We start from the raw sequence: 72,089 nt of genomic DNA, 5'->3' as shown, positions 1-72,089 counted from the left end.
GGTTTCTAATGTCTTTAAAATACTTTATTGAAAATATTATTTGCATTATATTTTAACTTCAGTATTTTTGTAAGAGGTATAACTTCTATTTGTCCATCGAAACTGATATATGGCACATATCATAGTGGTATCTAAAATTCTTTCCTTTGTGGGTAATTAGGCCAAATGTTGTATTTCACCAATATAGTGGTATGTTTTGGGGCACAATATTTGTGTGTTAATCATGCTTGTCTAATCAAAATAAGACCCAAGTATTACCTAGGTTATTGAGACTGTAATGCTGACTAGCATTGGTAGCAAAAGTACAGTTCTGAAAAACACTGGGAGCTCAGAAGCCTTTCATCTCATTTGTATGAATCCTCTCCCTCTTTATCAGAAGGATTAATGCACTTTTTTGTAGCAAATGAATCTCAGACATTCTAATGCTCATACTTGTAATAGCAAGATCTTTCTCAATCTAAAACTCTCCCCCACAAAAAAAATAATATAAATGTAGTTATTATTTCACAAAATAATAAGGTAACACACTATAATATCCTTTTTTAAATGTTGCATACAAAGTTCATTATGTTACAGCCCAATCTATTAAGAAGTCCTTGAAATCAATAGAAAATTTGTCTGCAGGTGTAATTGTAATAAAAGATTAAACTGGTATGTATCACCAACATAGGATACCTGTCTACTAGTGAACAGGGTGGATAGTCCCAGACCACATATCTAGAGTCAAATAGTCTGCTAGTGTAAGTAGCACTAAGGGACATATTCTGTTATCAGTAACACCAGTAAACTCATATGCATGTCATCCTACAGGAATAGCATTTAACTCTCAATCCTTCGAATACTTGGAGCCACATTCAGCCTCAAGAAAGTGGCTGCAACCACCATGGAATTCTCTAAGGGTATGCCTATACTACCTGCCAGATCATCAGGTAGTGTTCGACGTATCGGGGATCGATTTATCGTGTCTCCTCCAGATGTGATAAGTCGATCCCCAAATCAATGCCCGTACTCCACCTAGGCAGGAGGAGTAAGCGAAGTCGACGGGGGAGCCGTGGTGGTAGACTTGCCACTGTGAGGATGGCCAGGTAAATCTGACTTAGACACTTTGACTTCAGCTATGCGAACAGCGTAGCTGAAGTTGCGTATCTTAGTTTGAACCCCTCTGCTAGTGTAGCCCAGGCCTAAGATAAAATCACTGATGAAACAAAAAGTGGCTTAAATTGGATTAATTGATTTTAAGGCAAGAAGGGACATATGATTATTCAATCTGACTTCCTGACTAATGCAGACCATAGACTTTCTCCTAATAGTCAAGCCCATAGTTTCTGACTGAGCGCAACCATCTCTTTTAGCCAACTTACAACCTAAGTTCTCTGTCTAAAAATCTGGCAAAGCAGCATAATACGGACCAGTTGATCCAAGTTTGTAAAGGTATTTAGGCATTCTAGGCATCTAACTGATTTAGGTGCCTATATCTCATTTCACTATCAAGGGGATTTCGGCTTCTATATAGTGCCTAAATCCCTTTTGAAAATGAATTTTAGGCTCCTAAATCAGTAAGTTGTTGTAATGCTGAGTGCTTCAGTGCCTAAATACCTTTCATAATCTTTCCCCTTTAAGTAAGATGAGGGAAACTTTTCTGAATGGGGAACATATCTGCTTATACCACAGCTGAATTTGGTCCAACTAGGATACTAAATCAGTGTAAATTACATTCCTTTTTCACACTCACTATCTGATTAGCAAGAGACATTGCCATCACTGTCTGTTACTTACACCAAGTTTGATAAACATGCACCATGTTACTTCTAGCACTGCTGAATTTGATCCTTAATCTCTATATGAATGATAGTAAAAATCACAGAGTTTGTTGGCTGTTTATTTTTAAGTCCCTGGTAGGTGTCAATTTAGAGTCACTCTACAGATTTTAGTTAGTTAATTGGAATTACATCAGTGTCACTGAAATCAGAATCTGGCCCATCAGCTGTGGCAATGGACATAAAAACAAAAAAAAATATGAACAAAATGAAGAAAAGTTTATGCTGTCTGTAATTATTATTTGCAATACATAGGAGCCCTTGTCATAGTTCGGGACTCCATTGTGCTGGGTGCTGTACAGACAGAAGAAAAAGAGACCATATCCCAAAGATGTTACAATCTAAGTAGAAGACAAGAAACAGATGGATATAGACAGAGTGGGGAGTATAAACAAACAACAAGACAATATTTGTCACCATGATAGGCTGTGTTATCAGCACACCGATGACCTAACCCCTGTCAAGTTTTTTAGTTGGCATCATAGCCAAGTTTTAAGGAAGGATTTGAAGGAGGAAAATGAGGTATCTTTGCAGACATTTATGTGGAGCTTGTGTGAAGCATGAAGGGCAGCCTAGTCGAAGGAATGAAGGTACTTGTTGAAAAAAATTAGCAAGTGCATGGGCCAATCAGAGGCAAATGTCAATATCTTGATAGTGAATGAGGGTGGGAATTGGTTGTGAAGGCCTTAAAAGTGAAGACAAGAAACTTCTGTCTGATGCCATAGAGAAGGAGGAAAACAGTGGAGACATGGTCAAAGCGACAGGATAGGAAATTAATTTTTGCAGCATCGTTCTGAATGGGGCAAGATTGCATTTAAGACAGATAAAAGGATGCTGTAATAATTCGAGACATGAAATTTTGAGAGTTTTAGCTATGTGGATAGATAGGAAATCTTAGATACGTTATATAGAAACTCTAAATCTTGCAGATTCTATGTCTATACTTCAACCTGGATGTGCAATTTAAAGTTCATGGAGACATACCCACACAGGTTCTTATCAAGTAAGCATGCAAAAAATAGGTATCTGTGAAGGTGGGAGGGGACAGTTGCTCTGAGTACATAACCATCCAAGACATTAGGTCTATACTCACGGTGCCTTTCCCACTAGTTACACCACCATGGCTACACTCTATTTTTAGCTCTCTAGCTCAGATTAAGCACAGGTATGTCTCCTCAAGATGGAATTTATACCTTCAACTCAAAGTGTAAATATGTCCTTAGATGTAACCCAGATGTGAAAACCCACAGAAAGGTCTTAGTCTAAGATGATGCCCAGGTTTATATATTAAAATATGCTCTAACCCATTGTTTTTCAATGACCAGTCCATGGATCAGTGCTAGACTCTGAGCTCTTCCTGACACAGTATAGGAAGGCAGCAAGCCCATCCCTGGTATCAAAAAGTTTGAGAAACACTGTTCTTAACACAATGGAGCAAATCTTCAGCTAGTGTACATTTGTCATAGACCTGTTGACTTAAAAAATGAAAGCAATGCAAATATCCTGAGAGATTTCTCAGTCTGTTAGGGCTTATGATGTATGAGGAGCAAGGGTTATTAATCTTTTTTAATTGTATCTGAGTTGAATATCCACATAAAGAGTACACAAGAATAGAAGTACAGTAGCAGTGATTATTCTTGTTGTACACAGGCATGTTTTCATTTCTAATATCATTCACAATTTTTCAGTGAATTCAAATAGACAGTGCGTACCCTTCAGATAAATATATTTCAGGAAGGCCAGATACCCTCAGCACAGATTTCACTTTCAGTACACAAAGCCTATCATAAACTACAGCACAACACTTAATATGGTATTGATAAAAAGTCAGATAACCATAGCATTGCCGGAAAGGCAGTATGTTGTAGGGAATCTGATAGCAACACAATGTTTGAGAGGAAAAAGTATTAAAAAGTGTTCAGTCACTGAGACTAAATGAAAAGAAGAACCGAGTAATGGTTTGCGATAGGCAAGCCTCAAGAACATCCAGTATTTCACTTCTCAGAGAAGCCTTACAAAAATGTAAGTGTTTATCTGGAGGTTTTCCCTATCTTTTGCAGTCATCTCTTTCCCTTCCATTCCGCACCCTACCTTTCTTCCTCCTGCCCACACTGAGACCCTTTTACTTTTCCCCCAATCCCATGCATTTTTGCTCACATCAAGTGAAACTGTGATCCTTTTATGCTCATTCAGCACTAGCTGAAACATGATTTAGTAACAAAACAACAGTCTTGATTCACCTACAGACTGCACTGGCAGAAAACCTTCACAGTGATGGCTCACAATCAGGCAAGGAATCCACAAACTCTGCTTCACTGAGGCCCTAGAACTGCCATTACTGTTCCCAAATCAGCAGCACTAATTAGGTCGTCGGCCAGAGCATTTCCTATATATTTTTCTTTTATTTCCTCTATCATCCAGGGAAACAAAATAGCATCTTAGAAATGCTGAGCTTTGTTGTAGTCCCACAGTTGTGTGAATGACAGATTTGAAAGCAAAACTCTGAATGCTTCATTGCCAGAATCTCTGTGTTAATGCTTCACATTGGTAATATTTATCAATCATGTGCTTTCTTTCTGAAGGAATGCTACAGGCTAGCCAGACCGTCTGAAGATATACTCATATCCTGCTAGGTTATATTAATTCCAATAAATACTGTGGGCACAAAATATATGATAAATATTTGTGTAATTAAAAAAAAAGTGAAGTTCATAGATGTTGGGAAATGTGATATGGGAAAATATCAAGATAGCAAAATTGTTCAGCATTTCACTTTTCTAAAATGAGATAGTTCCTGCAACACCTTCCTTGTTTAGTGTAAGATTTAGTTTTACTTCATAAATTCTAATCAGATGTGATCAATCATATAACATATACAACAGATGTAAAGAAGTTAAAAAAGTTGTAGGATGGGATGGACTCAATTTAATTTGACTTTAATGCTTCATAAAAAATTTGAATAGGAAATATGTTTTGTGGCCAAATTCTTCCCTCACATGAGTGTCTCTTATTTCAGAGGGAGTCCTCATATGTATGTGAAGACAGAATTGGGCCTTAGATCAAGCATTAATTATTAGAAATGGGTCTGAACACACAATAGTTGGTCCAGTCTTTGGTGGGGAAGGTGGAATATGAATCCAGATTTGAACATTTAACTTCTATTATGGGCTAAATAAATATGAAGGAGTTCAGAGATCTGTTCATTCTTGACCTGAATGATATTGATCTATTATTTTTCCAATATAGTGAGTAGAGAGTGTGCTAAACAGAGAACAGAGGCCTGCCCAAACCAGCATACAGTGGGTAATGCCAAACAAGCCAGCACTCATAAGAATTAATTTAGACATAATGTTTCAGGGTACAGGTGGATTTTGGACTCTTTTGATGGAAGAAGTTGGAGTTTGATGTACAACAGTAGGTGGGAGTGAAAGGGAGAAGTTAGAGAATGTAGGTGGATTGTAATGAGCAAGTAAGGGTGTAGGGGGAAATGAGTGAAGAGATGCATGCAAGAGTCAAGCAACAATGAACATTAAAGCAGAGGAATAGTCCCCTGAATTTAATATAGAAGAGAAGAAATTAATTTTATTATTCAAGTAGTGTAGGAGACAAAGTGATGGGAAAGGAAGATCATGTTGCAGTCCTGCTGTAGATGGAGTAGAGGGATCAGAAAGGACAATGGAACTATGTTGAGAGTAAATCACTAGGGTGAGAAAGGGCTCCATAATCTGGCTATAAACCAGCAGTCTTTTTAGAGGTTTTTTTTTAATTGATTTACCAACTTTACTCACTAAATCAAATCTGATAATGCAAGTTTAGGCTATCCACTGAGACTTATCAACATTTCTCACTTGAACAAGTGGAAATAGACTTTAAATACAAGGTAATACTGCCTCTGTATCTCTGTCAGAACAAGTAGAGTCACTTTTAAAATGCCTTCATGCTTTGAAATAGAATCATTTGTCAGTAAAGAATATAATCTGGCTCTTCATAGTAGGTACTATGCTATCCTTTATGCTGTGAATCACCTGCGATGTTAGAAGCTCCATCAGAAACAAACAAAAAGAAATAGAAGATGAATACACAGTGCAAATATATTACTGGATTCACTGAAAGTGTTTTGACCCAGTCCTGACCTCACACTGGTTTTACGTGGGTGTCTTCACTGATGGTGTGAAGACCAGAAGAGCTGGGATGCTTTTATGCATCATACTATACATTGCTTTCACTATGGGTCTTCTAGCTTGGTTGTTAGCACACTTTTGATGCCACCAGCAAAATTAGAGTTAGTAGGCTTAATTTAGGGGAACAAGACTTGTAGAGGAGAATCTAAACTTTCATTTAAAAACCATCTGACATGTGAAGTGAGCCTTGAAAAGGTGAATTGATACAAACTAATCACTAGGGTTGAGAGTTTGTCCCTGATTTTTCTACTAAAGCACCCCAAATTGCCAACTGGTGGAGCTGAGCCATCTCAGCTGTTGAAAAGTCAGAGTGACTTCTGGCCATAAGGATCAGCAGCTCAGTAGTGTGAGAAGCAACAATTAATCAATCCTAGCTCTGACACTAACTCCCTACATGGGTCAGTGTTTTCAAACTGGGTGCCTAATAGGTATGTAGCTCTAGATAGCTAGGCCAGGCCTTGGGATCAACCCTCCCATTTCCCTGAGGTTGTGGAGCTGCACTGCAGAGGCTACCTCAGGCAAACAGCTATAACAGCAGACTGAAGGCATTGCCTATCGGCTGTAGGAGATGAAGTGATCTCTACAGCACTTGTCCATGCCCATCCCTACAGTGCCCACTGCATTGCTCCTCCCTTGCATTTTCAGCTAGTGAAGAGCAACTATGTGACAAGTGGGATGTCTCTTCCCAGACAGGCCCTCATCTGTTGTAATGAAAAGAAGGAGTATAGTTAAGATTTTTTGGGAGAGTAAAATCCACAATAAAATGGAACATTCTCACTGAAGGTTCTATGGTCAGAATAGCATGTACATTTTGAATGTGCTGCTAATGTTTGCCCCTTGCTACTAATTTGTGACTAAATTTACCCTTCCACAAAATATCATACCTTCTATAGAAAACACCTGATCATTCAACTATGCTTCCCAAAATCTTGCTGCCTCATAGTGAGTCCCCAAAACAAATATTGAACCAGTATAATTATAAATAATTTCAGCGTGTCAGTTCTGCTCACACTAACATTTCATACAGGATTTCTCTTCTGACAAGACTTTTATGGTGCCAAATGTGGTCATTCTGTATTAATACTGAACCTCATCCTGTCATAAGTACCTTGCAATGTATGGATCTATTTCAGCTTATCTTCCTTATTAGTAAAATGATAGGCAGCAACCCCAGCTAAATTCAAATAAGAGATTGTTGGCATAAGTGTGTTTGGCTGGCAGAAACTTTTAATAAAGCAATTTAGGTTCATTTAGATCTGGGAGATGGTTCTCCCCTTCTCCCCCTCTACACACACACAGTATTTGGTATCTACTTCCACAATTAACTTTAAGTATATTATGAATGCAACTTTGCTTACATTGAATGTGTATGGTATTCAAGGACGATTCTTCTATTACTAAAGTTTAATAGCAAATAACAAATGATTATTATTGTGCAATACCAAGAGCTGGACTCTAAATTGTTACTGGTTTGTCAATCTCCTTGACAGCACTGGGGGGAATGAAAGCATTTGCAAGCATGTACACTAATATTTGTCTTCTTTGACTTCTTCTCCCTCCTGAGACCTGCTGTGAGGTTAAAGACACGGCCTTGTGAACAGAAACAGATTAAACTTCATAACTAAAAGGTCATTATAAATAAACTTTTTATTTCCCTTGTGGTGGTAGGTTGTAAATAAATCTCAATGAAACAGCTACATTTGCACTAGCCTTGAGCTAAAAGGGATTAATAGTTTGAAAGTTTAAGGCCAAACGGGACCATTAGATCAAGTGTGACCTCGTGTATATCACAAGTCATTACATTTCACTCAGTTACCCCTGTGTTGGGCTAGAAACTTGTCCCACAACCCTGGTAGAGCTCCCCAGCTGGACATTCATCAGGCTGCAGTGTTTGGGTTCTACTTCACTGTGTCCATATGCTCTTAAGCTACCCTGGGTTTGAGTAGGATGCTGCAGCCACTGTCCCTTTCCTTGGCCTGTCTAGAACACTCCCTGGGCATAGGCTCTCTGTCACCTTCTCATGAAAAAGAGATCCTGCAGTTCAGCTGTTCTAGCCCCCCAGGACCAATAATGAACACCGTAGAATCTTAAGTAGCTTAAGAACACTCTTTTCCAGTGCACCAAACTATGCACTCTGGGTTTACAGTTCACCTCTTCATGGACTGTGAAGGTGAAAACAAACAGTTGCACAGTCTTTGTCTGTGAAAATCTTTATAGTCTTTGTAAAAGGTTCCAAAATCCAATCACTCTTTACTTTAGCTAGCACAAGAACTACATCTAGAGAAACAATAACACAACTATATGTTTTCCCTGTCTTAGTTTCCTCACCATTCTATAACTTTTCGGGGTTTAGGTCCAAGTGCTCCAAGGAGGACAGAATCTCCACTCCTTCATATGGCTTCTCCCACAAGTCATGGAATCTCTCTCTCTCTCTCCAGTAAGCCAGTTTCCTTATTCCACAGCTGGTTTTGCAGTATGTCTCTCTCTCCTTCCCAAGCTTCCTATGTCTGTAACTTTGAGTTCCCCTGAGCCCCGAGGCTTTTAATTCTTTGTTCTCCTATGTGGAGATATTCCAATCTCCAAACCTGAGTCCCTTCAGACAAACTTGATCAGACTGGTTTCCCTAGGCTTCAAACATTCCAATGTACTCTCACTTGAATAAGAGCCAACAAGGATTAATAACCTTCAATTTTTTCCTAGTCTGGGAGACACGTGACACACTCCTGACAGCAAGTAATAGATTCCACAGACACTGAGGCATTCAATGATACAGAAATTTTATAACATCAATCAGAACTCATAAATTTTACATAGATTCTCAAATCAGCACACATGTCTGTTTAACTATAAAGCATATCTACTAGAAAGGCATCTGATTGTGATCTGAAGACTTCAAGAGAAGACTCCATCACTTCCCTTGGTAGCTTGTTCCAATGGTTAATCACCAGAGCTGGTCAGGAGTATTCTGATAAAATGTGTTTTCACTGGAAAATATCAATTTACCAAAACTGAAACTGTTCATAGGAAAGGATCAATTTTGATGAATCTTCCAATTAAAAAATGAACAGGAGTACTTGTGGTACCTTAGAGACTAACAAATTTATTTAAGCATAAGTTTTCATGGTGCCACAAGTACTCCTGTTCTTTTTGCAGATACAGACTAACATGGCTGCTACTCTGAAACTTGTCATTAAAAAACGAAGTGTTTCAAAGTTGTTTGTGTTCAGCTTTGCCTTTTCCAAATCTAAAGTTTCACTTTTTGGTTTGAAACCAAGTTTCTTTCAAAAAAATTAGTTAATTTATACTAAAATATCTTTTTTAAGAGGTCAAAATAGAAACCAAACATTTCAAATACATCAAAACAAAATATCTTGATTGACTAATCCATTTTTTTTCAGCTTATTAGTACATGAAAAATCCATCTTTAAACTTTTAATCCCAGTTCAAGATGGGAAACATTTCTGAAATCTCAAATGAGAAATATTTCTTGCCCAGTTCATATAAGAAATTGCATCTTATTTCCAATTTAAATTTATCTGGCATTAGCTTCCAGCCATTGGTTCTTGTGGTTTCTTTCTCTACTAGAGTAAGTAACCAGTGTTTTCTCCCCTTGAAGGTACTTATACACTAATCAGGTTGCTTCTCAGTCTTTTCAATAAGCTAACTAGAAGGAGCTAAGTCTCTCACTGTAAGCCATTTTCTCACCCCTCAAATCTCTTCCAATATCCTATTCAAAATGCAGTATCAGTCTCACCAATGCTGAATGCAGAATTAAAAATCACTTCCTTATTCTTAATTCCCCAGTTTATACATCCAACAATCACATTAACCTTTTTTTGCCACAGCATCAAACTTGAATCTTGTGTTGAGCTGCTTGTCCAATATGAGCCCCTAAATCCTTCTCAGAGTCACTGCTTTCCTTGATATAGTCTCCCACTCTGTAGGTATGGCCTGCATTCCTTGTTCCTAGAGGTATAACTTTCCATTTCGCTGTGGTAAAGTGAACCACATTGCTTTGTATAACTACCCTGTTATAATTATTTATCATGCCCCAAATCTTTATGTCATTCACAATTTTTTGGTAGCAGCAATTTTATATTTACTACCAAATCATTGTGAGAAGGTTTAAAAGCGTTGGGGCTAATACTGATCCCTGCAGAATCCCATTAGAACTCCACCATTAGATGATTCCCCACTAACAACCACTGTTTTGAGATCTATTAGCTAGTTCTTAATCCATTCAACATTTATTTATTGCAGTTCCATAAGGCTAATTTTTACCCAGACAATCATGAAATTTTGTCAAAAAGACTGGAAAGTACTTTTTCATCCTCATGATACATTATCCTGCTTCTTTCCAGATGTAGAACAGAAATACTTTTTATGGAATACTTCTGCCTTTTTGGCATCATCATTCACAATTTAACCACCTCCTCTAGTAATAGGCCTATACCATTGCAAGGATTCTTTTTGTTCCAAATATACTTAAACTCCTTCTTACTGTCTTTGCCCGGCCAGACATGGATTTTTCCCTGATGTCTTTAGCTTTCCTTTTCACTTTTCTACACTTCATAATTCCCAATTTATATTGATTGTCTTTTATTTCCCCATTTTTCCTCCATAAATAATACATAACTTTCCTTATTTCTAAAGTCTGGCACTCCATCTTGAACCAGGATGGGCTTTTAGCCAAAGTTGTCCCATTTCTTGAATGTGGAATCATATCTGTTTGGCCATTTTATAAACTCTTCTGAAATAATTCTCAAAAGAATGAAAAAAAATGATAGAAAACACAAGTTAGAATTTTGTACATATTTATCCTTACCTCCAAACATTGAATCAGCTAGAGGAGGACAAATAGCTTTCACTTTTGTTAAGTTATAGAAAGCAGACGTTAACTTTTATAAAATTCTTCCAGTACACTATTATTCAATTACATAGCTATGCTCAGCTGAGCCTGTTGTAAATCTGCACTTTCACCACTATAACCAGAGAAAGGCAATGAGTTTTAAAAAAGTATTATAATTACTCTGCATTAACATTTCTGGAGAAATGAAAAGAATTATGAAGACCTGAAATTCTTAAAACTACTCTGCATTACAAATGGAATTAGGTTTGTAAAGTAGGTTTCTTATACATTTATACATGAATTATTCAATATGTACTTCATTCAAATTATCAATATAATTTTAATTAAGAACATTGTAAAAGTTATTAACAGTAAAATAGATTGTGCCCCCAATATATTATGTGGAATGTTGGTTGTTGTTGAATACATTGGCTAGCTAATACAATGGCAATAGTTTTCCCATCATTTAAACTAGGATAAATCATGAGTAACTCTAGAAGTTGAACTAGCCACCACAGTACATAGAACGGAGAATGCTGCCTTGTGACAGTTTTGTGAGCAAAGATAGTAAAACTCATGAAATTACACAAACTTGAGAGGAGGGTGAAAGGTATTTAAAAAAACCAAAAAAGACAACTCATGTTATCATCAGTGCTAATGTATTTATTCTCAGAACTTCACCTGCTAGTTGTAAGGAAATGCTCCCTGGCTGCCCCTACTGAGATGTCTGTCCTCCTCTTTATACAATTTCCTGTTAACATGGTAGGTTAATCTGATGCAGCTGACAGTTCCAAGGCCCAGATATTAATAGCTGGTGGTAACCAACATGTAGAATCCAGGTGCATATTTGTCCATGTATGATGCCCAGAACAATAGGGAGAATCATAAAGGAGGGAAAATTCCAGACAGGATCTTAAAGGAACAGACCACCCTGTCACATAATTAAACACATATGTTACAGCTTATTAAAAAAAACATTTATTACCTATGACAAGGGTAATATCATCATAGTACGATGTATTTATGTGTTAAATGATAATGAGATTATTGCTGATATACTGAAAATGTGGCATTTAAAATCATATCATTATTTCATTCTATAGAAAGAAACCAGGGTTATATATTAAGTTTATTGCATCATTATAAATTTAAGCTTCTTCCATGTGTAAGACATTTGATTTTGGTCTTTCCCTCTTCCCACCCTTAGCTGAGTGTGTCTGAGGAGATTTCAGCTATTGGGGGTGATTTATGCAGGAAGAAGGGAAACACAAAATCAGTACCTTTCTGAGGATTGGGGCAGGAGTAGATAATCCAAGAGCAAAGACAGTGTACTGTGGCCCAGTCCTGGTTGAGGAGGACAGTATTGACCTGTCAGACTAGGGACTGATCATTTATTGAGCTATTATTGAGCTGCTTTGATCTAGCTTTGATCAGGTGTCAATGTCTCAGTGTGCTACAGCTACATCTCTGATTGCAGCGTAGTCATATCCCCAGTGGGTGGGCTACACCGTTTGTAAGCTTTTATGAATGAGAGAAATACATGGAGGCTGCAAGAGGTAAGAAAAAGACAATGGAAGAAAGCAAGAAGAGGAGCTCAAATGAAGTTATACTAGGGGTGGGCAAACTTTTTGTCCCAAGGGCCACATCTAGGTATGGAAATTGTACGGCAGGCCATGAATGCTCACAAAACTGGGAGATGGGGTGTGAGAGGGGGTGAGGGCTCTGGCTTGGGGTGTGGGCTCTGGGGTTGGGCCAGAAATGAGGAGTTCAGGGTGTGGGAGGGTGCTCTAGGCTGGGACCAAAGGGTTGGGAGGTTGGGAGGGGGATCAGGGCTGGGGCACGGGGTTGGGGGGCGGGAGGAGATCACGGGTGCAGGCTCCAGGTGACACTTACCTCAAGCAGCGGAGGCACGGCCAGGTGACTCTGCGCTCTGCACTATCAACAGGCGTCGCTCCTGCAGCTCCCACTGGCCGCGGTTCCTGGCCAATGGGCACTGCGGGGCCAGTGTGTGGAGCTCCTGGCTGCCCCAACATGTAGGAGCCGGAGGAGGGACATGCCACTGCTTCAGGGAGCCGCACAGAGTGGGGCAAGCCCCAGACCCTGCTCCCCAACTGGAGTACCAGAGTAGGGCAAGCCCCAGACTCCACTCCCTGGCAAGAGCTCGAAGGCCAGATTAAAACATCTAGAGGGCCAGATATGGCCCCTAGGCCATAGTTTACCAATCCATGGGCTAAACTTTATGCTAAATTAATAAACTACACAGTAATTCAGCAGTGTGGGTAGGAAATAAAATCTGAAGTGTGAGCTTAGTTGGAGGGATATGCTTGGACTAAAGCTGAAGGATACCCAGGAGTGTTGATAGACTGCAGACTGGGCATGAGCTTGCAATTAAAAAGAAATGTCTCAAATAAAGTCCACTGGTTAACACCCTGGATTAACATTGTAACTTTCAAAATAGGTGTGTTGCCCCTCTGCACAGGAGTGATTTCCGCGCTGTCCGAATTGGTTTATTTAGTAAAGTTTCAGTCAAGGTCTTTAATTGTACACTGGACTGGGGGCTTGTCTCCACAGCACAGTAAAGCACATTAGAAGGCTGTGGTTTGTAAAATGTTCTATTGTGCTGCACTCTAACTAGTCCATATAGACCTTGCTGGCATGAACTAAAGGGTACTTTGTTTTAATTAACATAGTTCATGCTAGTGGGCATGTAGTACCTGTGTTAACATGAATTAGGTACCTTTTAGTTACGTGGAGCAGTTAGGACACAACATGTTGGAGCACTTTACAAATCACAACCCTTGAATGAGTTTTATACTTGTAGGTAAGCCCTTACTGTGATTATTGTGGGCATCAAGTGATGGCATTCAGCAAAAGTTTAAATTCACTTCTCCAAAAGTTGGCTAGGTCCTTCTCCCTAAATAGTGTAAAATATGTTAATGACCATTTCAATAAATATTATAAGTATTAAATATTGTGATCCTCTTTCATTTTGAAAAATTGAAATATGAAAAAAACAGCACGTGGATAATGGGTCTGGCAGCTTTTCAAAAGACTCCAAAAATACTAGCACTCAGTGTGTTTACTTAAATGATATAAACTGGCTTATTGATAGAAACATAGCTATACATATAAATATATCTTGATATTTAATAATCTGAACTTCAACAAAAAATAAAAGAACTTTAGAAAAGGTATCTACATCAGTTGATTTTATGGAAAATGTCAGCATACAGTCATGCTGATTTTAAATTATTTTCTATATTCAAGTAACCAGTTTCAAAAATAACTTTACTATCACCCAGTGCTAGGAACATCACCTGGTAATTAATGATGATTGGGTCTCTAAATACTTTTATGAATTAAAGACTTCTAAAATGATAGTTTTTTCCAGTCAAGAAATAATAGCAACCAAGTATATTTATGGCTTAACATGGAAATGTTATGATATTTGTATTTTAAATAGTCTTAAATTATTTTCTTAAGTAAAATGGTGAGTTTAGTTTCAATGAGAACATTAATCGTATGAAAAATATTCTCCATACTAATAATTCTTACATAGTTGTGCAGCTTTTTGCAGTTCTAAACAGAAATTTAAGCTAACAACAAATACTGATTTTGTGTTATAAGCGCTATAGAAAAAGTAAGGAGATCTATCAACTCCATTCCATCATGCAGTTATAAATGCTATAACAACTTAATGGGGTTAATATACAGTAATCTTTTAGGGTCACTAGCTATCATTTACACAGCTTTATGGATTGTGGTAAGAGCTTCTATTTTTGCCAAGGAATGCAAGGCCACAAGCTTTTATAACAGTCTGCCTTCATTGGTAATATTATTAGAGTTAATATCATCCTTGGTATGTGCTTATTAAGTTCATTGCTTTGAGTGGCACCTTGACATTTATAGCCTCTGGATGCCAGCTGGATGAGGTTGTGAGCCTGAGCCAACAGTTCATATCAACATTATTTTCGGTATCCAAAAAGCAAGCCTCCAGCAGTCAAAACACTGGGATGCATTTTCTTCTCTCATGAACAAAACAGTTGAAGAAAATTAATTTTGCCCGCATTACAGTCTTCAGAGCGATAAAATCAATGGAATGTTAAGGAGCTTAGTAAATAAGTCATTTGGTGATTCTGCTATCAGCTCAAGAAAGGAGACTTCAAAGATGTACAGCTAGACTATGGCTACATGATAGCTTTAGTCATTTTAACACTAATCTGACAGCTACAGTCTGCTCACTATGGTAAGGAGTAAGTCAAAGAATTACAAAGACAGTGCATTAAACTATACAGTACTAAGTTTTGTGTAGCCACATACAACCCTCTTTTAATTTGTCACTGGTGATCTCTATTTGCATAAATGATTCTAACTGTTGAAGGCCAAACAATTTCAAAGGGTTATTTATTCATTGGGCAACTTATTAATGATTATAGCATGTTTGAAATTTGTCGTATAGTCCGTGTCAAATTTCAGGCATATCGCTGTAAACCCAGGCAGCCTTTTACAGTCCTTGGCCATGTATAATTTGTTATAAAGGCAGATATGAGTTTTCAGAAATGACATGGAAGGTATCAGTTTGTGAAAAATATTCTTTCATCATTTAGTTAGCTGTAACTAAATGTAAATCTTTGAAGGTATTTAAATCATTTTCAACCTACCCAGGCTCTTTGGTATTTTCTCCACCATAATGCAAATTAAGTAAACTGGATTTTAATATCATGACAGCAAACTGTTCAGAGTTCACACATGCTCTTCATGGGTAACTTGATTCCGCAGAGATTTAATGGTCCCTATGAGACTGATTATAGTGGAGAAACACACACATATGTGCAATGTGTCCTCCATATAGATAGTGCACTATTTACATCCTCCTCACTTCTGATGTTCACTTGCTGATTTCTTCTCTCCTGCCTCAAGGTACTTTTTATCCTATTTTGGGGAATTAAGGTATTAAGCACTACAGAATATTTTGATAATAAACACAATGATTTTTGCAACAAACTGTGTATTGAATAGCAGATGTGTGTGTGTGTGTGTGTGCTTGTGTGTACTTTTATTAATTTGTTTGGAGGAATGAGAAAAAACTAATTATATCCACAAAGGCTGCTACCATCTAACCAGCCTCTGTGAGATTCTTAGGGGATTATGCTCACGCATACTAAATAGTACATGGCCAGGAAAGCCCTATATCTGGTTACGACTGAATGCATACTCAAATTTATTATTTAGGCTTTAATTCTAATATTTACACATTGTTAGGGCAGTTTACTCCAATTAAAGTCACATATAGGGAAAGACAAAGCCGTGATCATGCAAATATTTCTACTAGGGCTGGACCCAATCACACAGCCTTTCTCTTGAGATCTGTTGATAATGAGGATGCAGAATCATTTTGAAGCAAACTATCCAAAAGGTCATCTTCCCACTCCTATAATTCTATACAAGTCACCTCACCACTTGATCCTTTCACACTGTCAAATTCAAACATCTTACCTTAAAGGCCTTATAAAATCTTGGCCCTCACAAATTTTTGATCCTTCCTCTATCATTTTACCATTTTGCCAATAGACAGGAAGGGAAGGGGAGATGGGGGAAATGTTAAGTTATGGGTTTTGTCAAAGAGAAATTTAACCCAGAATTTTTGCTAACATTTCAGTTTTGAAAAATGGCTATTTTTCATCAACAAATATTTTGGGTTGAAAAATTTCAACCAGATAAGACGGTTACTCACCGTTGTAACTGTTGTTCTTCGAGATGTGTTGCTCATATCCATTCCAGGTAGGTGTGCGCGCCGCGCGTGCACGTTTGCCGGAAACTTTTTACCCTAGCAACTCCAGTGGGCCAGCAGGTCGCCCCCTAGAGTGACGCCACTATGGCACTAGATATATACCCCTGCCGGCCCGCCCGCTCCTCAGTTCCTTCTTACCGGCTACTCCGACAGTGGGGAAGGAGGGTGGGTGTGGAATGGATATGAGCAACACATCTCGAAGAACAACAGTTACAACGGTGAGTAACCGTCTTTTCTTCTTCGAGTGATTGCTCATATCCATTCCAGGTAGGTGAATCCCAAGCCTTACCTAGGCGGTGGGGTCGGAGTGAGAAGTCACGGCCTGGAGCACTGCAGAGCCAAAGGCTGCATCATCTCTGGACTGCTGAACCAGGGCGTAATGGGAAGCAAATGTGTGGACCGATGACCAGGTCGCCGCCCTACAAATCTCTTGGATTGGCACGTGGGCAAGGAAAGCCAGCGATGATGCCTGTGCTCTGGTGGAGTGAGCAGTCACACGGCCCATCGGAACGTGGGCCAGGTCATAACAGGTCCTGATACAGGAGGTAACCCAGGAAGATATCCTCTGCGAGGAAATCGGTAGCCCCTTGACCCGGTCCGCTACTGCCACGAATAACTGGAGGGACTTGCAGAACGGTTTGGTCCTGTCCACATAAAATGCTAGCGCCCGACGGACATCTAGCGAGTGGAGCTGTTGCTCCCTGCGGGACGAATGGGGCTTTGGGAAAAAGACGGGGAGGAAGATCTCCTGGTTAATGTGGAAAGCTGAGACCGCCTTGGGAAGGAAGGCAGGGTGTGGTCTCAGCTTCACCTTGTCTTTATGGAAGACCATATACAGGGGATCTACTGTGAGGGCCCGTAGTTCTGACACCCGTCTAGCTGAGGTGATGGCCACTAGGAAGGCGATCTTCCATGAGAGATAGAGCAGGGAGCAAGTAGCTAACGGCTCGAATGGAGGACCCATGAGCCGAGCTAGGACCAGGTTGAGATCCCATGAAGGGGCAGGAGGGTGGATCTGTGGATAGAGACGCTCCAGTCCCTTCAGGAATCTCACCACCATAGGGTGTGAGAAGACAGAACATCCGTCCACTCCAGGATGAAACGCAGAGATAGCCGCTAGGTGGACTCGGAGTGACGACAACGCCAGACGCTGGGCCTTGAGGGACCAGATGTAGTCTAGAATAGTGGTGATGGGAATCTCCATAGGGAGAAGACCTTTCTCCGAACACCAACAGGAGAAACGCTTCCACTTAGCTGAGTAAGTAGCCCTGGTGGAAGGCTTTCTACTGCCCAGGAGAACCTCCCGAACCGGGGTAGAGCAGCGTAACTCGGAGCCTGTCAACCAAGCAGGAGCCATGCCGTAAGGTGCAGAGACGGAAGGTCCGGATGACAGAGCCTGCCGTGGTCCTGGGTGATCAGGTCCGGATGTAGGGGCAGGGTAACTGGGTTGGCTACTGAGAGGTCCAGCAACATAGGGTACCAATGTTGTCTGGCCCATGCTGGAGCTATGAGAATCACCCGAGCTCTGTCTCTGCGCACCTTGAGGAGAACCCTGTGTATCAGCGGAACGGGAGGGAAAGCGTAAAACAGGTGGGTCGCCCATGGGATCAGGAAGGCATCCGCTATAGACCCGGGCTCCCGACCCAGAAAGGAGCAGAAAGTTTGACATTTCCTGTTCTCCCTGGACGCGAAGAGGTCCATCCGGGGATGACCCCACGTCTGGAAGAGTGAGAGGGCGACGTCTGGACGGAGGGACCACTCGTGCGAGCAGAAGGACCTGCTCAGTCGATCCGCTAGAGTGTTTCGTACTCCCGGGAGATAGGAGGCGGAAAGGTGAAAGGCATGGGCTATGCAAAACTCCCAGAGACGCATCGCCTCGAGACATAGGGGAGAGGACCTGGTGCCGCCCTGCTTGTTGATGTAGAACATGGTCGTCGTGTTGTCGGCGAACACCGCGACACAACGACCTTGAAGGTGATGGACGAACGCTTGACAAGCAAGACGGACCACTCTCAACTCCCGTATGTTGATGTGGAGGTCCAGCTCCTGAGGGGTCCACAAGCCTTGAGTTCTTTGGGCGCCACAGTGTGCCCCTCAGCCCAGATCTGAGGCGTCCGTAGTCAGGGATGCCGAGGGCTGGGGCGGATGGAACGGGAGCCCCGCACAGACTACGGACTGGTCCAGCCACCACCGAAGGGAGTCCAGTACCCTTTGGGGAACGGTGACAACTGTGTCCAACGACTGTCTGGCCGGCCGGTACTGCGCGATGAGCCAAGATTGAAGAGGCCTCATGCGGAGTCGGGCATACGCTGTCACGAACGTACAGGCCGCCATATGGCCCAGGAGGGCCAGACATGTTCTTAGAGAGGTCAGCGGGGCCGCCTGCAAGCGCAGAATGATGGCCGACAGCGACTGGAACCTGGGCAAGGGTAGCAAGGCCCTGGCTAGGGCAGAGTTCAGAACGGCCCCGATGAACTCTATCCTCTGCGTGGGGAGCAGAGTAGACTTGTCCACATTGATCACGAGGCTTAGGGCAGCAAAGAGGCTGCTGATCCTGCAGACATGGTCGCGGACCTGCAGCTCCGATGTGCCCCGGATCAGCCAGTCGTCGAGGTAGGGGAACACGTGAATGAGGCAGAGCCGGAGGTGTGCGACGACGACTGCCATGCATTTCGTGAACACCCTCGGGGCCGTAGAGAGGCCAAACGGGAGGACCGCAAATTGATAATGTTGGCGGTCGACCACAAAGCGGAGGAAACGCCTGTGCTGGGGGAATATGGCGATATGGAAGTAAGCGTCCTGCATGTCGAGGGTGGCGTACCAGTCTCCGGGATCCAGGGATGGGATGATGGTTCCAAGGGATACCATACGGAACTTCAACTTCACCATATACTTGTTGAGTTCCCGTAGGTCGAGGATAGGCCTGAGGCCCCCCTTGGACTTGAGGATTAGAAAGTAGCGGGAATAAAACCCCTTGCCCTTCTCGCTCTCTGGAACCTCCTCTATGGCTCCCTTGACGAGGAGCGTGTGCACCTCCTGATGGAGGAATTGCTAGTGAGAGGGGTCCCTGAAGAGGGACGAGGATGGTGGGTGGGGGAGGGCGATGAAAACTGCAGGCGATAACCGGCCTGCACAGTACGCAAGACCCAACGGTCCGATGTTATTTGGGTCCACGCCGGGAGGACAAATGAAAGACGGTTGGAAAACTGCGGGGAAGGATCCGGAGGGGAAATTGGTACTGCGCCCTCGGGCGCACCTTCAAAATGAAGGCTTGGGTCCAGGAGGGGCCTTGGTGGAGCCTTGGTTTTGCCCCGTTTGGCCACCCGACTGTCTGCGTCGGTTGTTCCTGCCGCCGCGCCTAGTGAGGTCCTGCCGCAGACGGAACTGAGGATACAGTCAACGCTGCTGTTGTTGGTTCTGCTGCCGGAATGGCCTGCGCTGTGTCGCAGGCGTATGCATCCCCAAAGACCGTATTATGACCCTATTGTCTTTAAGGTCCTTTAGTCTGGGGTCTGTTTTAGCGGAAAACAGGCCCTGGCCTTCGAAGGGGAGGTCCTGGATAGTATGCTGGAGCTCTGGCGGAAGGCCAGAGACCTGAAGCCAGGAAATTCGGTGCATCGTAAGCCCCGAGGCAAGGGTCCAAGCGGCTGAGTCCGCAGCATCTAAGGAGGCTTGTAGCGAGGTCCTCGCTACCTTTTTGCCCTCATCCAGGATGGTGGTAAACTCCTGGCGGGCATCCTGTGGTAACAGCTCTGCAAATTTTCCCGCCGCTACCCAAGAGTTAAAGGAGTAGTGGCTAAGGAGGGCCTGCTGGTTCGAGACCCTGAGCTGTAGCACCCCCGCTGAATAGATCTTGCGGCCCAGGAGGTCCATCTGTCTCGCCTCCTTCGACTTGGGTGCCGGGGCCTCTTGACCGTGGCGCTCCCTGTCGTTCACCGACTGGACCACAAGGGAGCAGGGTGTCGGGTGAACGTGCAGGTATTCATAGCCCTTCGAGGGGGCCATGTACTTCCTTTCCACTCCTCGAGCGGTCGGAGGGATGGAGGCTGGTGACTGCCAGATAGTAGCGGCGTTGGCCTGAATAGTCTTGATAAAAGGCAGGGCCACTCTGGTGGGCGCATGGGTGGAGAGGATGCTCACCACCGGGTTCTCGATTTCAGAGACCTCCTCTGCTTGAATGTCCAGGTTTTGTGCCACTCGTCGGAGGAGGTCCTGGTGTGCCCTAAGATCTAGAGGGGGAGGGCTGGAGGACGAGTTACCCGCCACTGCCTCATCCGGGGAAGACTACGAGGAAACCCCCGGCAACAGAGCGTCCACGGGGGGTTCTGTCTGAGGCTGCACCTCCGTCACTGGAGGGAGCTCTGGGTCCTGGTGGCTGGACCTGTCTTCTGCTTCGGGGAGGGAGGGGGTCTAGACACCGTTGCCTCAGGTGGCCTGGGTTCCGCCGCAGGGCGGGGAGTAATATGTTGTGGACCCTGGGCTTGGTGGTACGCCCATGGGGTCCAAAACCCCCACTGTTGAGGCCCTCGTTCCTGAGGTGGAGGGTCCTGAAACAGGGCCGATTTTTTGTCCTGGCCCAACACATAGGAGCTCTCCGCCTGAGAGGACACGGATGGTTCCCTTGAAGGCCACGGAGGCGCTGAGCCAGTTTGATAGACCTCTCTATATGCCGACTCCGACGCTCTCCTCGGTGCTGAGGATCGGTGCCGTGACCCGTATCGGTGCCAGGATCGGAACCGGGAACGGCGTGGTAGTCGGTGCCGGGATCCGGATCGGGATTTGCCTCGAGGTCGGTGCCGAGAGCGGGACCGCGACCTTCGTTCAGCGCGGTGCTAGGATGGCAGTGGGGACTGGGACCTGCCACCGACTCGGTGCCGGGAGGTCGACCGAGGAGCTGAATGCCGAGGTGAACGGCTCCTAGAGTCTCGGTGCCATTGGTAAGAGGAGCCAGACCGGGACCGTGCAGATGCTGATCGGCGCCGCGAGTGCGACCGGTACCGCCGGGGAGAATGGTGCCGGGACTGCGAGCGGCGCCCCAAGCACGAGCGTTCACGTCTCCTGGGCGATCGGTGCCGGGACTCCAGAGACAGCGCTATCAGCATCGGTTTGCCTCTGGAGGTTACCCATCCCGGGGGTGCCGTGGTCTGAGGCTGCAATGGCTCCGTGAGCGCTATCAAGTCCCGTGCTGAGGCAAAGGTCTCCGGCGTAGATGGGACTAACAGCTCGACCCCTGATCTCAAGGGGGAGCTAGGAGGGGCTGGACTCGACGGACCTTCCGGACCTGGAGTCGACAGCAGCCCTGCAGGCGGTGCCGCGGCCAAGGTAGATTCCGGGCGTTCCACTCAAGCCTGCCTCGATGGAGTTGCAGACGTCGAGGGTCTTGGATCTGCTCCCGGTGCCGGGGATGGACGGTGCCGGGGAGTCTTGCCGGTGCCGGCGCAGTCCGGTGCCGGGGTAGAAGTGGCCAGTTGCGCCGCCGGTGCCGGAGTCAGTGCCGCTTCCATTAGGAGAGCGCGGAGTCTTTGATCCCTCTCCTTCTTTGTGTGAGGCTTAAAGGCCTTGCATATACGACACTTCTCACTGATGTGTGATTCCCCCAGGCACTTCAGGCACGCGTCGTGGGGATCGCTAGTCGGCATCGGCTTCTTGCATGCCGAGCACTGCTTGAAGCCCGGCGAAACAGGCATGAGCCCGGTGCCGGGCGCCGGGAAGGGCAACGGCCCACCCGCGAACAAGTTAAACAACTATATATAATAAACAACTAACTAATATACTACTTCAAACTATCTGTAAAACTATTTACAACTACAACTACGAACAGAGTACAGGAGAGCTAGGTACGTGGAGGACAGCAAGCCGCACTCCACAGTTCCAGCAACCGACACGGCGGTAAGAAGGAACTGAGGAGCGGGTGGGCCGGCAGGGGTATATATCTAGTGCCATAGTGGCGCCACTCTAGGGGGCGACCTGCCGGCCCACTGGAGTTGCTAGGGTAAAAAGTTTCCGGCAAACGTGCACGCGCGGAGCGCACACCTACCTGGAATGGATATGAGCAATCACTCGAAGAAGAACTAGCTATTCCTTTAGATTCTCCTTTATATTTCCTCTTGAACCCATTGCCCTACCCTGCCCCCATTCATGTAGGCCTCCCTTCTTACCAGAATCAAATCCTACAAGATACTGCTGCGGTTCAGAATCTCAAACCACTTCAGTTTCCTGCTCTTTGCAATATACTTTTTTACAGCATACTGTATACTCAGTCTAAATTACATTAAAGGTTACATTAAAAGTATTATTACATTTTATTCAAATCAGTTACATTCCTCTATCCTTCTTAGTCAGGCTTATTTTTTGTAAGGTGTTCTATTATGGTTTGAAAAGTAACTATAAGAGATGGAGCACATATTTCATATCAGGTCCCACTCTAACTTTTGTGTAATTTCTGTTTAATTTACTGACTAAAAACAAGTTTTAATACTCCTTGTGCTGCAGAGTCAATAAATCCATATTCTATTCTGCTTCATGCATCACAATGAAGAGAAAAACTGGCTGATAAGGGCCAAATTCTCTCCAAAAAGGATTAGGATATGGCCTCTAAACATTGGCTTTATTCCATAACTTGTTTCATAAAAATTCTGACAACTCCAAGAGTGTCTGACAACTCTAAGAGTGTCAGTTTTTATTGCAAACCAAATGTGCCATTACAGGGTCCGATGACTACTGTACGATATAGAATATGTTACTGAATATATGTACCTTCTAAATATCTAAAATTCATTGATTAGGATTCCTGTTTAACTAAGCGGTTTATTATGCAGAAAGAATGGTTTGCCTCCAAATGGAATTAATTCACCATGTGAAGCAGAAATAAATATTCCCCCTCCCCCGACTGCTTTATGGTAGCTATTCTTTTCCTGGTTTTGAAGTTTATTTCACATTAGAAGCATATGCTAGAAGAATGACTAACACAAAAGGCAATGTGCAGGAATTTCCTTTCTCCGATAAAGATAGTGGGCCAAATTCATCCCTGATATGACTACTGGAGTAGGGCAGACATGCATTTGGCTTGCTGTATTTAGCAAGGGGAAATTGGTTTTTAAGTAGAGATGGCTGATGCAAACAAATCTTCTCAAATTGACCTAGGAAAAAAAACAACAACAACAGAAAAAAAACAGCAGCTCAGGTTTAATGTGGTGGTCAAGTTCAATGTGAACCCAATTATAGCTAACCTCTAAGCTTTTTGAAAACCCACTGGATTAGTGTGAGACAAATACAGTCTTAATAAGATGCGTAACTTGTAATCTCTATTTACCCTTACTAACAGATGGGAGGAGGCGAGGGCCAGTCCTTTAAGTCTTTTGAAACTAGCATTTGTGTGGCATCAAATCAGGACATGGAAGGAACAGGAATTCCTGAATATGCGTTTGTGTGAATTGTATAGTCCTAATTATTTTTACAGGCTGTATAGACTCAGCCCCTATAGTGAGGGTGAGAGGGACTAAAAACCTGTCACTGAGCAGAGATGGTACCTACCTTTATTAAATGGATCACCAAGGAGCCAAACCATTTGAGAATTTGGCAGGTTCTGGCTTTTAGAGAGAAATGCCTAAAACTATCCAAAAACAAGAGCTTTTGAACATCTCTCTTTTTTTGCATCTCTGTCCATGTAAGTTTTTATAATGCACCCATCACCATGAGCACTCTGGAGAACTGGGAAGTAGATCCTTTGATATCAGCAGGCAAGCGTGCTAATGAAAAGTCTTTTTACTCATTCAGGCTCAAAATAAACTGTTAGAAGCTTATTTTGCTCACTAGGAGCTCAGCCCTGAGGTGTGCATGTTCAGGAAAGTAAAGGAAAAGACACCTTTATACTTCCCCTGATCCTTGGCCCATCAGGGGGCAAAACAGCTCACAGCACAAATATATGAGTGAGAACAACCTTCCTCCACACAATACACTGTGGCGTATGAAGCAGCCACTGAGCTATAAACCCAGAAACCGTCAGATCTAACCACAGCTCTTCCACTCAACTGCTTTTAATAATTTTCTGCACTTCCTAACCCTTATTGATCATCCCTCGTAGAAGGCAATTATGATTCACCCATTTTACATATACAAAAACTAAGAGATTACAGTACTTCAGCCTACCCTGGTCTTAGCCCTTTTGCCATATGCCTTTCAGAAGACGAGGCAAATTATGTGCTTGTGTAACTCCTGCTAACACAACATAGTTCTTTCTCCAATTCTAGTAGACAGACCACATATAGTGATTTATAAATCTGCTACTGTATCCATGCTGATGGACCTAGTCCTTTGGTATATCTGACAAAGGCTTACCTCTTTGCTCTACCAAGAGTTGTTTTTCCTGAACTACTTTACAGCCAAAGTCAGAGCATATGTCTGTCTCATTTATCAAGCCTAGATCATAAGCTTAAGCAATCTTAGACCAACTGAAGGGAACTTTTGTCTTCTAGTACATAGGACCTTTAGGTAGAGACATTCCTATACTAGAAGTGTGATTTTGTTAGCCACTTCTGTTCTGTGTGAATAGACCTAGTAAAACTATGGTCTGATGACCATTGATGAGAATATATTCATACTGCATTAAATTTAACATCATATAGTGTAAATTTCACTGCTGGGCTAGCATAAGAGCTGCATGTCATTAATAAGCCCTGGTTCTGAGAACTAAAATGTGACTGACCATTGTGTAGGCTATCTGCACAGAGGTGAATTTGATCCTCAAAGAGCCCATAAATGCTGCCCACAGAAAAATGGTTCCATGACAAATAATAGATACGAACTTTCAAAAGATCTTCCATGATGTAACAAATTAAAAAAAATGTTATTCAGAGTTGTTAGAAAAATGAGCAACCTTTAACCCATGTTAATAATCATGATTATAAAAAGGAGCAGGATAATAAAGTACAACCCAGGACTTTAACCTTGTTCTTATGAGCTAAATATTTTATATACCTCTATAAATCACTCAGAGGTTCACCTTGATTTGAATCAGCAGGTTATGTGAGTAGTACAGACATCAAGAAATACGACATAGGCAGGAAAGCTGAACAGTTCTATTTTGGCATTTTTGCAGAAGTCAATGGGAGATTTGTCACTAATTTATATCAGAGCAGGCTCTTGATGCCTAGACATTGAATGAGACACTGTCTTATTCATATATAAGTGAGACTCCTTAAGAATTTATCATAATAGCCACCTAGAATACTTTTTAAATGATTTAAAATAAAAGCTGCCCTTTCATCTACCTTTTAGTTGTTTAAGAGACCATCTATTCTCACAGCCAGCAAATGTCTGTATACCACATTAATGTCATAATAACATATGTTTTATATAAATATGACTCATGAAATAGCATGCAAGTCATCCCTTTAATATATAGCAATGCAAACATATACATATCCACTAAAAACGGCTCACTCCCACGTATATGAATTACACATGTCCTTTCCATGTGGTTTCAGAATTAAAGGGCTATGACTCTTCAGCCAAACAAACTGAAGCACTCTCAGTACTTTCTAAAGTGTTCTAGGTATGTATGTTTTAGAGTAACCCTTTAACAAGCACAAAATGCTACCCTTCTGATGCATACTCCACAGAGTATTAAAGTATATGTGTTTTTAAAGGTTGTTCTAGCAACTTAGAATCTTAGTATATAGAAATGGAAACAGCATATTAAGTATTCCAGTCCTTGTCCATCACTTCAAAAATTCAGAATGAATCTCTAGAGTACATTTTCTAGTGTGTTATTCACTTTAGTGCTAAATGTCTCAAGTGATGATACTGCCAGTACTTCTCTTGGAAGATTATTCTGTACTTTTATACATTTCACCATTCTAGGCTTTTTCCTAAGTGAACCCATGACTGGTTTCTTTCTTTTTTAGCACTCATGTTGAGAGTATAGAGTAAGTATTCTGTACTGGGTCTATGCCTAATACAGCATATGCTTCCCGAGACAGTGGCATAGCTGTGCTGCTGGGCATGTTTGAGGCAAGAACTAAAGCTCTACCAACTCTCCACTCCCTCCTGAGCAGGGAGGGGACAACAGAGTCTTTGTCCACTCTCATGTTGCCAGGCCAGCAGTGAAGCAAGTAGCCAGCACAAGAGTATGAGGGAGAGCTCTGCCTCAGCTTATGTCCCTGTGCTGATGATGTATAGCCCAGACCACAGTTCAGCCTAAGTGCAGCCTTTTATACAATTCCATATGGTGAACAAAAACACTGACTGAATTTAGGTGCCTGAGTCTATGTGCACGTTTTCAATGACTTTTGCATCATATTCTTTTTTTTTTCAAAATGGTAATTTGCATATTTTACATTCTGGAAGCTATATCTTTTATCTTTTTATTTAACTCTAAATCTGGCAGGAGGCAGAGGGACTGCACAGCTCATTCCTCCATAAACTCATACTTAATTAGCATAAAGTCTCTGTCTGGCTGGGGGATAGGGCACAAGACAGAAAGATGAAAATCTTCTTGACTTCACATTACTCGGTTTTCTTTTTTTCTTGAAGCATGAAACATTTGCTCTTTATCTCTGATATTAGATAGAGAAATTAGCCAAGTCTCTGATGAAGTATCTGATTCTTCTCTACTTAATGTGGGAATTCTGTAACATAACTACAGAAATCAAGTTCTTTCCCTCTTGCTATCCTTAGTACTCTCAGGCTCTCAGATTGTATGCTCCTGTTTGGTTTTCCTTTTTAAAATCAAATTACTTCTAATTTGTGTTGGAAGTACACTCTGTTACTATTTTATTAAAGGTGTGTTGTTGTTGTTTTACTTGTCTTCTTGAGCAATGTGGCATCCTCACTACATCTACATTGTTGGTCTCTGCAGTCATTGCCTGAAACTTGTCTTGTAGAAATACAAGTTGGGTGAGGTAATATCTTTTATTGGATCAACTTCTGTTGAAAAATGACAAGATTTCAGGCTTACACAGAGCTCTCCTTCAGGTCTGGGAAAGGTACTCAGAGTGTCACAGCTAAATACAAGGTTGAACAGATTATTTAATATAATTAGTTAACTCATATTTCAAGGGACCATTCAAGGTGAAGTTGCCCATTAACACCCCTCATTTAGGCCTGAAAGACATCAGGGGACAAATCCTCAACTGGTATAAATTGGAATGACTCCATTAATAAAGGTGCTTATTTACAACAGGGATATGTAAGACACTGAATATCATAAAATAGACATTGAAGGTTTTATTCAATATTTTTCTCTCACTGACTAGTTCTACTCTCAGGGAGTCATGTTTTAGCACTCATACCCTATCTGAATCTGCTGAAGACTGAATTGAAAATATTCTTTGTTTTGGTGTTCATGCACTTTGACATCCTTCAAAAGCCATCAAGACTATCCTTTGCTATTGCAAATGAGAATTTTGTTGAATGTGTGCCTCTTGTTACCTCTATGTTGTATGCCTGTGTTACAATAGGAGTCAAGCGAAATGATCACAGTGCTCCCTTCTGGTCAGTCTATGAATGAAAACAGTGTTTTTTGGTGGTGTTAGCAAAAGTTCTCAGGACCAGTTCTAAAGTATGGCCTCCGCTACTGGAGCACCCACAGGGAAAAAATGATGGAGAGAACTGAGGGAGTGCTGTGGCTGGGGGGAAGAACTGGGCAGAAAGAGGTGGGGCAGGGCCTTGGAGGAAGGGGTGGAATGGGATCAGAGCTGGGGATCAAGCACTTCCCCCCCCCCGGCACAATAGAAAGTTGGCGTCTGTGGCCTCCACATCACAAAGTAGGCTTCTCCTCATCTTTCTTTTTTAACTGAGAAGCCACCTTTGATGTAGCTACTGAAAACAGAATCATTTGTTGCAGATTGAAGTCATTTGTTGCCAAATCTGTGTAGGTATACATGTATGTGCAATATATTATGAAGGGTTGTAAATCCCACACTGGGGGCTAGTCTACACTGGCAATGTTTTAATGTGGCTTGTGTATCGCAGCACAGAGCTGGGAGAGAGCTCTCCCAGCACTCTAAAAAACCCACCTCCACGAACAGAGTAGCTCCCAGCACTGGTGCACTGTCTACACTGGCGTTTTACAGATCTGAAATTTGCTGCACTCGGGGGGGTATTTTTTCGCACTCCTGAATGAGAAAGTTGCAGCACTATAAAGTGCCAGTGTAGACAAGCCCTGGTACTCAGAGGGTTAACAGCAGCCTGAGAACTCTGTTAATCCACCTGCTGGTATCTGGAGGGCTGTTAAGTAGGTTAATTAGCAGATCCACTTGGAAATGATTAAGAAGGGTGTAAAGACAATGGGACCCAGAGTTGGGGGCAAAAAACCAGCTGTAATGATTAAGGTTTCCTTAAAAGTATTGCAAAAGCTTAGGGAGGACAATTAAGAAAAGTTAAGAAGCAGAGTTGGTTCCCTGGGTGGGTCTCAAGATAGGGGTGAGACTCCAGGGAAGCAGCATAGGGGGTGTTGGTGTTCTGCTGAGGACCAGAGGATCAGGGCAGACTGGTGAAGAACTGAATTTCACATCTAGGAAAGGTTTAAACAGTTTAGTTTTGGTCTGGGGAATTTATTGGAGAATTCCAGGGAAGGATCATGTGAGGCATAGCCATGAAGGAAGGGTGAAGTCTGAGACCTTGGCGAGTTTGAGGGGATTAGAGGTAAACAGTGGGCCAAAGAAGGACCTGGTCCCTGGGCTGGGAGCCAGAGGAAAGAAGAGCCTGTGTTCCTGTACAAACCACTAGAAAAGGTGATATAAGGGCATAAAAGAATGTCTAAAGCCCTGAGACAAGTGGGGGTAAGTTGAGGGGCCTCCTCATCAGCCTCCTCCTGGCACTGGCCAAGATGGCTATCCATCCATCATACCAGAAGGAAGAAGCTGTACAGGGTGGTTCTCTATGGCTTACTTCTGTTCCCTTGTTCAATGACTTCTCTGAGCAGAGTTCCCTTGGGCATTGTCCACTAACTCCTTGGATACCACTGAGAAGTGGTGTGGGCTGTTCACGGTTCTTGCTCAGCGTTTCCTTCTTATTGACCTCACTTCCATTCTTGTTTTCTCCTTTGTTGTTCCCTGTAATCAAATGATGGCTGGACTCAGTGGTTCCTCCCCTCAGTTGATGGAGAGAGACTTTATTTTGGGGCTGGTTTAGGTTCACCTGTCCCAGTACTTCAAATAGTATACAAACCTGCTTCAGACCCCAGAGCAAGTCCATCTTGTGCACTGATGGAGGCAGAAGTCCAGTGGAAAAAAACAGTATGTTACTATGTAATTACCATGACTGTATCATAACCCATATGCACAAGGAAGTGAATTACTGTTGCACAGGCAACCTTAATTCTGGCACTTCCTAACATTTGAGTGCTTGACTTTGCACCTAATTGTTCTCTTTTTGTGAGTAATTCCTAGAATTTTAGAAAGCCAACTGAAAAAAAAATCAGAAATTCCCTCATGTGGCATAATAATGACAATCATATGAGCAATCAGCATGGGGTGGAATCTTTAAATTCACTGCAAAAACATCTGCCTTCTGAGCTAGCAGGTTGTCATTAGAGATTAGCAAAACATTTGGACAGAAACTTGTTTATTGATGAAAAATACAGATTCAGCTACACCAAAATGTTTTACAATTTCATCTCAATTTTTCTAACTTGTTTTTAAATAATGTTTTTTTATTTAAAAAAATTATATTTTGATATTTTCAAAGTGAAATGTTTTGTCATGCCTTGGTCTGGGGACTGAGTCCATGGCTGCACCTTCTCCTCCTTCTCTCCTTCCCTAAAAAACTGCCCAGGATGTTGCCCTGCCCTTTCCAGCCTGGATGATGCCATGCTTGAAGCTACTGAGCCTGTTGATCTGATGGCCAGTGCCAAGCAGCCAGGTTTAGGGCTTTCCAGCTCACACCCTCCTGAAGAATTCCTAGAACAACTCAGAGGCCCTGACCCAGTCAGTGTCCAACATGAGGTCGAGGCTGTGGTGCCAAGTCCATCACTGCACTCAAGCCCAGTATCATTGAGAGTCTCCCCACACTGGTGAAGTGTTGCTGTACCCTGGCAGTTCAATTGCTGAAGCCCCAATCTTTCTCCTAATCCCTCCTCTTCCACCTGCCATGTTCTTGTTCTTGCTGCCCATGAGGTTGTTGTCTTCCCTTTTTTGGTGGGGGGTGGCCCTTGGGAGGCAGTATGCATATTCCTCTTCCTTGCTCCAACAGGCGCTACTGTACTCCCTCCACTGCCCACTCCTGTGTCGGGGCTGAGGCACACAATGCTGTGCTGACCAGGGTTCTGCTACTTTTAGGGAAGGGAACACATGCTACTGCCCAAATGCTGCCGGACCACTGATGGGACCCAGAGGACAAGCGGGAGACCATGGGCTTGATTGAATCTATGGAACTTTCAGCCCCCACCACACTAGAAATGAACTGCACCAGTTCTTGGCAGACATGCATGGCTCCAGGAGTAAGGTGCAGCTTGCTCTTCAGAGTTGGATGGATTAAAAATCCCTGATGAGGGAAGGCAAAGGGACCAGGAAAGAGAACCCCGCAGCCTAGCAGATAACCTTGAGCATCTATGACTCCCTGATCACCTTTGGGATTGACCATGGGTTGCCGTGTAGCTCCACAGAGCTGGCCTGAGGATCCTCAAATTCCCCATTGAGACCAACCATCTTTGGCTCACTTAACACCAGAGGGTGAGTCTCTTCGCGTGCCAGGTACAGGCAGGTGGATATTCTGTGATCTTCCTGCAGTAGACTCACACCATTCTGGCTGCCAAAGCCAGCTGGTACATGGAGTGGTGGTGATGAGGTGTATTTCAGCCACCTTGCCATATTCTCAGGAGAGGTGGCTACCCGCTTCTCCTGAACCTATGGCCTGAGGTGCTGGGGGTTACTGAGGTTGTGCCAGGATGTCTGTTTCACCTCTGGGTCTGTATGGAGGGCTGATTCTTAACTGGTTAACATATATGCCCCAATACCAGGCCTGGAGTGGGTGTAGTTCTATCAGCAGGCATCTGCCTTCCTCGACACTCTGGATCCACACAAGTGCCTGGACCTGGGCAGGGATTTTAACACCACCATAGACACATGCAACTGCCTGCAACTCCTCTCGCAGTGTCTAGAACTGCAGAGTCCTCTTCATGGCTCAGCCCTGTGACTGTGTCACTATTCACATTTCCCTCTTCTGGGTCAATTTAGCTCCTAGTCGAGCCACTTCCCCAGTGGTGACTAGTCAACTGTCCTGCCACTTCCCCAGTAGAGAGTGGGGGGACCCAGGCCCACTACTCTGGGTCCCATCCCAGGAACCCTGTGGATCATAGCTTCCTGCTGTGCCTCAAATTCCTCTCACCAGTACTATGTCTCTCTGGGCCACTTCCCCCTGACTGTAGCACCTTCTTTGCCCTTCATCAGGGCCTGCAACTACCTAGTCTCAGCAGCCAGCCAGGAGCCCCTCTTGCTTTCCTGGTCTCTATCAGCAATAGCTCTGTCCAATGTGCCACGGGTCTTTTAAACTCCTTGAGCTCCAGGCAGCTACGGACCACGTCACCCAGAGACTCCTCAGCCATCTCCATCCACGGGACTTTCTCTGGGGGCGTGAAATGAGGCCCAGAGGAAACCCTGCTACATGTCTTGAGGAGGCTATATCCCCTCCTCCAGGAGGGGGTGCTGGCCCCACAACCTATGCTTGATGTATTGTCCCCCTGCAACCAGTATCTAGTGGTGCTGTCATTAGAGGGCCGGCCTGCTGGGTGGGTCAAGGGGCAAGGCTGATGGGATCAGGACTTGGTGAGGTAGAGATGGGGCAACAGAGGAAGGAGTGGTCTCTTCCTTAGATGGCCATTCCCAGGCTCCCAAATGTCACAGAACCCCCCCTCCTCTGCATACCCCACCCAATGTGTATTTTCAGGGTGCTTAATTGAGGCCTGACAGACAGAAGTGCTGACTTCTTACAATTGCAACTCATAGACTCATAGACTCATAGGTAAGAAGGAACCAATCTGATCATCTAGTCTGACCTCCTGCACAAGGCAGGCCACAGAATCCTCAAAATTGGTTTGAAGCGGCACAGGAGGCGGCGAACAGAGCGGCTAACAGGGGAGTTTCAGTGGGAGTGCTGTTGGAGGAGCAGGTTTTCGTAGTTTTTGTAGTTTGTGGTGTTTGTGTGTGAGTGAGTGTGTGTGCAGGCTGCTAGGGGCTGTGTGCTGGGAGCGAGGCTGAGCCCTGAGTTGGGGGCGGGGCTTACCTGATTAGGCATCCTATATAAGGAGCCAGGCACTCAGGCAGCGGCACAGGAGGCGGCGAATAGAGCGGCTAACAGGGGAGTTTCAGTGGGAGTTTCCAGGGGGAGGTTGCAGGGGAGACCAAGGCAGAGGAACCAGGAAGGCAGACTAGGGAAGAGGCAGGGGTCTGCCAGCAGCCCGGCACTTGTTGGTGTCCTGCGGTGTGAGGCGTGGATTGCCAGGCACTGAGTTGGAGCGCTACGATGGAGGCGGAGGCAGCAGGTGCAGACACACTGAGGATGACCGGATGCGGTAGCTGCGGCATGTACATGGTCCTAGAGGGAGCACCTGAAAGGAGTTTCTTCTGCATGAAGTGCCGCCTGATAGAGCTGCTGGAGGAAAAGGTAAGGGGACTGGAGATGCAAGTGGAAACTCTGGCTGAGTTTAGAAGGGGATTTGAGCAGATGATGGAACACAGACATGATGAGGCACAGGGGACAAGCTCAGACGAGCGGATAGAAGCAGGACCAAAGGACTCTGAGGAGGGGCTGCTGGGTGAGGAAAGTGGACGGTGGAAGCATGTCACTAGGAGAACCAGGCAGAGGAAAAGACGGGCCAGCGATGGAGAAATAGAACTCAGGAACAGATTTGCTGAGTTGGGAAATGAAGATGGAACACAGCAGGCTGCTGAAGGAGAAAGGGCGAGGAAGAAGAGGCGAGCAGCTAGTCCTGCAGAAGGAGGGGAGGAGTCAATGGAGGCGACACCAAGTACGAGCCCTAGGAGGATTGTAAGGGCGAATACAAATCGAGAGGAATTGCGGCCAGCTGCTGTGGGGGATAGACCGCAGAATCGCACTGTCGCCAGGAAAAGGCAAGTCTACGTGATTGGAGACTCTTTACTGAGAAGAGTAGACAGGCCTGTAACTAGACCTGATCGGGAGAACAGAAGGGTGTGCTGTCTGCCAGGGGCTAAGATACAGGATGTGGACCTGAGGCTGAATACGATCTTAGCGGGAGCGGGAAAGACTCCATTGATTATCCTTCATGTGGGAACGAATGATACGGCTAGTTACTCGCTGGACTGTATCAAGGAGGACTATGCCAGACTGGGGAAGAGGCTCAAAGACATCGAGGCTCAGGTGATCTTCAGTGGGGTTCTGCCGGTTCCTAGAGCGGGGCGACGAAGGAGTGACAAGATTATAGCGATCAACAGATGGCTCAGGGAGTGGTGTTATAAGGAGGGCTTTGGGATGTACGGTCACTGGGAAGCGTTTACGGATAGACGACTGTTCGCTCAGGATGGACTTCATCTAAGCAAGGAGGGAAATAGAATTCTAGGATGGAGGCTCGCCGACCTCATCAAGAGAGCTTTAAACTAGGAAGTTGGGGGAGATGGTTGGGAGATGTTCGGGAGATCTCCACGCCAGAATATAACCTGGAGAGGGAAGTAAACAAAGTGAGGGGGATACCCTTGCGGTCCCAAGATTTGATCCAAGGAGGAATAGTGGAGTAGAAACCAGAGTAACGGGTGATGCTGGTGGTAGAAGGTCTCTGCACGACGGGGGAAAAAATGTCACTGACGCCAAACGCCGAAAATTAAAAGATCTGTACACTAATGCGAGGAGCCTAGGTAACAAGATGGAGGAACTGGAGTTACTGGTGCAGGAAGTGAAACCGGATATTATAGGGATAACCGAAACCTGGTGGAATAGTACTCATGACTGGAGCACGGGTATTGAAGGCTATGTGCTGTTTAGAAAAGACAGGAAGAAAGGCAAAGGTGGTGGAGTAGCCTTGTACATCAATGATGAAATTAACTGTAGCGAAATAAGAAGCGATGGAATGGATAAGACAGAGTTTGTCTGGGCAAAAATCACACTGGGTAAAAAAGCAACTAGAGCTTCCCCTGAGATAGTGCTTGGGGTGTGCTACAGACCGCCGGGATCTGATTGGGATATGGATAGAGACCTCTTTAATGTCTTTAATGAAGTAAACACAAAGGGGAAATGTGTGATTATGGGGGACTTCAACTTCCCGGATATAGACTGGAGGACGAGTGCTTGCAAGAATAATAGGGGTCAGATTTTTCTGGATGTGATAGCGGATGGATTTCTTCATCAAGTAGTTGAAGTACCTACGAGAGGGGATGCCATTTTAGATTTGGTGTTGGTGAGCAGTGAGGACCTCGTGGAAGAAATGGTGGTAGGGGACAACCTTGGTTCGAGTGATCATGAGCTGATTCAGTTCAAACTAGATGGAAGAATAAACAAATGTAGATCTGGGATTAGGGTTTTTGACTTCTCGAGGGCAAATTTTAAAGAGTTAAGGAAATTAGTTAGGGAAGTGGATTGGACAGAGGAATTAGTGGATTTAAATGCGGAGGAGGCCTGGAATTACTTTAAGTCGCACCTGCGGAGACTGTCGGAAGCCTGCATCCCAAGAAAGGGGAAAAAAACCATGGGCAGGAGTTGTAGGCCAAACTGGATGAGCAAGCAACTCAGAGAGGGGATTAGACAAAAGCAGAAAGCTTACAGGGAGTGGAAGAAAGGCAGGATCAGTAAGGAAAGCTACCTTGGTGAGGTCAGAACATGTAGGGATAAAGTGAGGAAGGCTAAAAGCCGCATTGAACTGGACCTTGCAAAGGGAATCAAAACCAATAGTAAAAGGTTCTACAGCCACATAAATAAGAAGAAAACAAAGAAAGAAGAAGTGGGGCCGCTATACAGTGAGGATGGAATGGAGGTTAAGGATAACCTAGGCATGGCCCAACATCTAAACAAGTACTTTGCCTCAGTTTTTAATAAGACTAGTGAGGAACCTTGCGATGATGGAGGGATGATAAACGGGAATGGGGATATGGAAGTGGATATTACCGCAACTGAGGTAGAGGCCGTACTTGAACAGCTCGATGGGACGAAGTCGGAGGGCCCGGACAATCTCCATCCGAGGATATTAAAGGAACTGGCGCGTGAAATTGCGAGCCCGTTAGCGAGAATTTTTAAGCAATCGATAAATTCGGGGGTTGTGCCGTATGACTGGAGGATTGCTAATGTAGTTCCTATTTTTAAGAAAGGGAATAAAAGTGATCCGGGTAATTATAGGCCTGTTAGCTTGACGTCTGTAGTATGTAAGGTCTTGGAAAAAATTTTAAGGGAGAAAGTAGTTAAGGACATAGAGGTCAATGGTAATTGGGACAAATTGCAACACGGATTTACTAAAGGTAGATCGTGTCAAACCAATCTGATCTCCTTCTTTGAGAAGATGACGAATTACTTAGATAAAGGAAATGCGGTAGATATAATTTACCTAGATTTCAGTAAGGCGTTCGACACGGTTCCGCACGGGGAACTGTTAGTTAAATTGGAAAAGATGGGAATGAATATGAAAGTTGTAAGGTGGATAAGGAACTGGTTAAAGGGGAGACTCCAGAGGGTCGTATTGAAAGGTGAACTGTCAGGCTGGAAGGAGGTCACTAGTGGAGTCCCTCAAGGATCGGTTTTGGGACCGATCTTATTTAACCTTTTTATTACTGACCTTGGCACAAAGAGCGGGAATGTGCTAATAAAGTTTGCGGATGACACGAAGCTGGGTGGTATTGCTAACACGGAGAAGGACAGGGATACTATTCAGGAAGATCTGAACCACCTTGTAAACTGGAGTAATAGAAATAGGATGAAATACAATAGTGAAAAGTGCAAGGTCATGCATTTAGGAATTAATAATAAGAATTTCGGATATACGTTGGGGGCGCATCAGTTGGAAGCGACGGAGGAGGAGAAGGACCTTGGGGTACTGGTTGATAGCAGGATGACTATGAGTTGCCAATGTGATACGGCTGTTAAAAAAGCAAATGCGATTTTGGGATGCATCAGGCGGGGTATTTCCTGCAAGGATAAGGAGGTGTTAGTACCGTTATATAAGGCGTTGGTGAGACCCCATCTGGAATACTGTGTGCAGTTCTGGTGTCCCATGTTCAAGAAGGATGAATTCAAACTGGAACCGGTTCAGAGACGGGCTACAAGGATGATCCACGGAATGGAAAAACTGCCTTATGAAAGGAGACTCAAAGACTCAATAACTCGGTCCTGGGATAGGGGTTGTTATAAAATTGGATGGGTGGGGTTCTGTGGCTTGGCTTGTTTAGCCTAGCCAAAAGAAGGCTGAGGGGGGATATGCTCACTCTATATAAATATATCAGGATGGTTAACGTTAGGGAGGGAGAGGAATTACTTAAGTTTAGTACTAATGTAGGCACGAGGACGAATGGGTATAAACTGGATATTAGGAAGTTTAGACTTGAAATTAGAGGAAGGTTTCTAACCATTAGGGGAGTGAAGTTCTGGAACAGCCTTCCGAGGGAAGTAGTAGGGGCAAAAGACTTTCCTGGCTTTAAGACAAAGCTTGATAAGTATATGGAGGGGATGTTATGATAGGATCGTTAATTTGGGCAATTGATCTTGGATTACCACCAGATAGGTCTGCTCAGTGGTCTGCAGGGAGATGTTGGATGGGATGGGAACTGAGTTGCTGCAGAGAATTCCTTCTTGGGTGCTGGCTGGTGAGTCTTGCCCACATGCTCAGGGTTTAGCTGATCGCCATATTTGGGGTCGGGAAGGAATTTTCCTCCAGGGCGGATTGGCAGGGGCCCTGGAAGTTTTTCGCCTTCCCCTGCAGCGTGGGGCACGGGTCGCTTGCTGGTGGTTTCTCTGCAGCTTAATGGGAGCTTTGCTTTGAGTATACAAAGTGCTTTATAACACTAAGTACCCTGTAAAATCAGATCTTAGGTGTCTTAAATTAGGCATGCAAAATTAGTAAATACTTTTTCCCTTAATCTGTCCATGATTCAGTTTTCCATCTGTAAAATGTGGATAATACGCCCTAATTTCTCATGGGTGTTGTGAAAATAAATACATGTTTTGGAAGCACTCAGTTTATAGTGATGAGTGCCATAGAGAAGCCCATGAGGGAACTAAGAATTCTGTCTTCAGAGTAGGGTTTGAATAGTGTGTAGAAATAAGGCCTGCGGAGAAAACAAAATACTGAACAGCTGCTCATCAAGAGAGCACAATCTATTCCGGTAACTGAATGAGGCAGGGGTCCTATAGTAAAATAGTTTTTAATTACATGACATATGGTACAATACGGCATGGGGAGGCCAAATTAAGGTTGCACATATAACTTTAATCTTGAATTTTTCTAATTTCTGAGTTCTTGACTTCATTTTTTGTGTGCATAATGCAGAATCACATCTTCGGCAATTCTTGATTTAGCCCATTGGAGCTATTACTAAGAATGGATGATGATGATTTGTATAGCACCGACAGTGGATTAAATGCTTTAGAGACAGATATGTAGACAGCTCCCTAGTCTCATAAAATCATGTTAATGAACGTACAAACTGTGGATGAAAGAGATGGAAGAAATAGGGGATGGATAGTTTAGGCCTACACTGGGGCTTCAAATGCAAGACCTATGGGTAATTAAGCATAGATTTTTGACAGTGAGGAGTCTGCTAAACAAGAAAAGTAATTGACCTGGTGCAGTATATCGTTTTGTTAGAAGTGTTTTTGTTTACTGGATCTTTTTTTTTCACTCTGGGGGTGATATTTGTTGGGAATCTTAGTGGTGAGAAGAGCTATCCATTGACATTCCAGCAAAAGCTACAGTGTTACCAAGAGACCGCCAGAAAATGTATCAATCTATTTATCAAGTACTTGCAGTTCCCATTTCAACTAGAATGTGTAAACATAATAAACACTGAGCCCAGAAAGCTGTTTCCAGAACATATTATTAAATAAAAAACTACCATAAAAATCTTTGCAAACCTGATTGCTGCTGTCAATTCTTGTTAGTATTGGTGTTATTTGTGCTAATGGTGAGGCTGCATACATATTAAATTAGGTTAAGTTAAGATGTACCTTCAAATATAATCAGTACATAAATGCTTTTCACCTTTCCTTACCATCTGAAATATAGTTTAGAAATACAGTTCCTTTCTGTAAAACCAAATTTCTATAATAATATTCCATGAAGCTCAGGGCTGTCAGCTTTAGAATATACTTTTGAAAACTTCTCCCTTTCACTCTCCTTCATCAATATCTAGTCAATGTCATGCTCTTCTTTTATACCTGTTTACTGATCTGGCTTGTGAAATCCTTTGAGATAACTCCATGCATAAAAGAGGCCAAAAGAATCACATTATACTCCATACATCGAGACCTTGACTGGAAAATCATCAAATCTCTCAAATTCCTCTAGGCACATGGGTTACGGTAAAGTGGCTTAGTACTGTATAAACATCAATCACAAACACAGGAAGTAAACACTCTTTTGCTGCTCCTAATCCAGGTTTTTCTAATTCAGCAGAGAGCTATTTACTAGGGGTAAACACATCATTCAGCACATCCTTCAATTTTTCACATTTTGTTTTCAAAATTCTTCACAACTTCCATTGTTTACAAAATTATGCTTGCTGATGTGGTTTAATTTCTTTATCAGCCTCAAGAAGATCAAAACATATGGGTTTGTGCTGTTCGGTTGAGTCAACACAATCAAAAAGTACACATGGGAAAGAAAATAGACTTGAAATTGAAAGTTTACTTTATATTAGTGAATGTGAAAGCACTTTCTTTAATAAATCATCAAGAATTGAAGCGTCTAAATATATACATTTAAAAAGACCCTTGGGCACCATAAAAAAAAAGTTAGGCTCTAAATTAAAAAGATACCAAAACTAAACCCCCGAATCCAAAAGCATTTGAAGTTGGAGAGGATGTGAGATGGTTTCAAAAGTAGAAGTGATGTATTGTTCCCTTCTGCCTAACTGTTGGCCAAACTCTCATGAAAACAGATTGTGAGACTAAATCTGAACCCAAGCCTTATATCTGATTTTGACTTAAATTTGAACATCTAACCCTACTCTGATCCAGAACTGAACACTACATCCTCAACTAAACTCTGTTCAAAATAGAGGACGTCTGAATTATGCGGATGGTAAATCCTACTTCCAAAATGGATTTGAAAATTTAACACCACATGTTTAGAACTTGCTGGATTTCAGTAGGCTTTTCTTTTAGAAATTTTTAGAATTTAAGGGTTTTTTGTTTTGTTTTTTGTTGTATTTGTTTTCAACTATGTGTACAGGGATAGACTGAACGTTGATTTAAGGGTAACATGTAACTGTGGGAACAGACCAGGTAGAGAACTGTGATTCCCAGTTTCATAATTCCTGCCTATATTATCCTTTTGCTTAAGGGCAGGAAGTAATTTGCTCCTGCTCTATACCAGTAACAAGTTGCTTTCCTCTCCATTCCAGCCCTAGCTGTTAAATGATTTGGGGCAGGAAAGGGAAGTCAAGGCTTCACCAAATCCCCGCTCCTGCCCAGGAAAGGGAGTAACAGTGTCATATAGACTCCTCTGCACCCATGTTGGGACTTGTCAGGTACATACCTCCTGGAAGGAGTTAAGGAAGCACCTTGTGCATCCTTTCTCCCTTGCATTTATCCATGTGCAAGGGAGAATCTTGTCCTTAAAGACCTACTGGTTGTTCATGGAGGACAATATGGAAAACCATACGGCTGTTTCTGATGAGTTCATCTCCTCTTTCTGCTTAATCTGCTTATTCCTCTCCTAAAGAACTTTATTTCGGTCCTCCCCCCGGTGCCTTTATTACCTCTACCACTATTAATGTGTGTCATAAACAGAAGATTATACTTACAGGTCAGAATAAAAGAATAAGAGGAGATAAAATCTAAAGCAATAAAAATCCAATCTCCATGTAAATATCCATAACAGTAATATATATACACACATACATGCAGAATTGTTTCTAAATCAAATGATTTTTTAACATTTTTCATGATGTGACTGTTATTTTTTAATCCTGTAAACTACTGATATTTCCGAGTAGCCTGCTCTAAATCATTCGAACAATATTCATTCATATTCTGTTAGGAAGGCTATATTAGCAGTTAATGAAAACCTTAAAACAATATCCATCTAACTAACTGGCAGTAATCACAGAGTCAATAGGAAAAACAGCTGGAACAATTGGAAGAAATGCACAAAATATAGAAGTAAACAGATGTTTAAAGAACACAAGATGGAATTTAAAATAGGGCAAATATTAACTTTAGATTTCATTGTTCAGAAGGCTGATGCAGTTCAGACATGAGACCTGTCTAAACACAAACTAGTTTGGAAGCCAAATGATCCTACACTTAAACACATACTTAACCGATTTATCACACTGAAGGCAACTTGCTAACCACTTGTGTGTTTAAATTAAAAATGTGCTTAAATGCTCTGTTGGAGGGAACATTCTGAGGAACAACATCTTGCAGGTTCAAGCCCATGAGGCATATTGTCAACTCTGGTCTACTTTGTGCTAGAATAAGCACTGCCAGCTGTACAAAAGTGATAATTCTGTTTTCTCCTCTATACATTGCTGAGTGTCCACTGAAGTAAGTGGCAATAGAAGGAGTTCATCACCCTCCTGGAGAAGGGTTGGATCAGACCCATAACACTACAGTTATGGCCTGCAGTCATATCACCTCAGTCTATGATCTTATCATGTTTTGCAAGGTTGGGCATAGGAAGCAGTTGGCTGGAAAAACAAGAAGGAAATACCAGGTTATACTGGTGATTCAGAATCTAGCAGTCTTCTTTTTCAGCAGTAATGAACCGATGCTCCAACACGTTAGTAGGGATTGCTGAAGTTGATGTCTTTCAGTTAAGATATAAAATCAAGATCGTGACCATTTGTAGTGCTTAAAGATCTTAAAGCACTTTTTACATGAAGTGATGTGTTAATCCTAGTATAATGACCAAATTCCTCTTACATTTTCATTTGATATTCTCATATATATTCTGCTTTATATTTTTATTTTTTCATTAACTGCTTTTCTTTCTATTCTTCTGATTCCTTTTTTCACAGTTATTCTTAAATGGAATATGAACACATTCCACCCTAGATGTGAGTTTATCTTAGGAGTGTCAGCATCTTATAAGTGTGAAAGAATGAAGTGATGCAGTTTGTAAAATGCCATGGGAGCATTTGGGCAGGAAGGTTCTTTGTAAGCAGAGCTTACTATTGTTATTGACATTGTAACTTACAAATGTGCATTTCTCTGGAGGTGTTATTTCCTAGTATGGTATAAAAAAACATGGCAACTGCCATCAATCTGGAGTACCTAACACCACATGATTCATTTAAGGTCTCCCTTTGAAGCAGATTTTACACCATTTGGTGTATTACTAATATTAATATGAAAAGAAAAGAGCAGTTAAAATGATTTAGAAAAAAAAAGCTAACAAAATAATTTAATACAAAACAATATTCCTTACAAATAAATAAAATAAAATCTAGCATAAATAAACTAGAAATATAATTGAAGGAAAATGGAGATTAAATCATAATAAAATATGCAATAAGGAGAAAATTACAAATGGAAATATGCAACTAGCCTTGATTTTAGTTGGGGAAAAAAGCAAAGACGAATGGAACAGACACATATGTAATATGCTGAAAAATCTTTTCAACAAAAACATCTTACATTATTCTATTTATTTATTCATTGATAACACAAGCTGTAAAGAACTGTGTAGAGTTCTTACTTACAAAATAATTTGGATACAGCTGGGCAAAATTAGATTTGTCGGAGAAAAACTCAGTTCTCGCTTTTTGTTTGGGTGCAGCAGTCAGATACTTTATTCTGTTTAGCAGCAACAGCAGGGAGAGAGTGCACTAGGACATGGGGTCTCCCCTTCCTGGATAGGTCTCTCAACATGTAAACAATTACAGCAAGCATTTATACTTTTGTTACAGACAATAATAAGCAACAGCTGCATTTTCTTTACATAGGTCATCCTGATATCTTGTTTTTCTCACTTAAGAGACTCCAGTGTATGTTTCCTATTATCTACACAAGGTCGAAAACAACTTCTCACACAGTTCTTTTCCACTCACCTCACAAAATCTCCGCTTCTACAAATCTCACATTATTAGGGTTACAATTAGCCTAACTCTTGCTAACAAAGACTGTCATGCACTAAGATTCCCTACAAATCCTTGTCAGTTCTTTCTGTACTTCCACAGATTGGAAAATGTCACACTCACTTGAAATACATAGGTCTGAAATTTCCAAATGGAACCAGTTTTGGTGACTGAGTCACATCAGTCAGCTATTTTGTGGCACAGAGCAATGAAACCTTAAAATTCAGCTATGTCCTCAAAAAGACTGAAAGACTGTGATGATAGGTCCTCAATTACTATGCTGATGGGCACCATATAAGATCTGAGGTACATATTCTATCTATCTACATCTTTTTATTGTTCTATAGATCTGACCTTTGTGTGTATTCATAGCTGCACTTTAATGACAAACATAATGACACTCCTGTTAGCAGTGCCGAGCCAACACAGCTATATAAAATTGTAGTAGATTCTTTTTTATGCATCTTTGGTACATCTTCAGCAGAATTGTCAGTTAAGAGCTCCATATTGCCTTTTGCAGTATTGTTTCCCAACCCAGCCCTGTGGGATTTGGGAGTATAAATTAATTCACCTCTGCCAGGACTGGCTTTCAAAATGGCCCCAGTGCACAGTGAATCCTGGTCCACCAAAAGAAGTTTGCAAGGCAGTAGCCAGAGGGGAAGCCCATGAAAGTGTGACTCTTGAGGAGACACCAGGCTTCTGCACTTATGGCCCTGGGCTCCACTAGATACTCTGAGATCTGCAAATTTCAGAGGAAGTTTCCACAGGGCCAGCCAGGCAGGCATAACCCCAACCTCCTGCTCCCTGCCGCTGATATCAGGGATAACAACCTGATCCTTTCTTCCTCATACTGCTGCTTCTATGCCATCTTTCTGTGTTGTCTCAGATTCATGGAATGAGACCACTCCCCAGACCCAGAGCTCTTGGGCTCTTCCTCTCTCCTCCTTCAAATCCCTTCTAATGATTCATTCTTCCATGATGCCGACAAGACATGAGGTAACAATAATAAAATCAATTTTAGAAAATCACTTCAAATGATCATTTCCTCTGCATTCCCACTGTGTCCTATCTTTTAGACTGTAAATTCTTGAGGGAGGGATTCGGCTGTTTTTTCGCGCTTGGATAGTGTGAAGCAGACCAGTGTTTAATAAACAGCAATAAGCTGTGGGTGATGCAGGCACAGAGCAACAGTTAGTGTAACTGTAAGTAGATTTAATTTAGGCCTGAGAATTTTTTGATGCAGGGAGGAGACTACCTTGGATAGTGGCTGTCATAAACAGATAGCTAAGAGTTAATGTCTCTTTCACCTGGAAAGAAGTAACCTGAAACACCTGACCAGAGGACCAATCAGGAAACAAGACTTTTTCAAATCTGGGTGGAGGGAAGTTTGTGTGTGAGTCCTTTGTTCTGGTCTTGAATCTGTCTCTCTCTCGGCTATGAGAGGATTTCTGTTTCCTGCCTTTCTAATCTCCTGTTTCCCAGTTGTAAGTACAAAAAGATAGGTTTGGTTTTTTGTATTTACATGTGTGTAGTTGCTGGAGTGCTTTGAATTGTATTCTTTTTGAATAAGGCTGTTTATTCATATTTCTTTTAAGCAATTGACCCTGTATTTGTCACCTTAATACAGAGAGACCATTTTTATGTATTTTTCTTTTTTTTACATAAAGCTTTCTTTTTAAGACCTGTTGGAGTTTTTCTTTAGTGGGGAATTCCAGGGAATTGAGTCTGTGCTCACCAGGGAATTGGTGGGAGGAAGAAGTCAGGGGGAAATCTGTGTGTGTTAGATTTACTAGCCTGACTTTGCATACCCTCTGGGTGAAGAGGGAAGTACTTCTGTTTCCAGGACTGGAAATAGAGAGGGTGGAATCCCTTTGTTTAGATTCACGGAGCTTGCTTCTGTGTATCTTTCCAGGAACACCTGGAGGGGGTAAGGAAAAGGTTTATTTCCCTTTGTTGTGAGACTCAAGGGATTTGGGTCTTGGGGTCTCCAGGGAAGGTTTTTGGGGGGACCAGAGTGCCCCAAAGCACTCTAATTTTTTGGGTGGTGGCAGCTTTACCAGGTCCAAGCTGGTAACTAAGCTTGGAGGTTTTCATGCTAACCCCCATATTTTGGACGCTAAGGTCCAAATCTGGGACTAGGTTATGACAGTGGCTCATCCCCATCAGCCTGCTCCCTCATCAACTTAAACCTGTTGAGCTTGAACCCGGTAGAACAGCCACTGGGTGGTATCTATGGAGCTAGTGGAAGACGGAAATGATACATTAGAAGTAGCATTCTCCCTCTCCTGAGCCCCCTTTCACTGCTTCCAGCACTGTGTTGGCTGGGGGGGGAAAAGAGGATGATGAAGGTCTCTCCATCTCTCTCTGTGTTTGAAATGTTCATCAGTAACTAGGATATTTACAAACACAACTTCCATTATGTCATTTAAGAATGGTGAATAAAATACATGGAAAAGGCACATCTATCTATCTGTATATACATGGATACTTTATTTATCATTCTTTGAATCCTTCTGACAAAATGTTTTTGTCCAAATTAAAGTATGTACTTTCCTTAAACTCTTAAAGGGTGCTTGTCACAGTATCTGAGCTGTAAAGAAATATGTGATATGACTTGCCAAATGGCTGAATCACATGGCAAAAGAGAATCCTCCCCAAATGCTTCTCTTAAAGGGTGTAGCTACAGCACCTTAAGGGAAAATAAAGCACAACAAAGCAAATAGAGAGTTGTTTTTATCAGTAAAGACGATGAAAAAAATGTTTGTAATAATGCGCAAGGTCTGTGCCTACTATGTCAAATCCAAATAAATCTCAGCAATAGAGGTGTAAGTGTACTCTGTACATTAAGATACAGTGTTCAGAACTGTATCTACACCGAGTGCAGGAATGCTTTCAATGAGCACAGGATTTAATTTTAATGGGTACTTTGTGGAGGGGGGGCGGCGGGAGCAGGGAGTGCATAGGATAGGACAGGAGAGAATGGTACCATTTTCCACTGAAATCACTACAATGATAAGTTTAAGCAATGCAACTCAAATTAAGTTTTGTCAAAATATTTTTTTAGAATACTTAAGCCCAATGGAAATGACTCTGACTTTTTTAATTCTAGTCGAAACAGTGGTTTTAAAACATTTAATTACTCCACTGCAGTGCATGCAACTCTAATGTTACAGCAGTAAGAACCTGAAAGGGGAGATTTGTATCAAAATAGAGGGACTGTTTAATAGAATCCCAGGGTTGGAAGGGACCTCACGAGGTCATCTAGTCCAACCCCCTGCTCAAAGCAGGACCAATCCCCAACTAAATCATCTCAGCCAGGACTTTGTCAAGCCTGACCTTAAAAACCTCTAAGAAAGGAGATTCCACCAGCTCCCTAAGTAACCCATTCCAGTGTTTCACCACCCTCTTAGTGAAAAAGTTTTTCCTAATATCCAAACTAAACCTCCCTCATAGCAACTTGAGACCATTTGTCCTTGTTCTGTCATCTGCCACTACTGAGAACAGCCGAGCTCCATCCTTCTTGGAACCCCCTTTCAAATATAGGCCTGCTACAGACCTCCGGGATCTGATTTGGATATGGATAGAGACCTCTTTAATGTTTTTAATGAAATAAACACTAATGGGAAATGTGTGATCATGGGAGACTTTAACTTCCCAGATATAGACTGGAAGACAAGTGCTAGCAAGATTAATAGGGCTCAGATTTTTCTGGATGTAATAGCAGATGGATTTCTTCACCAAGCAGTTGAAGAACCAACAAGAGGGGATGCCATTTTAGATTTGGTTTTGGTGAGTAGTGAGGACCTCATAGAAGAGATGGTTGTAGGGGACAACCTTGGTTCGAGTGATCATGAGCTAATTCAGTTCAAACTAAATGGAAGGATAAACAAAAATAGATCTGGGACTAGGGTTTTTGACTTCTCGAGGGCTAATTTTAAAGAATTAAGGAAATTAGTTAGGGAAGTGGATTGGACTTGTGGATCTAAATGCGGAGGAGGCCTGGAATTACTTTAAGTTGCAGCTGCAGAAACTATCGGACGTCTGTATCCCAAGAAAGGGGAAAAAACCACAGGCAGGAGTTGTAGACCAAGCTGGATGAGCAAGAATCTCAGAGAGGTGATTAAGAAAAAGCAGAAAACCTACAAGGAGTGGACGAAGGGTGGGATTAGCAAGGAAAGCTACCTTAGTGAGGTCAGAAAATGTAGAGAAAAAGTGAGAAAGGCTAAAAGCCAAGTAGAGTTGGACCTTGCAAAGGGAATTAAAACCAATAGTAAAAGGTTCTATAGCCATATAAATAAGAAGAAAACGAAGAAAGAAAAAGTGGGACCGCTAAACACTGAGGATGGAAAGGAGGTTAAGGATAACCTAGGCATGGCCCAATATCTAAATAAGTACTTTGCCTCAGTCTTTAATAAGGCTAATGAGGAGCTTAGGGATAATGGAAGGATGACAAACGGGAATGAGAATATGGAGGTGGATATTACCACATCTGAGGTAGAAGCCAAACTTGAACAGCTTAATGGGACAAAATTGGAGGGCCCAGACAATCTTCATCCAAGAATATTAAAGGAACTGGAGCATGAAATTGCAAGCCCGTTAGCGAGAATTTTTAATGAATCGGTAAACTCAGGGGTTGTACCATATGACTGGAGAATTGCTAACATAGTTTCTATCTTTAAGAAAGGGAAAAAAACTGATCCGAGTAACTATAGGCCTGTTAGTTTGACATCTGTAGTATGTCAGGTCTTGGAAAAAATTTTGAAGGAGAAAGTAGTTAAGGACATTGAGGTCAATGGTAATTGGGACAAATTACAACATGGTTTTACTAACTGTAGATCGTGCCAAACCAACCTGATCTCCTTCTTTGAGAATGTGACAGATTATTTAGACAAAGGAAATGCAGTAGACCTAATTTACCTCGATTTCAGTAAGGCATTTGACACGGTTCCACATGGGGAATTATTAGTCAAATTGGAAACGATGGGGATCAATATGAAAATTGAAAGATGGATAAGGAACTGGTTAAAGGGGAGACTACAATGGGTCGTACTGAAGGGTGAACTGTCAGTCTGGAAAGAGGTTACTAGTGGAGTTCCTCAAGGATCAGTTTTGGGACCATTCTTATTTAACGTTTTTATTACTGACCTTGGCACAAAAAGCGGGAATATGCTAATAAAGTTTGCAGATGACACAAAGCTGGGGGGTATTGCTAACATGGAGAAGGACCGGGATATCATACACGAAGATCTGGATGACCTTGTAAACTGGAGTAATAGTAATAGGATGAAATTTAATAGTGAAAAGTGCAAGGTCATGCCCTTAGGGATTAATAATAAGAATTTTAGATATATATTGGGAACACATCAGTTGGAAGCAACAGAGGAGGAGAGGGACCTTGGAGTACTGGTTGATCACAGGATGACTATGAGCTGCCAGTGCGATATGGCCGTTAAAAAAGCTAATGCGGTTTTAGGATGCATCGGGCGAGGTATTTCCAGCAAAGACAAGGAGGTGTTAGTACTGTTATATAAGGCACTGGTGAGAGCTCACCTGGAATATTGTGTGCAGTTCTGGTCTCCCATGTTTAAGAAGGATGAATTCAAACAGGAACAGGTTCAGAGACAGGCTACTAGGATGATCCGAGGAATGGAAAACTTGTTATATGAAAGGAGACTCAAAGAGCTTGGCTTGTTTAGTCTAGCCAAAAGAAGGCTGAGGGGGGATATGCTTGTTCTTTATAAATATGTCAGAGGGATTAATATTAGGGAGGGAGAGGAATTATTTAAGCTTAGTACCAATGTAGACACAAGAACGAATGGGTACAAACTGGACACTAGGAAGTTTAGACTTGAAATCAGACAAAGGTTTCTAACCATTAGAGGAGTGAAGTTCTGGAACAGCCTTCCAAGGGGAGTAGTGGGGGAAAAAGACATATCTGGCTTCAAGACTAAGCTTGATAAGTTTATGGAAGGGATGGTATGATGGGATAGTTTAATTTTGGCAATTGATCTTTGATTACCAGCAGATAAGTATGCCCAGTGGTCGGTGATGGGATGTTGGATGGGATGGGATCTGAATTACTACAGAGAATTCTTTCCTGAGTTCTGGCTGGTGAGTCTTGCCCACATGCTCAGGGTTTAGCTGATCGCCATACTTGGGGTCGGGAAGGAATTTTCCTCCAGGGCAGATTGGCAGAGGCCCTGGAGGTTTTTTGCCTTTCTCTGCAGCGTGGGGCATGGGTCACTTGCTGGTGGATTCTCTGCAGCTTGAGGTCTTCAAACCACAATTTGAAGACTTCAATAACTCAGACATAGGTTAGGGGTTTGTTATAGAAGTGGATGGGTAGGGTTCTGTGGCCTGCTTTGGGCAGGAGGTCAGACTAGATGATCACATTGGTCCCTTCTGACCCTAAAGTCTATGAATCTAGTTGAAAACAGCTATTAAATCCCCCTCATTCTTCTCTTCTGCAGACTAAATTATCCCAGTTCCCTCAGCCTCTCCTCATAAGTCATGTGCTCCAGCCCCCTAATCAGTTTTGTTGCCCTCCACTGGACTCCTTCCAATTTTTCCACATCCTTCGTAGTATGGGGCCCAAAACTGGATACAGTACTCCAGATGAGGCCTCACCAATGTCAAATAGAGGGTAATGATCACATCCCTTGATCTGTTGGCAATGCCCCTACATATACAGCCCCAAATGCCGTTAGCCTTCTTTTCAACAAGGGCACACTGTCGACTCATAATCAGCTTCTCGTCCACTATAACCCCAGGCCCTTTTCTGCAGAACTGTTCCTTAGCCATTTGGTTCCTAGTCTGTAGCAGTGCATAGGATTCTTCTGTCCTAAGTGCAGGACTCTGCACTTGTCCTTGTTGAACCTCATCAGATTTCTTTTGGCCCAATCTTCTAATTTATCTAGGTCCCTCTGTATGCTATCCCTGCCCTCCAAAACATCTACCACTCCTCCTACTTTAGTGTCATCAGCAAACTTGCTGAGGGTACAGTCCACGCCATCCTCCAGATCATTAATGAAGATAATGAACAAAACCAGCCCCAGGACCAACCCTTGGGGCACTCCGCTTGATACCAGCTGCCAACTAGACATGGAGCCATTGGTCAATACCCCTTGAGCCCGACGATCTAGCCAGCTTTCTATCCACCTTATAGTCCATTCATCCAGCCCATACTTCTTTAACTTGCTGGCCTTCCTCAGAAGTACCTGGGTCCTCACTTCAGGGAGAAGGAAGGAAACTGAGTGCATTTTGGTAACCACCCTGCCACAGTTTAGAGTAGACTCCAAACCTCATCCTAACACAAAAATTGTTCCTCAGATCTCCACATTATTACTGCTTTGTACACCCCAGAAGCTAAAGTAAAGGGGAGCTGGGAGGAGCACAGCTGACCCTCTGCCTCAGAAAATGTTGTTTAACTAAATTCAAATTTGCACCACAAAAATGTTGATTTCAATGACAGGAAAAGGAAAAATGTTGTTTCAAGCTGACATTTTGAAACAACATATCTTGTTTCAAAATGTTACTTTGAAATGAAAAATGTAATTCCAACACTAAAATAATTGTTTTACATTTTTGTTCAATAGTTCCAATTTCAAACTTGTCAGAATTTTTCATTCCATGATTTTTTTTTCAATATTTCAACTTTCTGTCTAATTTGGAATGGAAACTAATTTCAGAATATTAAATTTTCAGTGGGACAAAAATACCATTTCCTTACTAGTTATACTAAAATAGATTAGAAAGCTCACTGAACTATATTCCTCTAGGTGTATGTCTACACTGCAATCCAAACTATGATTGCAGCTTGGGTAGACATGCCCACTCTAGCATTACCCATGCTAACATCACTAAAATTAACAGTGTAGCTGCAATGGCACAGGCTTCAACATGGTCTGAACAAGAATGCTGGAGACCTGGCTACATACTCACATTGCTAGCCCATGCTAGCCCGTACAAAGTAAAGCTAGCATGGATATGTCTACCTGAGCTATTTACCAGGGGTTGTGGTGGATTCTCCATCACTGGGAATTTTTAAATCAAGACTGGATGGTTTTCTAAAAGATCTGCTGTAGGAATTATTTGAGAAAAACCTATGACCTGTGTTACACAGGTGGTCTGACTAAATGATAACAATGATCCCTTCTGACCTTGGAATCTATGACCTGCAATTACATTTTGGATTTCAGTGTACACATATCCTTAGTGTTCAATCCAAATTAGGATCTGATTCCTAGATACTGTACTCTATTGTATTTATGAAAAATTACTCACTTAAATTTATCTAGCTATTGTAGCTGCCATTTTAAAACATTTTGCTCTAGTCTCCTTTTATGCCCCACCCGTACCCCCCACATTCTTGAACTGCGTTTGGCTTTGCTGTCCTAAGTATTAGTCACAAAACTGCATGTTGCTGGTTATTTTATATTGATCTGATTTTTCATGTAAGGTGTGGTCTGTAGGTTGCTTGGATGTTTGGTTTTAATAAGCCAAAGAAATATTCCATTGCTCAACAGACATTGCTCTTTTTAATCAGGCTCAGTACGACTAGAGTTACTGAATATTTGACATATGTTAATGTATATTATTCTAACTTAATGAAAGTCAATACATTATATAATTAAAGTTGTTTATTCCAGGACTATTTTGATGTGGGTCTACAGTGATTTTCTTCATGTTGTCTTGCTAATGAGATACCTCACAGCCTGTCTCGTGATATAATCATTTGAAGGTAAATAGGAAATTGAGTCTGCATATAGATTCAGCTGCCTTCTGACAATCATCATTCTTTCAGCTACCTTAAGGAATCATTTAAAAAAAACTTTAAAAAAGGGCAGCTTAAGTGGATACATGCAGTGATGAGTTCTCAAATCACTGCTCTCTGATCACATCAAGTCTAGCATGAAATGTGGAGGCACGGGGCATTCATTTGCTGTGTGCTCGTTCAGACCTCGGGCCACCCCTGATGAAAAGGTGCTATGTCATGTGGTGCCTTGGTAATGGGGCTATTACAGACAAGGCACCAAGATGGGTTCAAGGAACTCATTCATCTTACTGATTGCACTTACCATCTGGAGGGAATGCATTTTTCCAACAATAAACAATAAATAAGTTTCTATAGTACCTTTCACATAAGGTCATCCCAGGGCACTTTATGGTGAAACACAATGCAGAGGTGTAGAAGTGCTCTAGCCAGGAGAGAACCAAGGTAAAAAAAAATGGGAAAACAAAAATCAGATTTTTTTTAAGGCTATGGAGTCTTGCCTCTCAGGGAATTTCAAATTGCTGTTGAAGAGATATGCAAATTAAAAGTGTCCAATAGCACTTTAATTTATATTATGGAAAACTACAGAAAGTCTCAACCTGTGGCAAGGCTAATGTAGGAACACACGTTACAAATCATGATCAGCCTCGTAAATTTTAATAAATGTTTGACAAGAAGTATCAATGTAACTCCCAAACAGGGGCAGCTCCAGGCACCAGCATGCCAAGTGCGTGCCTGGGGTGGCAAGCAACAGGGGGCACTATGCGGGTCGCCGCGAGGGGGGCAGGCCGGTTGCCTTTGGCAGCATGCCTGCAGAGGGTCCACTGGTCCTGTGGCTTCGGCAGACCTCCCTCAGGCATGCCGCCGAAACCACGGGATCGGGGACCTTCCGCAGGCAAGCCGCCAAAGGCAGCCTGCCTGCCGTGCTTGGGGCGGCAAAATACCTAGAGCTGCCCCTGCTCCCAAAACACTAACATGACAAACTGAGGCTGCTCAGTATGGCTTAAAATTCTATCAACAGCCCTTTGTACAAGTTGGAACTCAGGCAGCATTTTATGAGAGTGGTATAAAGTAAAGCTTTTCAGTAGTCTAACCTGGAAGTCAAAAAGCCACAGAATATAGTTATCAGCTTCAATCTGTGAAAGCCCGAGCTGAATTCTGTTATACGAATTCTCATACAGATGAGAAAATGAAGTTTCAGTGACAGACCTGAAGTAAAAATCAAAAGACAAAGCAGTATCCATGGTGGCCTTGACATGTTTAGTGGTTAAAAAGAATCAGATTGGTTAAAAGGCAGAAAGGACTTAAACAAATAAAGGGTATGAATTTAAAGGGAAACTTGATGGACTTCATTTAGCCCAGCAATCTAAACATTTAATGCAATGAAGCATATATTACCAAAAATTGTCCATAACATCCATATGATTCCCATATTTAAATTAAAATTGTGTTTGCTGAGGTGGTTATATATTGACATTTGTGATATTAAGAGTCCAAGACTTATGGAAGAGGACACAAACTGGTTTCAAACCTGCCTAAAACTTGCTTAACAACCTGAAGAAAAGCTTTAATACTTGAATTATATCCTAAACTGCTTCTATGATTATTAAACTAGAATTAAAGCAAAAGGTAGACTTCTCCTTACAGTTTGTGACATGGGCTGTCTTGCTGTTAGTCTCACAAATGACATCCCGCCAGATGGTTATCACCAGCCAAAGACTGATAAATGCTGATTTGCAATTAAAATTGGTTTTCAAATATTTTTGTACCACCTGTTACTATAGCCTTAATGGTCTGAAGCAATTCTAGGGGAGCTGCTGTTTTAAAAGGTTATGCAGCTTGTTGCTGTGTGTATTTTTTGAGCTAGTGTAGTAAGCATGCAGGGTTGTACAAATCACCAGTTTATCAAAATTTTTTATTTTTTGTTGAACCGAAAATGTTAAACAAAATTGTATTGCATCAAATGAAGCATTTTGTTCAGCCCAGTACATTTCATTTAGCTTTCAAGGTTTTTTTACCTTTAACATAAAACAAACAACAACAACAATAATATGACACTCCTCAGGGATACCCAGGGTTGTGTAGCACCTCACCACTATATGTTCTTAGCATGAAGCAGTCTTGTCTGTGACTGCTGTGGATCAGTTCCCTGACACCACCAGTTCCTAATAACACAAGCCTTACTTTCCAGGCCTCCACAGGACTTGCTCTCTCTATACAGATAGCAATAAGCACACATCAATCTCCTAAAACTCGGCACATTCCCTGCAGTGTCCAGTCCCTAAGCCACTGAACGCTCACAGAGTTATCAAGCCTACTCTTCCCAAAGGAACAGTACACACCAGTTTGTAAGATTCAACTCAGAGCTATCACTTTACTTAACACAACAGCACTTAGATATACTGATAGTGAAAACGAGAATACATTTATTATCAAACAATAGAGATTCAAGTACTATTGAGTAAGAATATTGGAAACAAATGCTAACATATAAAAGAAAATCATTACACACTTTCTAGAAACTAAATCTAACAGGATACCTCTTGTCTAAAGGAGCTTATCTCACTTGAAGTTCTCTCCAGCATTTTCAAGAGTCTGGTTGAGACCACATTTTCATGAAGCAAAAGCACTGTCTTTTTACTTCCTCAGTGACGGGTATCTAGGTGTCTTCACTGTCCGCCCAGAAATACTCAAGCAAACCTTTGATGTATACTTCCATATAAGGTCCTATTCTCCCTCCCCTGCCCCCCACATACCTCTCACTGACTTTCCCTTCCTGAAGTCGTCACAATACTTCATTTACATTATGTTCCAACTGATGAGAGGAGGCACATTGTGAATGGGACAATAGTCATTTTACATGTGTGATGGAGTAGGGATATCTACAATATTTATATGAAGTCTAGTTATGCTTCAGCTTCCCTCTGTGTATTGTATTGTTACTCAGTGGGTGTGAAAGAGTTAATATTGTCTTGGCCGGGATGGACTACGGTGTGATGGCATAACTTCTTTCTCTCTGTGCCTCTTTCTATATATCAGGTGACAAATAAATTTCTACCTTGTTTGAAAAGGCTGTCTTTGTTGCTGCAAATATTGAGAACTTTGAACCTGAAAGGGTACAGTTACAAACCTTCCTCAGGAGTGTGGCTTTGGTGGATTCTCTGCAGGAAGCCCGGACAGAAACAGGGATTGCTGGTGCTGAAGGCCCAGTTTCAGAGTCTTGGAAGCAGAGAGCCTGTCTCTGGTGGAACTGTGTGGGTCCTTGGAGTCCAGCACATTAAAGGGGTCACTCTCAGATTACGGCTCAGGACATAGACCAGACCCCATGAATCTGTGACAATTTCAAACTAGTGATAAGATAGCCATTGTGTATGACACAATACTCAATTTGCATTTAAAAAGATAGATGGATAAACATTTCTTGTTTGACAGGAAACCTGTTTTTCACTTTTGCTGGTGACCAACCCTCCCACTATTTCTACATGACTTCTTACACAACATCCTTACACGTGTTTTGCAATGATATTGATGACCAGTGTGACGCCGGCTTTTATTTGAGCTGTCACTTGATATTTTTCTGTGACTCACCAGACTCAGGAGATTCATGTAACCCTTCTGCACCTCCTTGTTAATTGGCATTAAGACGCTCTTGGGTCATAAATAACAAAAAAACTGAAGTTAAATTTGAAATAAATCGAGACGTCAACATGTTTCATATTGAAAATGTCAAAAATGAAATATTTCTACTACTTTGGAGTTTATTTTGTTTGGGTTTTTTTTGTTTAAAAGAATCCAGTGTGTTGTTTCGGTAAACCCAAATCTGCTCAATAAGTACATAGAGCTAATGCTTTTGAACTGATGTAGTGAGAAGAATATTGTATGTCAAACTGCCCGGACCTGAGAAATTTGTTTTATTTTCAATTTCAGTTGAAAGAGAGAATATTAGAGATTTGGTTGGATCTCTTAATAAGTAATGGGTAAACCTCATAAGATTTAGGGTAGCATTTTCAAAAGTGGTCCACTGCTTCCCCTGAAATTAGTAATACAACTTCCAGTGACTCTAAGGAAAACAGAGTTAGATTAACATTGGGCGCTTTTGAAAAATCCACTCTTGCACTTTTAGTTCATAAGTCTGAATATTTATCCAAAGCCTATTGAGACTATTTGCACATCTTTGATCTACAATATTAAGCTGCATATAGCACATGAGTAGGGTCTATTTTGAAACTTCCTTGGCTTCTTGTTCCCAATCAAGTAGAAAATACCACAAAAGCAACCACATTCTGTTCATGCAATTCTTTAGATTATATTTTGTGCTTGTTCTCATCAAGAATTGTTTACAGGTCAAGGTGACCTTCCTGTCATGTTTTACCTGTTTTGGCTCAGCAACTTTTTTACCAGCCTAGCAAAACTTTAAGAAAATCCCAAAATTACAGGCTTGAACATAACTTGTTATAACAATGATGAATTTTGGCCAGGGAGTAAAAGCCTTAGAATTCGAGTTGCCTTCTGTGAAGGTGCAAAGGAGAATGCATAGAAAGGCTCCCTTATATACACTTCCTTCTGCTATATTATGGCCCTATATGTTTGATACGCTGGTTTCTGTATTTTGCCTCACATTCTAGTCCTTACTTTCTCTCATAGCTTAGATTTTCCAATTTTTGCCATTAGGATCTAATTGTAAACAATAATGTACATTTTTTTATTCTCTTTGGGGGAAAACACACCCTATTCCTTACTCTAACAGAAGGTAAATTAATATGTATTGGATCCTACATAGCAGTATAAATAGCTCTTTTTGGAATTTGCATCTGCACATTCATTATAAAAATGTTTAACCATTTAATGGCTGCTGAATGTGTAAGGCACAGTATACAGACTCATAGACTTTAAGGCCAGCGGGACCATCATGAACATCAAGTCTGACCTTCTGTACATTGCAGACCACAGAACCTCACCCATCCACTCCTATAATAGACCCAAAACTTCTGCCTGAGTTACTGAAGTCCTCAAATCATGATTTAAAGACTTCAAGTTACAGAGAATCCACCATTTACATTAGTTTAAAGCTGCAAATGACCCATGTCCCATACTGCAGAGGAAGGTGGATCCCTCTTCCTGACTTCAGATATGGCAGTCAGTTGGACCCTGAGTATTTCTGCAAGACCCAACAGCCAAACACCAAGGAGAGAATTCTCTGTAGAACTCAGTGTCCCATCACCAGCAAAAACATCAGGCAAAACATGTCACTAGTGGCACCTGAATAATTAGTTATATGATGATCATATTCCATAGCCATTGCCATGGAAAGTCAGATCATCACAGAAATGTCACAATGAATAGTGCATCAAAATAATTTTTTAAATCTTACTTTATAACAAAAAACTATCTCAAATAGCATTTTCAAATTTGCAAAGGGACCTTTCAAACCAAAATTTTATATCTTAATAAATTAATAGTATAATACAAGAATTTTTTTATTAATATGATAGTTGCCTAATTAACATCACTTTTGTGACTTCTAACAGAAATGTGAGTTCTAATAAAATATCTCATTTGCATTTTGCATACCTAACAAAAGCAGATTACTTTGTTTAAATTATAGTTAATTTCATTGTGGTGATGTTGTATATTAGAAATTAATTACCCTATTTCTTCTTCTGTAATGGCCTCATTACATTTGTTTTTTTGTGCCTCATTTTTTTCTTAATGAAAGTAATGTGTGTGCAGTAGTGAGATCATTAATTTTGTATATGCTTTTTTGTTTCTGCCTATTACTTCAGATGAAACACATTGACTAGTTTGATGACACATAAAAACCACCTTCATTACAGGCAGTGTTTATCTGTGAATAAAAAAGAGGTTGCTTGTGATAGCCCTGGTAAGCTACAAAAGAAAGGATGTTTTAATATCCCTGCATGTTTTTAATATATATATATATATATATATATATGTAAACTATCGGTATAATATACCTATTAGTTCATCTGGTCCATATTCCTACTGGTGCAGACTTCCCCTCTGTGGTATATTTTCAAGTGTTTATTATTAATTATTATTGTTGTTGTTATAATTATTTGTATTATTGTAGTGCCTAGGAGCTTTATTCAAGAAGTAGGACACCATTGTGATAGGCACTGTAGAAACATAGAACCAAATATCATCTCTCCCGAAAAAATTGCAATCTCAGTATAAGACAGATGGAGACAGACAATGAAGTGCAAATAAAAAATTGAGAGACAATATTGTAAATATGATGAGCAGTAGGCTCAGCACACCACTGTCCTAACACATCACGTCACATGAAAGTTTTCAGTTTGAAGGAGAATAATGACTTAGCTTTGGTGATGTTTAGAGGGAGCTTCTTCCACCAATCAGGACCAGCATTAGAGAAAGCATGAAGATGTTTGCTTGAAAATTTAAAAACTGGGCAATGGAGGTTGGCATCATCCATTGGCCATTCAGAACCAGGAGTCATTTCAATAGCAAATAAGAGATGATGGGTAGAGTGAGGATAGGTTGGGTAGGATTTTGAAAGTTAAGATTAGTAGCCTATGTTTTATGTGGCAGAAAAGTGGGAAACACTGGAGGGATGCAAAAAAAAGGATGAGATGGTCAAAGTGATGGGCTAGGAAAAAAATCTTTGCAGCAGCTTTTCTAAATGGATTTGATTGAGGCAAGGCTGCATTTGTCAAGGTTAGAGAAAAGAATGTTGCAGTAAACAAGGTGTGATATGATGACTCTCTATGACTCTCTAAAATATGACTCTCTAAAGATCTCCAGCAAATGTTCCAAAGACTAACAACATTTTTTTGTTTATGAAACTGAAGGTTGCCCTTTAATACGTGAACTAAAATGTAGTCACAGTGATAACTGGAAAGGCAGCAGCATCTTCAAGACGAACAGATTACCAACCATCGTAAGCTCAGTGCAAGCACTATCAGTTCTTTCATAATAATTAGAGACGGTTGAATTTTAATGTTTGAAGGTTCTTGACAAAAATTGAAGTATTTTTTTAACATTTTTTTTTAAATTTCTATTTTTACCAAAACACACACATTCATTTTTGTGGCTTTCATGTTTTCCTTTTTCTCCCCCCTCCTCCTTTTCCATTTTACCCCTCTTTTGAACTGAAAAGAGAAGAGGGGAGGAAAAAAGGAGGAGAAAGGAGGAAAAAACAAACCACAAACCTGTTTCTGTCTTGTTTTTGTTTTTGTTTTTTTAATCCCAAATTTTCAAAAATTGTCATGGAAATTAAAAAGAATTTTAAAAATTCACAAAACTTGCTTATCACTTTTCAATCAGCTCTAATAATAAATTAATATTTATTTATAATATACCAATGATCCTAATATGTTTACTGTCTGTTTTTTGTTAAGTTCTGTTAAAGAGTTATCATATGATAAAGCCCTGCTAATAACCCTCTAATACAATTAGATTTGCTTTAGGTTTCTTCATAAAACATATTCAACACTGTTCTAAGTGTAAAGCATATATCTATATATTTCATGTTGACAATCTCTAAAATGTAAACCTTTTCTTTTCTGCTGGAAGAGAGGCAGGATTTGGCAGCTTAGATCAATGACATGTAATGCAATAAATAATTTTTTAAAAAATCTTGAACTGTTTTAGTATGGATGATCATAGTCCAGTGTACTTTATTTAAAACTCTTATTGTGAGGATTTATTCTTATTATGAAGTTAAGGAAAGCAGTTTTGGGGGAGCTGACTTACCACTTGATCTAAAAATCAAAAACATATTGTTAACACAAAAAATACAAGCATACATGCAGAATGCATGGTCACCAGCTAGCTTCAGGTATCTCATTCTGGCTAGTTGGCTTTCTCATGACTAGAGCCTTTGGCGGTACACTTGATCTGTGGTATTGGACCTTTCATAGGTCACCTGCAACTATTCATTCACAGCAGTTACACTTCATCATAAAATCTTACTAGAATAAACATTTCCAGTTGGTTTGCATATCAAGTCTTAATGGATTAAAATCAGTCTACATGACCATTTACAAAAGAATAATGATGCACTATTGTTTCTGATGTTGAAAGGAAGTCCAGAGATGGACACTGCAAGCCTGTTTTTCCATAAGGGGTGAAATACTGCTCAGCTACTCTATTATAAATTGAAACTTCACTTGATTTCTTCCAGATTTACATTAACAGAGAAAAATTTGGCATAACATCATTTGTTAAAGATTTGGCAATAGTATAAACAGCAAATTAATAAAGCCTTCAGAGATACTAAAGCAGAAAGTGCTGTATATGTCAGTGAAACCGAGATACAATACAAATCAATGCCTGAAAAAGGTAAGAAAGATGAGCTGGAAATAATAAGATTCAGTTTGGAATTTGAACATTAATACTTCAAGGGGAAAATATTCTAATGCACCGACATTTAATAGAAGGGAATATTTGGAAAGGAGTAATACTGAATGAAATGTAGGGACAACAGAGTAAAGGCAAATAAATATGGTTTTGTGATGTAACATAGTGGAAATAAAACTAACATTGCAATACAAAAATTCTGATAAACAATACCCAGAGGCATTAAATCATGGAGCACTAAGGTAACAGTCCCATTCTATCTAGCACTAAAGATTACAACTGTGATATTGTGTATATTCTGGGAACCTCAACAGTAGAAACTTGTCAAGAAATTGGAGAATATGATTAAGCGACCAGAAGACTTGATTTATGAGTTTTAGTTTAGCTAACCAGACATAGAATGCATATACTGGTATGAATATCTTATAAATACCTCAGAACATTCATAAATCTTATAAGACTAGTGTGAGGGAATAAAGATTGCAGGCCAGATTCTGTGACTTTCACTCATAAAGGTACCACCTTATCCCACAATCCTATTAAAATCAGTGGGACCACTCTTCACATAAGATACTACTCAGTGTGAGCAAATGGGACAGTCTCTGTCATTAAAATGAGATAGAGATTCTTTAAAATTATCCAGTAAAATAAAAATGGGAGTAACACAAAAAACATGAACAAAGCTGGGTACAAGAAAAAATTCCAAACACTCAGGCCTAACAATCTATGGGACATTTCCTAAGTGCTGTAGTGTGACAACTGTAACTTAAATTATTTAAAACTAGATTGAAAGCAATCAATTCCCCTCCCCTCAGCTCACCTTCCTTTCCCCGCCAACAACTTTTTCTTCCTTCTGCCCTGTCATAAACATATACATTTCTCATTTAATCTTCTTGTCTAACCCTTCCACCTCCATCTGCCAGTGCATCTCCTGATCCCTCTCATGCCCTTCACCTCTAGCTCATCTAAGTGCCACACCAAGCAGGCCTGGGTTATATACTTCCCCTAGCTGAGGAAGTCCATCTTCAGCTTCCGAGACTTCCCAGATGAGCCCCCACTTGTAATGCCAGCAGACCCCAGTCGTTGTCCACTGGGATCAAACTTGGGAAGTCTCTGAAGCTTGGGATACTCTTCCTCAGCTAGGGGAAGTATGTAACCCAGGCCTGCTTGGTGTGGTAATCCATCTCCTCTAGTTCCACTTAGACCAGCTAGAGTTTGATGAGCTTGCTACAACTTCGGCTAAGAGGCGTATATCTTTTAGCCCATGTAGTAGAGGCTCATGCATTAAGCTCCAGAAGTCCCAGGTTTGATCCCAGCCGCTGACAACTGAAGTCTGTTGGTGTTACAAGTGGGGGCATGCCTGAGATATCAACTTGGAATTTCAATTTTTAACCTTTGGGTTGACTAGAGTTTACTTCATTGCCCTTCTCCAATGCCTAAAACACCCCAACTCACATAGAAAAGCACCTGGAGACTCAGAATTCAGTCTCTAAGAATTTCAGCAAGGATTGCATAGAGTCAACCTATCCACATTCAAGTCCCAAAAGAACAAAAGAAATAAACTTAAATTTTTAAGCACCAACTTTATAAAATCTTATAAGGAAACATAATAAACAATAATAATTACAACTTAATTTGTACAACATAACATGGCTACCCTATAATCCACATACATGATCTTCACAGTTATACATAAACATAAATAATGAAAACAAACTATATTGAAACAGATCAACCTCCACAGACACAGTGAGAAGAAACTGATTTCCCAAAAGCTTAGGTTGAGTTCACCTGAATCTCAGTTTGAGTCTTTGATCCCCAAATCTATATAGTCTGCTGAGAGTCAAAAGCAGTATCTTCCCTCTCCCTGCTTATAGAAATTTTCAGCTGGAATCCATGCAGACTCTTCCTCCTGCTCTGCTGAAACTGCTCAGTTAGTTCATCAGCTAACTAATTAACTAACCACTCCAGTTAAATATATAGATTAAAAAAAAAACCCTGTTACAGGAAAAATACAAAATTGAGAATAGCAAAACAAATGACTCTTTTCCCATTATCACATTTAAATAAAAGAAAAATTGGTGAATCATAATAGTGGAACAATTTAACTAAAACAGTTTGGCTAAAATCAAGAATTAACACTGCCAGGGCTTCCCTGTTGGAGGGTTAACAATATCACTAAGCTAGTGCTGGTTCAGACCCAACAAGGGCCAGGACTGGATCAGACCCACCCCCATCTGCCAAATCCTTGTGTATCCAGACCCCTCGATACTCAGCCCCCCCCCAGCTAACCCCCCCACACCCAAACCTCCCCAGTGAGCCCCCCCATACCCAAATCTCCATCCCGCCAAGCCTTACCCACTTCATTAGAGCCTATCTGCACTTAGACCCCACCTAGTTCTCCCCTTTCCATCCTGGGGGTGGAGATCCCCTAGATGATGTCTCCTACCCTGCATCAGTTTCAGCTGCTAGTCCTGACTGGCCTGGGGATGTGGAAAGAGTGGACTTCCCTTGCATGGAGCAGCCAGGCCCAGGTCAGACCACCTCTAGAAACCTCCCTCGGATCCACACCCTCCCCTCCACTTCCTGTTCCCATCATGCCTCAGCTTCAGGGGGAGGGATCACTCTATGGAGAGCTGCTACCCATCTGTCCAACCCCCATGCATCCAGACTTTCCCATACCCAGACCTCCCCCTCCCCTGCCACTGAGCCTCACCCATACTGCACCAGAACCCACCACTGAGCCCTCTGCCCCCAACACCCCCCTCAGCCCTGTCTGTTAAGTCCCACCCCTCTGAACCTGGACCCCCACTGAGCCTCACACCCCTGAATCCAGGCCCCTGACCCCTGCACCCAGACCACCCCCCCACTGAGCTTCACCCCCTGCATCTGGACCCCTGCTCTGAGACCACCATTCCTTCTGAGCCTCCCCCCACCCCAACAAGCTTCAGCCCCTATGGACCAGACAATCCTGACAAGCCCCTTGTACTCAGACCCCCCTCACTGAGACCAACCAGCTGAACCTAGACTCCCACCCTACCAAATGGAGCAGGGACTCCAAAGACACTCCTTGCCTGGGGCACCATTTGGTCTAGGGCTGGCCCTGGGAAGAGAGACTTAAACTACCACTTTTTAAAAGCTATAACTCAAAAATAGTCAAGCAGACTTTTATTATTATTTGTATTACTTTCATACTGAACCCCCTGAATATCCAGTTTTAGCCTAGTGCACATTTTTACAACTGAATGTGAAGTTGGGACTGTTGGAAATGAGATTTTATTATGGAAATATTGGCACAGCTTCAGATAGGTCGGCACACACTACACACAGTAATATGCTTTAAAACTCTATATGGAGATCAACAGTCTAAAGAGCAACTGAAGCAAACCCCATAGGAGAGAAATACAAAAGTTCTCAAAGAAATTCATATAAGACCTGATCCAGTTGCCATTGGTACAACTCTTACCCACTTAAATAGTGCAGGCTCAAGCCCATTCTGTGTATGTTTAGAAATAAGATACAAACAGAAATCCAGAAGGTAGGAAGAGATCAAAGCTCTGTAGATATCCAACAAATGAATCACCCATGTAGGCAAGGAATTAAGTGATCAGAAAATAAAATGGAGCTGCATTGTGTATAGTCATAAATATTAAGATCTCAAAACCACCCTGTTGGTTTAAAAGCAAGAATGGGGAACACAGAATGATTTTTTTAATGAAAAGGATTCGTTGTCACTCAAAATTCTGTTCAAAAACCCCCCAAATAATATTTTGATGAGATTATACCACTTCTTCCAAAACACAAAATTTTATCTAAATGTATGGACCTCACACTTTGAAGGTTTCAAATTTAATTGGAAATATTTCACAGAGTATCATTGTCCTTTTATAATCCTCCTCCTATTTCCCCAAATTCTTTAGGCTTCCAGAGATGACATTGTAGACTAGGCAAAGGAAGGTGGCAATTCTGCAACTGTATAAATGTTTGTGCTTGTGCAGAGACCCTCTGGGATCACTGGAGCCTCACAGAGGTTTAGGGGTATGAGCTAGCAATTCAGCTTGCCAAATTGGAGCCAAAGGACCAACTCCACAGCTGGTCAAAATTGATGTAGTGCCACTTAGTTCATTGGTGCTATGCAGATTTTTACCCACTGAGGTCCTGGCCCTATAAGAGTCTGAAATGTGCATGTGCTAAAATATTGACCTTATTAGAGTAAGTGAAAGAAAATATCTGTGCTTCATTTCAGATCTATAAAATCTATTTTAGAATGTATAAATATATGAAATATCCTTGTTCTTAAAATAAGGTCACTTTTCAGAACTTATTTAAAAAAAGGTTGCCACTTGAAATATCTTATAATTTGTTTAACCAGTAGTCTTACTGTATTTATTCATTCCATATTTTAAAGTGTCTGTATAATGAGGACATGAAATAGATATTATCTGGAATGGCCTCAGTTCTGAAAGCAGGAGATTCCTATAAGTATCTTGCAAATCCTCTCTTTTCTTTTCTTCTTTCAGAAATATTTGCCCATGTCGTTTGAACTAGTGTTTGTAAAACTGAATAAAAAAATCATGAGAAAATATTGACAGAAAAACTGAGGCTTATGATTTTCTGAGAGTTCTTAATAAGAATACTATAAACTGTATGGACTTGGTGGTACGACTGCAGTGCAGTGAGATTGTAAAACCAAGGTCTGAGTTCTAGAACTTTAACTTTGACCTTAAAGTTGACAGAAGATGGATTTATGATCCACTTGCTAAACAGCACCAATGTAGATGTGTAGACTAACAACTGTTTTCTTAACAAAAATTCTGCCTTGGATGATTTCCAGGTCACCAAATATATATATATATATATATATATATATATATATATATATATATATATATATATATATATATATATATATATATATATATATATATATATATGATTAATGCAAATAGGCAGGATGGCAAATGTAGGTGTTAAGGTTACCTTATCTGTTGATTGTGTATTCATTATATTTATTATTTAAGAATTTGCATTATAAACTCTGAGGTTTGGTAGGTTGTAGTCTCAAGTTGAAACCCGATGTTATAACTGCTGTTAAACTGGGAATCCTGATGTGCATGATTGCAAGGCTCACACTTAGAAAAAACCTTCTGTATTTGTAATCATTTTGTTAACACCGTTAGCAGACTTACAAACACTTCAACCCAGCAAGGTAGATAGAGATAACACAAAATGAGCATCTGAACATCCATATACTCACACCATCCCTTGTAGAACAACCTAAAGTGTAAGTTATTAGCTGCCTCATCATCATCTTCCTTATCACTATCACCAGTGGTCATTTTCCTGGCATCTCCCAAGGCATGCAGGCCAGGATACAACTTTTATAATGTATTACACTGACACAATTATGCCTGTTGCATATTCAGTAGGGATTTCAGCTCCTTTTCCATATTTTAACTTTCACATCCCACTAATTTGGGGTGCCTCACTTTTCATAGGCTAACTCATTAGTTTCTCTTATGCTCACTAACATTTACATCACTCAGTCATCATGACAACTTATGGTTAGCACACTGAAACTCTATGTCTTCAAAATCCCAAAAAAATACTCTAACTGGCTTTATCTGGCACATTGCATCATACATTTTCTAAATATCAGCAGTTGTAACACACGTCATACAGTGTCATAAACAGATAGTTAAGGGTTAATGTCTCTTTTACCTGTAAAGGGTTACAAACAGTGAATCTGGAACACCTGACCAGAGGACCAGTCAGGAGACAAGATACTTTCAAATCTCAGTGGAGGGAAGTCTTTGTTTGTGTGTTTTCTTTGTCTGTTGTTCTCTCTGGGTTCTGAGAATAACCAGACGCACCTACAGGCTCTCTAATTTTCTGTTCAAATAGTAAGTACAAGTACAAAGGCGGTTTAGTCTTTTTAATTGTTTTCTTTATTTGCAAATGTGTATTTTGCTGGAAGGATTTTAATTTGTATTTGTGCTGGGGGGAGGGCTTCTCTCTAGTGTCTATAAGCTAAAAGACCCTGTAACATTTACCATCTAAATTACAAAGGCAACTTTTACTTTTTTCTTTCTTTTATTAAAAGCTTTTCTTTTTAAAGACCTGATTGATTTTTTCCCCTTGTTGAGGTTCAAGGGAATTGAGTCTGTACTCAACAGGCAATTGGTGGGAGACAGGGAAAAAAAAGAGGAGCGGGGAAGGTGCATTTCCCTTTGTTTTAAGATTCAAGGAGTTTGAATCACAGTGATCTTCCAGGGTAACCCAGGGAGGAAAAGCCTGGGAGAGGCAACGGTGGGGGAAAGGGTTTACTTTCCTTGTGTAAGATCCAGGGGGTCTGGGTCTTGGGGTCCCCGGGATGGTTTTGGGGGGACTAGAGTGTATCAGGCACTGCAAGTCCTGGTTGGTGGCAGCACTACAAGATCTAAGCTGGTAATTAAGCTTAGGGGGATTCATGCTGGTACCCCATCTTTTGGATGCTAAGGTTCAGAGTGGGGGTTATATCATGACATACAGCATGCTATTTGATGATGTCTTGTGATATCAGGTTACCACTATTTTATGATGCCTCATGATTTAGGATTATTTACTGGCTAGTTGCTTCTGTTAAATCTTTCTTTGGGCCTGAGACCTTCTTTGGCTAAGCTGAATATCTAATAGGTCTTTAGACTGGTAAGCTCAATGCATTACTGCCTTAATTTATACCTATTCTTCACTTGGCAAATACTTATACCTAAAGGTCCAATGGAGAATGGAGAAAACATATTAGACAAGCAGATGTTAAAACAGTCTCCTGCAAATAAGGAAAAGGATCTGAAGCAGATTTTTATAAATCTTCTTATATCATTAGGCAATAAGCTCTATTGAATTTGGATATATATGTTCATATATATGTTCATATATATATTTGGGTGAGAAGATGCATTTATGCTCAGCCAAAAGCTACATAAGTCCTAGACCTGGTAGGCAGGGAAGATAGAGAGACTTGATTTTCCAAGCCAACAAAGTAGGATGCTTATTTTAGCCTGGCAGGGTGTAAGAACTGACACTACATCAATATGTGAACAAAGCTAAACAATCTGGTAGGAGTCAAACTCTCACATTTGGGGGTATTTGCAGTTGAAAAGTGCCCTGGCAACAAACCCAGCAGCATGAAAGGGCATGAATGTCATGATATTAGCACAATTTATGAATAAATCAATAGGGCTACTTTAAATATAAAAAGTTTGTTTATATGACTTTACTAAAGTTCCCTGTATGCACAAAATGACCCGAGCATTTTATTCCTAATTTACTCTGTCCTTGGGTAAATTCTGGAGAGGACAATGGGTTTCTAATTACAAGCCTAAGCCTTGGGGTTTGAATCATAGGATGAATTGAAATATTGGAAGCTTGAACTTTTCTCAAATGTATGTATTAATCCTTTTCTCTCTAGATATATTGGGACAGGTCCTCACCAGGTATAAATGAATGTAGCTCTACAGACTTCAAAGAACGAGGCCTATTGCTCAGTTAATATGCTTTGAGAAACTTCAAACATTCCTATACATGGAACACCTTGGTAACATAGGATAAGGAATTTCAAGTATTAAGAGGAACTAGGCAACCAGCTCCCATTAATTTTTAATCCCATCCATCATGTACAAAATTGTGATACCTGCACTTTCTTGAAAAGCCATGAAATAAAAGCATCTAACCAAAACAAAGAGTGTGTCTATGCAGCAAGCAAAAGAAATGCATGGGCTAGCCTAGCCAAGCAAGTTTGACTCCATCTAGCACAAGTAACAATGGCAATGAAGACAGCATAGTGTAGCTTTCAGAGTGGGCTAGTAAGATGAGTATATACCCAAGGTCCATGCTGGAGTTGTCTTATTCACACTGTGCTGTTTTCACTGTTATTGTGACCCACACTAGCTGGGTTCAAGCTAGCTTGCCTAGACTAGCCCATGAATATTTTTTGCTCTATTGACATACCCTAAAACTTAGTAGATGATATTTACATTGTATACTGTATTTATAACACAGGTTTGATGGTACCAGCCCTTTGGTAAATTGAGTACGATTTGTATTTATGATGCACCATTGACAGCCTTATATGAATTCTGCCCACTAATCCAGAAGACATACTTCAAGAATCTCAAACTTCTGAGAAGGTTTCACATTATTATAATTTTATTTTTTTAATTACCAGCCAGCAACAATTTTTCTTCCTTACCCTAAATGGAACATTGTGATGTTGACAGAGAAGTGCCAGCTCATGTCAAGGCCCTGAGCTTCACTGAACACTGACAAATGCATAACTGGAAACCATTTTGGCTAACCTGTGGGTTAGTATAGTTAAAATAGATATTAGTGTTATAAGAATGTATTTAGTGTTTAGACTTTGTGAAAAGCCTATCGGATGCTGCATGTATTAATTACAACAACTATATCCCATGGTGTAAAGTTATCTTGAGTATTTGTATTGTAAACCTCTGTAATTGTGTAATTCATCAAACAGGAAAAGAAGCATTAATTAAGGTAAAGTGCTTGTCCTGCACACAAGATGGTCCATTGAAGGCAAATGAGGCACTGGGTAGAATCAAAGGACAAAGACCTTGTTGATTGTAATCCTTATTCCAGCCAGGAAGGAGAGACCTACACATGAACTCATCCCATCATCTTCCCGCAGCCCCCATTGGGGGCCAGTAGGAGCCGCGATCGGCTGAACCTGTGGGTGCAGCAGGTAAACAAACGAGTCCAGCCCTCGTGGGCCGCACCTGCCAAAGGTTGCCGATCCCTGTTATAGAAGCTTATATTAATTTTTTTAAAACTAAGACTGTAACTCATTAGTGTGTGTATGTTTTCTGTTTTAACCTTGTAAATAACTCATTTCTTTTCTTAGTTAATATGCCTTTAGTTAGTTTGTGACAAGATTGGCTACAGGCGTTCTCCTTGGTTTGAGAGCTGAGTACAACTGACCTGGCATAAGTGACTGGCCCTTTGGGACTGAGAGTCACCTGAATATTGTTGTGATTTTTGGTGTAAAGTGACTATCTATCGCATAGTCCAATTTGTGTAAGTGACAAGATTGACAGGAATGCCCAAGGGGATTTTCTGTGACTCCATGGTAAGATTTTTATACTGCATTAGGAGTTCACACTTTTTACTGGGTTGGTGAAATCTTATTATAGAACATGCAACCAATTTGGAACTTCTCCCTGCTTTTTGACAGTCTTCCCTGAGGTTGGCACTCACCATCATGAGCAACTCCAGACAGTGTGACAAACATCTCCCATCGAATTCCACTGGTCTGAGTTGTAAGATGGGATATTCAGTCCTGGGCCAGTGACAGGTTTCATTTCCAGTGTTTTGTCAACTACCATGACTGAAAAATGAGTGTTTCATACTATAGGGCATTCTTGGTAACTAGCCTCATCAGACAACAAAAGTTTTCAATCTTAATATTAAACATTAGGGTTTATAGATGAGCTGGTCTAGATGATTTATAGTATTTTCTAAAAGTACTCTATGTACAAATACTCGTATTTTTATATTTATTATATTTTTCTATTTCTCTCAGATTCATACAGTTGGAATCTAAAGAACCACACATTCTAAAGAAGACCAATGTAGGTACTGAATTTTTGAGTTACTTTCAGGGGCTGCTCCAGGCCCCAGCACACCAAGCGCGTGCTTGGGGCGGCAAGCTGTGGGGGGCGCTCTGCCTGTCGCCGTGAGGGCAGCAGGCAGGTTGCCTTTGGCGACTTGCCTGCGGAGGGTCCTCTGGTCCTGCGGCTTCAGTGGACCTCCTGCAGGCACGACCACGGGATGTCCGCCGAAGCCGCGGGACCAGCGGACCTTCCGCAGGCAAACCGCCAGAGGCAGCCCGCCTGCCGTGCTTGGGGCAGCAAAATCCCTAAAGCTGCCCCTGGTTACATTTAAACTGGCATATTTAGGTCCCTGTTAAAATTAATCTACCACTGCATATTTTTTGTGTCTCTGTGGGGGTATAATTTATGTATTATGTAAGGCTTCTATCACTCATAGCATCTAAGGATAAACAACTATTCAAGGTAGCATTAATCATGCCAAAAAGGCTCTGTACTTACCGCCTCCCTCCATATATAATATAATCTGTGTAACTGTATAATTGTATGTGTTTATATATAATAGAGAGAGAGTGAAGTATGACTGACACATGTATAAGGAAGGCCCACTGCTACTTAATGGGTTTTGAATAGTATAGTATCCCTGACAGTATAACCTGGATAGTAATAATAAAGCACCTTGTTGAGTTTCTTATATTTCACTCAGTATGAAATGTGCTCTTTGGAGTTATAGTTAAATGGTACAGATGTTCTTTGAATGAAATAATTATTTTGTTGATGGAACCCAGCATGATGTGATTGAAAGAAATACATACACAAAAAGAGACTGCTATTCACAGTTAATGGATGCCACTTCTTTAGCACTATTAGGCTATATTTCATCATGAAAAGGAGGGAAAAGATGTGTCAGCAATTAAAATATAGCTTAGATTACAGATCAGGTATAATTAGACTCAGCATAATTACTTTAAAATTCTTTTTTGGTTTCCATCTGTTTGTAGCAATTTTTTCATTTAATTTAGACTGGATTTTATTATTAAAAAAAAATGTTGATTTTACCAGAAACAGGCACTAGTGCTAATAACTAGAAGCCAAACTGAAAGCTCTGCTTAATTTTTCAACAACAGTATCATGCGTGTTTTTGTTAAAGAAGTCTCTCAGACTCAAACAATATTTTTTAATATTAATTATTTTTAGTTATGATTGTGATAGTGGAAATTAATGCTAGGAAATATTGCAAATATTCTTGAATATCCTTTATTTTAATCCTGAATAGAATGAAATAAGGCTTATCCAAAGTTCAAGGGTCAGTTTATGTCTTGAAACATTACTTTGTGTGATAGTTGGGAAACATTTAGGTGCTTCAGAATGAATGAACACATGACTCTTCAGGGATTGGCAGCTACCGCTGCAGAATCAGTAATTACCTCTCCCATCCTAATACCAACAAAAATTCCATTAAATGACATTGCACTATTTCCAAACTCTTTGGGGTTTGATCATTCAGCCTTTATGCGGGCAAAATCCTCATTAAAGTTGGGATCAGATCCTTTATTCACAGTTCCAGATGCTGTTCTCATTTTGACACCAATGGAATTTACACCACTGTGAACAAGAGCAGGATCTGTTGTTAAGCACCTTGCCTGTGATATCTCAGAATCCAGTACTCCAATGCTTAGTTTGATTCTCTCTTTTACCAAGTTTCAAGAGTTGTACATTGAACTTTGTCAAATAAACACATGTGAATCATTTCATAGAGCATATTAAAACTAATGGAAATAATATTAATTTTTCATAACATCTTTTTTGGCAAATGGAAATGCAGAGTTACAAAGATCAAAAACAAGAACCCGATCTCACAAGGAGATGAGCAGCCCCACATACTGGTGAGTGACCTGATTCCTACCAAAGTCAATGAGCACTGACTAATCTCAATATCCTGCAGGCAGGGTTGGGTGCAAATAAGATTTTTCATTTAACAGGGAAATCCACAATTTTGAATATTCTTTTGATCCGAAACATAACAAAACTGAACAACAAAATTAAAAATGAAAGAAAGGCCATGTCTTGTGACAAGTTATGGCAAACCAGGGTGTGAATCAAGTAGTATCAAGCAGAGTGCCCAAGGGGTCGGTCCTGGGGCCAGTTTTGTTCAACATCTTCATTGATGATCTGGATAATGGGATGGATTGCACCCTCAGAAAGTTTGCAGATGACACTAAACTCAGGGGAGAGGTAGATATGCTGATAGGCAGGGATAGAGTCCAGAGTGGCCTAGACAAATTGGAGAATCGGGCCCAAAGAAATTGATGAGGTTCAACAAGGACAAATGCAAAGTCCTGCACTTAGGACCAAAGAATCCCATGCACTGCTACAGGCTTCGGAGTGACTGGCAAATGGCTGTTCTGCAGAAAAGGACTTGGGGATTACAGTGGATGAGAAGCTGGATATGAGTCAACAGTGTACCCTTGTTGCCAAGAAGGCCAACAGCATATTGGGCTGCATTAGTAGGAGCACTGGGAAGTGATTATTCCCCTCTAT

Source organism: Gopherus flavomarginatus, chromosome 3 (assembly GCF_025201925.1).
Source record: "Gopherus flavomarginatus isolate rGopFla2 chromosome 3, rGopFla2.mat.asm, whole genome shotgun sequence".
Taxonomy (NCBI): domain Eukaryota; kingdom Metazoa; phylum Chordata; order Testudines; family Testudinidae; genus Gopherus; species Gopherus flavomarginatus.
This window is presented reverse-complemented; position numbering follows the sequence as displayed.